This window comes from Malus domestica, chromosome 14 (genome assembly GCF_042453785.1).
Source record: "Malus domestica chromosome 14, GDT2T_hap1".
NCBI classification, from domain to species: domain Eukaryota; kingdom Viridiplantae; phylum Streptophyta; class Magnoliopsida; order Rosales; family Rosaceae; genus Malus; species Malus domestica.
In genome coordinates, this window is record NC_091674.1 from 25,992,887 (window position 1) to 26,053,834 (window position 60,948).

General features: G+C 37.3%; 7 protein-coding genes and 1 long non-coding RNA gene across 8 annotated transcripts; 5 read left to right on the top strand and 3 right to left on the bottom strand.

Moving 5' to 3' along the window:
* Nucleotides 1-931: 931 nt before the first annotated feature.
* On the bottom strand, nucleotides 932-1,336 carry LOC103424522 (putative disease resistance RPP13-like protein 2). The gene has a single exon (XM_008362603.2). The coding sequence runs from the start codon at nucleotides 1,334-1,336 to the stop codon at nucleotides 932-934; it is 405 nt and encodes a 134-aa protein (XP_008360825.2).
* Nucleotides 1,337-11,691: 10,355 nt separating this feature from the next.
* On the top strand, nucleotides 11,692-14,154 carry LOC114820969 (uncharacterized). The gene is made up of 2 exons (XR_011575207.1): nucleotides 11,692-12,043; nucleotides 13,160-14,154. It is a non-coding gene; the product is annotated as an uncharacterized lncRNA (long non-coding RNA).
* An 8,713-nt stretch (nucleotides 14,155-22,867) lies between these two features.
* Nucleotides 22,868-23,494, top strand: LOC114820968 (oleosin H2-like). The gene has a single exon (XM_029092392.2). The coding sequence runs from the start codon at nucleotides 22,868-22,870 to the stop codon at nucleotides 23,492-23,494; it is 627 nt and encodes a 208-aa protein (XP_028948225.1).
* Nucleotides 23,495-26,924: 3,430 nt separating this feature from the next.
* Nucleotides 26,925-29,913, top strand: LOC103455300 (lysM domain receptor-like kinase 3). The gene is made up of 7 exons (XM_070812307.1): nucleotides 26,925-27,483; nucleotides 27,691-27,897; nucleotides 28,021-28,244; nucleotides 28,484-28,839; nucleotides 28,963-29,101; nucleotides 29,191-29,289; nucleotides 29,383-29,913. Exons 1-7 carry the CDS (start codon nucleotides 27,252-27,254, stop codon nucleotides 29,548-29,550), a joined length of 1,425 nt encoding a protein of 474 aa, XP_070668408.1. The 5' UTR covers nucleotides 26,925-27,251; the 3' UTR covers nucleotides 29,551-29,913.
* Nucleotides 29,914-30,518: 605 nt separating this feature from the next.
* LOC103455191 (AP-1 complex subunit mu-2) lies at nucleotides 30,519-33,889 on the top strand. Its single transcript, XM_008394776.4, has 11 exons — nucleotides 30,519-30,959; nucleotides 31,134-31,280; nucleotides 31,413-31,475; nucleotides 31,570-31,746; nucleotides 31,831-31,934; nucleotides 32,301-32,408; nucleotides 32,525-32,621; nucleotides 32,815-32,912; nucleotides 32,991-33,132; nucleotides 33,245-33,367; nucleotides 33,459-33,889. The coding sequence occupies exons 1-11, from the start codon at nucleotides 30,831-30,833 to the stop codon at nucleotides 33,555-33,557; spliced, it is 1,287 nt and encodes a 428-aa protein (XP_008392998.2). The 5' UTR covers nucleotides 30,519-30,830; the 3' UTR covers nucleotides 33,558-33,889.
* Nucleotides 33,890-34,006: 117 nt separating this feature from the next.
* LOC103455192 (uncharacterized) lies at nucleotides 34,007-36,666 on the bottom strand. Its single transcript, XM_008394777.4, has 2 exons — nucleotides 35,639-36,666; nucleotides 34,007-34,210 (listed from the first exon to the last, which is right to left on the bottom strand). The coding sequence occupies exon 1, from the start codon at nucleotides 36,494-36,496 to the stop codon at nucleotides 35,642-35,644; it is 855 nt and encodes a 284-aa protein (XP_008392999.2). The 5' UTR covers nucleotides 36,497-36,666; the 3' UTR covers nucleotides 34,007-34,210; nucleotides 35,639-35,641.
* A 4,670-nt stretch (nucleotides 36,667-41,336) lies between these two features.
* Nucleotides 41,337-54,306, bottom strand: LOC103455193 (tryptophan aminotransferase-related protein 2-like). The gene is made up of 5 exons (XM_008394778.4): nucleotides 53,459-54,306; nucleotides 50,886-51,189; nucleotides 49,769-50,049; nucleotides 49,350-49,654; nucleotides 41,337-41,799 (listed from the first exon to the last, which is right to left on the bottom strand). Exons 1-5 carry the CDS (start codon nucleotides 53,716-53,718, stop codon nucleotides 41,612-41,614), a joined length of 1,338 nt encoding a protein of 445 aa, XP_008393000.2. The 5' UTR covers nucleotides 53,719-54,306; the 3' UTR covers nucleotides 41,337-41,611.
* Nucleotides 54,307-58,150: 3,844 nt separating this feature from the next.
* Nucleotides 58,151-58,633, top strand: LOC139191255 (uncharacterized). Its single transcript, XM_070811832.1, has one exon. It carries the CDS (start codon nucleotides 58,151-58,153, stop codon nucleotides 58,631-58,633), a length of 483 nt encoding a protein of 160 aa, XP_070667933.1.
* The last annotated feature ends 2,315 nt before the right edge of the window (nucleotides 58,634-60,948 follow it).

Consider the following 60,948-nt stretch of genomic DNA (forward strand, 5'->3'; position numbering starts at 1 on the left):
TCACATGGTTGCGATACCTTTTACATGATTTGCAACTACCTCATACTAAACCCGTGACACTTTTCTGTGACAACAAAGCAGCATTACACTTCGTTGCTAATCCGGTTTTTCATGAGAGAACACGACACATCGAGATGGATTGCCATTTTATTAGGGACAAGATTCAAGAAGGTTCAATTGTGACTAGTCATGTTCGTACTGCACAACAGCCAGCTGACGTGTTTACCAAGGCTTTGGGGGAAGTTGCTTTTACTGGAATTTTGCGCAAGTTATGAGTTCTTGACATTCACTCTCCAACTTGAGGGTGAGTGTTGGAAAGTCAATGAGATCTTACCTTATAAGGATTGATTTAGAAAAGAAATTGATTTGTAATTTATATGTAATTGATACATTAGTTAGTTTCCTTTGTTGTATAGCAAGATTGTAGGACCTCAGTTGTATAAATCAAGTTCATCAAATCAATGGAAGTAATCCTGGCAGAATATTTTTTTCCATACCAATCTTACAACCATGACAGTTAATTACCTACCCAAATCACCACCTCCGCCACCGTTGAAGCATACTGCTACTCCCCCTGAGTAATGTCACGTAGACAATTATATTAATCGCAAAGTAATAAAGTATATGTACTTACTCTGTAACTGAGTGCCAATTCCATTTGGCTTTGCAGTCGTACAAGGCTACTATTATATAGTCCATTCACCTCTGCAATTTTTACATGGAACTAAAAGGTCTGTATCAAGTTTCCTGAGCAAACTTTCTTTAGAAAGAAAGAAAAATACATTTATAAAATGTGTAAAATGAGTGTTTTGTTTTAAGTGTCAATAATAGCGGCTAAGCCTATTCCCTTCCCTTTAAGTGTAGATAATATCGTTTGTTCAAAAAAAAAAAAATTAATAGCGACCTAAATTTTATTCTAATAATGCCTCCGTCAAATTGCCTTTATCCTCAAAGATATGACCGTCGGGAGGACAGCTTCATACCTTGCCTTGTGTTGTTCCTCAGATTTTTGAAGAGAATATTCACTTATGCTTGTGAACACAGAGTTTCCTTCCTCCACTTGGTGAACACAGAGTTCTCTAACAGGAGAGGGAACCTGAAATCTGGTCCCTCCTGTTCCAGAGTGTTTCTCCTTGATTTGAAGCATTCCCTGGCTGATCAATTCATATAAATTTTCTTCTGCCACATCCTCCATAAACCGCCCTAATTTTTCTTGTACCAGTCCTCGGGCCACAAGTAATCGAATAAGTTTGCCTTTCGGAATCCCATAGTAGCCAGAGAGGATGGAGCAATACATTATGCAGTGTTGAAGAAATCCGGTAAGCCTCTGTAACATGTTTGCAGTGGAAGAGAGGAAGAAGAAGCAGACACAGGTCTCAACTTCTTCGCAGTTAAGTTTTTTTTTTTTCAGTTTCTCATTCAGTGGTATTTGAACTAGCTATATAGAGCTCTGCAAATTGTATTTGCATATACAGAGGACAAAGATAGCAATATATATAGGTGATAGATGCAAAGCGTGCTAATTTCTTACTAATTTCTTAGAAAGCTTCAAGGAGAGCAAACAAGTTGACGGATACTACAGAGCATATACATCGATCCAAACTGTTTTGATGAAACTTTCAGAGATGTCATGATGTAACGGATGCAAATTTGTGATGGTTGAGCTTTGTAAACTTAGATTTAATATAAAATTTTCTATACAATATAAGTTAAAACAAAATTAATTAATTTGGGACAAGGATGGAGTGGAACAACAAAGAGCCCGTTCGTTCAATGTTTAGAAGTATGAGAATAGTAATTGTTGATGCACAAAACTGGAAGGTCTTGAAACAACGTAAATCCGACCATGAATCTGCAAGAAAGTAAAGAACACAATGATGATATTGTTTCACTCTAAATGGTGAATATACAAGAAGGCTAGAGGCAGTGTGCTCTCTAGCCTATTTTCTGTGTTTGCCCTCTCTGAGATGTTTTCTCTCTTCCTATGGCCTAAACCTTGACCCCCCCTAATGAGGAGAGTGAGGAGTCCTTTTATAGAATAAGGGTTCCTCACTTATTACATATTTTCTCCTTCATTTATTACATAATTACATTTGAGTCCCCCGAGTATTTATACGAGGTCTAAATATGGAGGCCCTAAATATGGTACAAACAGTAGTCCCCCAAGTCTTCAGTCAAGAGAGCCTTTTGGCTGGAGACTTGAAATTCAGTCCATGTGTGGGCCGAAGTAACTAGATGTCGTCTAGAACTGATACTCGAGATAAGGCGATGCTCAATGTGAAATGATGCTCAACTAGAAGTAGCACATGTTGCGAGGCTGCTCGGCTTGTGGCTTATGTTGCCTTGGTTGGCTCGGCTTGTGGCGTTGAAGGTGAGAGAGTCCCTTTTATAGAATAAGGGCTCGCTCCTCAATACATAAATGATGGGCTAGAGTTAATGCTCGCGGCGAGGCGGTTGCTTAGCAGGCGGCGATGCTCTCTAATGATGGTGAGGGAGTCCTTTTTATAAAATAAGGGTTTATTCCTCAATACATAAGTGATGGGCTAAGAATCTCTCTCTAATGAAAGTGAGGGAGTCCCTTTTATAAAATAAAGGTTCGCTCCTCAATACATGAATAATGGGTGCTCTCTAATGAAAGTGAGGGAGTCCCTTTTCTAAAATAAGGGTTCGCTCCTCAGTACATAAATAATGGGCTAAGTCCCCCAAGTATTTTTCATAAGGCCCAGTTGCGGAAACCCAATATATGGTACATAGTGTAGTCCCCCAAGTCTTCAGTCAATAGAGTCTGTTAGCTGGATAATTCAAATTCAATCCATGTATGGGCCGAAGTGGCAGTTGTTCGGAGGCGGTTTTTGCATACCATGCACTGAAGCTTTGTAAGTGAAGCTTTGAAAGTCAGAGCTTTGTAAATAAAGCTTTAAAGTCAGAGCTTTTGTAAATGAAGCTTTGAAGTCAGAGCTTAGTAAATGAAGATGGAGCTCTTGTAAATGAAGCTTTCGAAGCTGGAGCTTTGTAAATGAAGCTTTCGAAGCTGGAGCTCTTGAAGCTAGAGCTCTGTAAATGAAGTTTTCGAAGCTGGAGCTCTATAAATGAAGCTTTCGAAGCTAGAGTTATGTAAATGAAGTTTTCGAAGCTGGAGCTCTGTAAATGAAGCTTTCGAAGCTGGAGCTCTATAAATGAAGTTTTCAAAGCTAGAGCTTGGTAAATTAAGCTTTCGAAGCTAGAGCTTGGTAAATGAAGCTTTCGAAGCTAGAGCTCTGTAAATGAAGCTTTCGAAGCTGATTGACATGAGTGATGCTCATGAATGTTTATGTTGATTGACATGAGTGATGCTCATGGATGTTAATATAAGTGATGCTCATGAATATTTATGTATGATTGACATGAGTGATGCTCATCTATGATGGTGATTGTCATAAATGATGCTCATGTATGATTGTTTTTTTTAGGACGGGTTATACTTTTAATCACCTGGTTGGTGATAATAACGGCAGGCTGCTGAATAATTTTGAAGTACTGGACGTACTGTTGATCACCTAGTTGGTGATAATAGCGGCAGGGGGAGAAGATACCACCCCTGGATTGAGGAAAAGTACTTCCACAGAAGATGCCATATCTACCTATGAGATAGATAAGGCAAGTGAAGACGATACCACACTTCGGTACTTAGAAGTTTCATGATTACTCAGCGGCTTGGATCTTACAAGTCCCTAACCGAGAAGCTTCCCTCACTCAGGAACTTAGAGGAGCACTGTTTTTACCATACTTGACCAATCCCGAAACTACTGAGCACTTGTCAACGTTATACCGTCAAGGACCCAGAAGAGTTTCCCTCCAACCAGGAGGCCAATCATAGCGCGACACGTGTCAACATCAGAAGCCAATCATAGCGCGACACGTGTCAACATCAGAAGTCAATCACAACACGACACGTGTCAATGTCAAAACAAAGCTAGAAACTCTCTTCTATAAAAAGAGATCATTCTCCCAAATATTTCCTAATGTCATTTGTACTAAATCATTCACTAGTACTCACTAAATGAGAGATTGTACCTATGTACTTGTGTAAACCCTTCATAATTAATGAGAACTCCTCTACTCCGTGGACGTAGCCAATATGGGTGAACCACGTACATCTTGTGTTTGCTTCCTGTCTCTATCCATTTACATACTTATCCACGCTAATGACCGGAGCAATCTAGCAAAGGTCACAAACTTGACACTTTTTGTTGTACCAAAGTCCACTGATTTTGTGCATCAATAGTAATCAAATTGAATACCCATGCATGTTTGGTCACACATGCTTAAAAATACGCTACATTTTTTGTTTTTTTTACAAGAAACGATAGCGATTTTTCATTACTGAATCATATGAGTTACCGGGGTTGCCATATAGGTCCAATCTCTAGTAACCAAATATTTTATCTAAAGGTAATTTGCACAAACAAATAATAATAATAATTCTCTAATTAACTACTACAGGCACACACACTATCACAAGAATCTGCTACATGAGTATGAACTTCCCACATAGGGAGGAATTTCATACCCTTGGCTCCCCTTTGAGAAATTAGTATCCCCCTCCAAAGGATACCACTTAATGCATTGCATGTTGACTAATTTACAATTTTTGGTAATTAACATACAATCTAGGATTAAACTCTATTTACTACCCTCATGTTTCGTGGTTTTCAACATTTAGTACATCAAGTTTTTTTCGTCCCAGAGTCATACCTAAAGTGTAAATTTTGGGACAGTCTCAGACATCTGTTAGTCAAACTATTAACTCTTTCGTTAACTGATGACGTGGCACCTACGTGGACAATGACTGGGCATCACGTGTCATTAAAAAAATTTTAAAAAAAATTAAAATAATTAATTAAATAAAAGTAAAAAAAAGAGAAATTCCCCAGATCCCCTTTGTCTTCCCCACCCCGACTCCCCTCCCCTATCCCTTTTTTACTCTGCAACCCCTACCCCCATTGAGAACAAACTGGTACTGAATCAGCAAACCAAAGTCAATCTCATGGGCACCTTCTCCATGTCGGCGTCTCCCAACCCATCCGCCAATATTTGAATCACCCTCTTGAATGCGAACGTCGAATCAGACGATGAAGACGATGAGGACTCATCCCAATTATTCCCTCCAAACCCATCGAAATTCCAACCTCGCCGCCGCCTCCACTGCCTCTCCATCCTCCGTTGAAAAACAGACCATCGCCGTCAAAAACCCGCAGTCTTCCTCGTCTCCGTCGTTAGAATCATCGCTGCTTGAAGGTCTCCGTCTGGTGCGGCGTTTTTTTGTGGATGAGGATTCGGGTTACGATTTTGGTAGAGTTGGGCCGGGCACGGGGCGGAGCGACAACGTCGAAGGGAAAAATAACGGCAAAGATCTGGGGGACTTAATTGGAAGACGAAGGCTGGTCGGGATAAGTGTCGGTGATGGTGATTTGATTGTTAGAGGTGAGGTCATGGTGACGAATTAGGAACGTCAGGGAGACAGTGCGAGGGATGATGAAGGGAGAGGTTACAGAGGTAGGGGTTGCAGAGTAAAGAAGGGATAGGGGGAGGGGAGTCGGGTAGGAAAGATGGATGTGCAGAGGTACAAAGGGAGAATGGAGGGGAGTCGAGGTGGGGAAGACAAAGGGAATCTGGGAATTTTTTATTTATTTTATTTTATTTTATTAATTATTTTAATAGTTTTTATTTTAATTTTTTTAATGACACGTGGTGCCCAGTCATTGTTTACGTGGGCACCACGTCATCAGTTAACGGAAGAATTAACATTTTGACTAACGGATGTATGAGACTGTCCCAAAATTTACACTTTAGGTATGACTCTGGGATGAAAAAAAACTTGATGTACTAAATGTTGAAAACCACAAAACATGAGGGTAGTAAACAGATTTTAACCGTACAATCTAATTCATACAAGGGTGTTCTTAGAAAACTAAACAAATGTTCCCATTACGGTGTAAACTAAAACTTGGGCATGCAACATTTTCAAACACAAAAATGGATATTTTTCATTCTCATTTCTGGATAATAGACTTAATTCGCAAAGGACCCTGATAGTTAAATGGCCTTCCTACCGACCTACCTCCTATCTTAAGAGAGAATTTTCAGTGTGACCATCATACGGAGTGGTACACCACATGACGCTATATAAATGGTGGGATATGTGTGTTAAAAAACTAATAACTTAAAAAATAAAATTTCTCACCACTTACATAAAAACACGTGGTGTATCATACGTGTTAATGTCACAACTAAAAACTTCTCCCATCTTTAGGTTAGTTGGGCCCTTCAATTTGGGAGGAAAAACTGACCAAAAAAACAGTTGGGAGGAAAAACTGCCTTCTATTTAGGTTAGTTGGGCCCTTCAAGGTGAATACCTATCCTCACAACGTTTGGGGCGTCATATTTGTTCTACACGACACTTCATGCTATCATTTTTGTTGGAGTTGACTCACATGCTGGGTTGAAAATAGCATGGCTAGAAAGGGACTCTTCTAGTATGATCTTTTACTTTGTTTTTGGCTTTTTTCTCCTCCTTGATTGCTCCGGACTCCCTAGAAAAATTTGTCTTTTTTATTTGAAGTACATGGTTTCCGTTGCTCTCATATATTTCGGGAAGAAAAGCAGTCCGGCCCAGACAAAATAGCCAATTTATGACTGCTCTCATCTTCACTTATTTGGCATGGGGCTCCACCCTTAACCTACGTTGTTGTTGCTGCTGTTGTTTTCAAAAATAGTTTTTGATGAACAGGCCTCCCATGTTCCACAATAATTTATAGAGACTCATGGTCATAGATCGATAAAATCCCTTTTGAATATAAATCTGCGATCATTTCAATAAGAGTGAACCAACCTTCTCTCACCATAGGCTTTGCTTTGGGCGGGAGGGATCTAGAATCTATTATCATCTTTACGATTCAAGTTTACCTAGCCCTTCAAGGACTTTACAAAATAAAAACCCTTCAACTCAAACTCTTCATATTCATGAGTAAAACTTAAATGTAATTGAGCGTATATTTCTTTTTTGTTATTATTTTTTGAGCAATTGTACAATATTTATTGATAATGAAATCGAATACATACAGATAAAAAAAAGGCAAACACAAAACCAGAGCCATCATCCTCATCTTCAAAACTTCAAAAAGGGTTTATGGGCAGTCAGTATTTTCCTATCATAAAAGAAGCATATGCATAATGGTAGGAAGGATAGAACGAATTAAGCACTAGCCAGTAAGCTCTCCCTAATCATTATGGTTCCATTTTTAATTGTTAATTCTAATAACCAAAAAATAAAAAGGATAATGGTAGGAAGACCAAAATTTTAAACCAAATTTACAAACTAAATGTTGTGTCATAAATATAAAATAAGCACGTTAATTAACATTCAATTAATAATCCAATCTCATTTGGTTTACAAAATTTAATTTAAAATTTTGATCTTCTAGCATTACCCTGATAAAAATATTCAAGTTAGGTATTACACCCTCTCCATCAGTCCATTGGCCCCATGAGCCACATGCATGTTTGAGTATCGAGAAACCCCGGCGGGCTTTCAAAACCGATTTTCACCCTTATAAAAATAACAAATTAACAAAAACAAAGTTTCAGATAATACAATTAGTTATTGAATATTGAGAAAAATAAACCTATGAAAGATCAAGAGACAAAAATTGGAAATTGTCAAATTGATGGGGACTAACAACAAAGATAGTCCGAAAAACATTTCACTCTCAAGGCCCCCCGCCAACTTGGAGAGGCTACAAGCCTCTCTACATGTTCTTTTTCTTTATGGCATACAGTCCTTTTATGGTACTTAATTTGCATACTAAACTAATTCTATATAGCAACCCTCACCGTTTGACCTATATTATTTACAGGGACACATGCAAGTTACTGCAGAAGAAGAATGAAGTGTGGGGGAGAGGAAAATGTGAGACTGAATAGTTAATCGGTAATTTGATAATCATATCATTTTTATTTTGATGAGAGTGATATAGAAGAAATGTATAAGAAAAAACGTACAAAATGAAAACAAAAAATAAAAAACTATTTTGAGTTGTTTTCACTTTCAAGATTTGTTTTCATTCATCATTTTTTCTTTCTTCCTCTCTGTCTCCCATCATCGGTGGCGGAGTCAACATGGGCCATTGGTTACTCATGATCCCAATAATTTCATAACTTCAATGTATATTTATCTATATATTTTTGTATGAACTCTATTCATAATTGTGACAAAAAGAAAGAATGAGTAAAAACACTAAAAACACTGAATTACAAACTGATGCTTCTTTTATGCAACCCCATGTATTGTTATTTGTAGATTTTCTTCTTCTTTCCTTTGTCTTTCTTCTCCTATTTCTCGTGTTCGATAAAAAACTTCACTTGATAAGCCTCAGCAAAATCAACATAGTGCGGCATAACTTGGTATGTACTCACCAGCAACTCGACGAAATGATCAAATGATTTTATTTTTTTATTTTTTATTTTTTGCTATAATTATATGACCACATTGTCATGAAATTCTAGCTCCACCACTGACTTCACTCAATAAGTATTGGCAAAATCGGCATAATGTGACATAACTCGGTATGTACTCACTAGAAGCTCGACAAAATGATCCAATGATGTTTTTTATGCTAAAATTAGATGACCCCATTTTCATAAAATTCTGGCTCCGCCTCTCTGCCACTGCCCATCATTCTTATTTATATCCCTCATTTCTACCTATGTTTTCATCATATCTCAATCTCAAAGAGTAAAAATTAAAAAACTAAAAATAAATTAATTACTAAACGAGCTCTAATAAGTAAATTACTAAGATCACTTAATCTTAGATATTGATTGTCTGATCCTGTTTGAAAAGTGCACATTCTAGCCACTATGGAGTACATGACTAAAGTCAGATTTCTTCTTAATTTCAACATATGAAGACCACTAGTAATTAACTACCATTTTAACCTAGTCAAAGGTATGAGTGAACCTTCAAGCGCCAAATATAGATTTAGCTAAGGTATATGCATGCATGTTACCTTAGGGGTTAAAGCAAATTGGGTTGTACTCTTCACAATCATGCGGTCACGTCCATTGTCACAAATCTGGATCGATCGATCTCCTGCAGAAAGCAACCAGTCTGCAAACCTTGGACCATCCTATTTCACTTAGAGCTGTAGATTTTCAAGACATATATTCATGTTCAGTACTCAATTACATGCATGAATCTCAATGGATGAGGCAACTGAACTCGTGCCATACCATATTAAAGGACCGTCATTAGTCCATTGACAATTGGGAAGTATATATTTTTCTTCCTTTTTGTTTTTGGCATCTCTGAAAAATACGCAGAAAAAATTGATGAAATGTTTAATCTCGAGCTACCTAAATTTGAAGGGAGTACTACTGTACTAGTGGCAGTTAAATTGAGAAGGAGACCCCACAATTCGTTGAAAATGACGAACAAGTGTAATTAAGGTACCGTAGACAATATAATCTGATTGTAATTTCTTTTTTTTAGCTTTGATACCTTTAATAATAGAATAATGACTGCAATTTCACTTGAAGAAGAAGTAATTAATTAAAAATATGGTTAGCAGCAATTAGATAATTATTTTTGGGACACTTTGGATGCGGTCCCTAACTATCAATATTCTTTGATTGAAACCTTGTTAGTTTTTAGTTTTTTATTGAGGTCCTTGACATTAATGTAATAATGTAAGTTACTATATTTTTTAAATTAAAAATTAAAAATTGAAATTTGTAATTGTTTATATTAATGAGATTTTAAATAAAACCCATAATTTATGGGATTAAAAATAATAAAATATAAATTATACTCTCTATTATATTGTGTGTGTGTGTGTATATACATATATGTATGGGTACATTAACCAAAATTAACAAAAAAAGTTACTGTACCAAAACATGGATACATTCTCAAATCAACGAAAAAGAATGTACCCATATAAGTTTAAACATGGATTAAAAAATTTGAAAGGATTTTATATTAAAAAAAGGGTACATGTTAAATATAACAAATTCATATATTTGAGAATGGGTACATTTAAGATTAAAAAAATTGAAAAATTATATGAATGGGTACATTTAAGATTAAAAATTGAGAATCTTTTTATATATATAAAAAAAAAACTAATATGTACAAACTTAATTTAATTTAATTTATTATTATTTTGGAAATGTTTGAATTGAAAATTAATTAGAAGTTTAATAGAGGTGTGAGTATTAAACCCTAAATTAATTACTAATTTTTATATTAAAAAATTATATAATAAACATGTAAATTCATTATCACATTAATGCTAGGGACTTGAATCAAAATTTGAGAACTAATAAGGTCTTAGTCAATGAACAATAAGAACTAGGGACCGGATACTAATTTTTCCATTATTTTTTTTCCGGAGAAAGAAGTGAATAAGGGCGAAGTAAGGATATATGGCTGAAAAAATGTATATGACATAACACACAAACTTAAAACTAAACAATTTCAAAGTTGTTTCAAACTTTCACTTTCAAGTTTTAATTTCTCATTTCTTCCAAATGCTTTCCTTTTCTTTCTAACACAAAAAATGAAAACTAAACTAAAAATAGAATTGGCATCAAACGAGCTCTATATATTTCTAATTCGGGCTGAAGCTATATGAGTAATATTATTCAGTTAACTGCCATTTAATGAGTGTTTGAGTTATAAACTTAGTTAAGAATGTGCACAATTATTATACTTGTGAGTATCATAGATGCAGCTGTGTTATGACATTGGATAGGACTGAGGGAGATGTGATATTCAACAAATATTTACAATTGCAGTGGGAGTGGCCTTATTGCTTACAAAAACCATTTTGTTGGATTCACTATTGTACTGTTTGTTGGTGATGTTCGATATATATCGGATGCTCAAACAAAGAAAAGTTACATTAATTGGATTATTTTTTGCTCTTATCTAACCCTAAATATATCTCCAAGACATTTATATACACCAATGAATATGGTTCTTTTAAAGATCAATCTTGATGCTGAAGAGTTTTTACTATATGCTTTGACCTCTTTTCAAAATTACACCCATATATACACTTCTCCTTTTAATTAGTATATGAAATCAATTTAATTAATTGTGCAGTGGGTATTAGCCAATTAGGGATATATGTGTGCGTATCATGTATACACTACATAATAGCAATATAATATCACCAAACCAAAAAGCAAGTGTATATGAGTATATATATATATATATATATATACATAGATTATCTTGGGTGATCATCAATATTATTATACATGGCTTAAGGTACTAATCATGCAAGATTATTATGGTATAGTTCCAATGTTTGTTTGCAACAACCCTCCTATTAGAGTCATGTTCCTCATTTGTAATAAATCTTTTGTCTGCTTCTTTCATGAATGAAATATATCTTATTCTAATAAGAAAAGAAACTGATCATTGCTTAGTTATGATAATCATTTTTATATTTCTCCAAATGTAATAACTGAAACATTTCCTTTCTTGTCTCTGTATGTGTCTGTATATTTTGTATGTGTGTGTAGTGACTGTTGTCTGAATGAATGAGATTAAAAGATGGGGTGGAATGAGATAGAGAGGAATTGGAGACATCCTCATATCCTTTGATATTATTATTAGATGCAAGGTCATAGTCATTCTTTTTTAGTGTACCTCCCATTTATTACTTTGTTTTTTGCCTTCATTCCTTCTCACATCCACTAAATACTCTACTCTTTGCCTCTTACTCCTAGCCTCTCCCCCCATTACCTTTTGTCACTGCATTTTCAGCTGCTCTCTCTCTCTCTCTCTCTCTCTCTCTCTCTCTCTCTCTCTCTCTCTCTCCAATTAGGGCTTCCTCTTTCAGGTATATCTCTCCTCCAGTAACAAATCTTTGATGCTTTCCCCTTCAATTGGCTAAGGCTAGCTAGCTAGTAAATATATATCTTGGAAGGAGCAAAGAACACATACAGCTAGCTCTTAATTACTTGCAAGAGCTCCACAAGGGAAAGAAAAAAGGTATAAACTTCCCTTTTTATTATTCCTTTCATCAGAAGAAACACATGTAGATCCAGAAAGGTAAACAAGTGTAGCTTGTCCTTTACATGTTAATTATATATATTCTACATAATTCCATACTGTGGTTTCTATTTCTTTTGGAGGGCCTGCAGAACCTGAAGGCTAATTAAAAGGATATATAACTAGATCGATCCTAATTTTGGGTTTAGCTTAAATTAGATCTTAATTTCCAATGTCTTGGACCTTAACTCTAAGATATGTAAACATATACCTATGATGGGTGAGTTTGCACTAGTCAGATCCCAGTTTAACTGATTAATTTGGAAATTAATGATTTATGATATCATATGCTGATGACCTTATATAATTTGCTCACGCATTTCAGTTCTGCTTCTAATTAAGTGGCTGAGTGGATGGTGGGAGGAGAGAGAGAGGGGGTAAAACTAATAATTAGAAAAGACAACAAAATTAAGGAAACATGCAGATGGCCCTGCAGGTGGAGCGATCAAGGCAGCTATCACATGTAAGAAACTAAGAATTAACTAAACTACCTTAATTCTATTATTAAAAAAATGGAAAAGACTAGATGATGAGAGCCAAGAGAAATTAATTGAGAATTTCCAGATTCAAGAGATAGCTGAGTTGCACGAATTAATAGAATATATATATATATATAGAGAGAGAGAGAGAGAGATAGAGAGAGAGTAAACTGAGAAAAGGGAGACGGTGGTGGTGTGGTGGGTTGGATGAGATGGATTTTTTTATTTCTTTCATATTAGTGTTTCATTAAACTCTAGTAAGCACATAGATTATATACACACCTATTTTTGTTGTTGTTCTGATCGTCCTTGATGCATTTAACGGATCAATTATACACAAAAAGGGAAGTTAAAACACAGAAAAATAAAGGAAAATTATATAGTAAACGTTTCAACTGAATTAGATTTCTAATCTAGTTATTATAAACAAAATGTTCACACAAAAATAAGAAAGAATGAAATAAATAGTTTTTGGGCATTAAAATGGAGAAATGTTCAGTAAAATAAAATGCATACATGTTTTTTTTTCATTATCCTACGAAATAAGGGTGTACGGTGTTAATTGTTTAGAGATTAGCTTTGGTGTGCAGTGAAATATTTTAAAATGGCATCCTCCAGCTCCTCCTATAACTCTCCATGCGCTGCCTGCAAGTTCTTGAGAAGGAAATGCATGCCGGGCTGCATTTTTGCACCGTATTTCCCACCAGAGGAGCCCCAAAAATTTGCAAACGTCCACAAGATCTTCGGGGCTAGCAATGTCACCAAACTTCTTAACGAGCTCCTGCCTCACCAGCGTGAGGACGCCGTGAACTCCCTGGCCTATGAGGCCGAGGCACGTGTCAGGGACCCGGTCTATGGCTGTGTTGGTGCCATTTCTTTCCTCCAAAGACAGGTCCAGAGGCTCCAGAAGGAGCTCGATGCAGCTAATGCTGATCTTATTCACTATGCCTGCAATGAACTCACAACAACTGTGTTGCCTCCTCCTACTACTGCATCAATGGCCGGGACATATTCGGTAATTCAGCCGAATATGGATCCTCAGAGAAGGTTGGTGGTTGATCAACCTCATCATCACCATCAGTACTACCAACAAACTAGTACTACCACAACTAGTAATGCTCCTGGAGTCAGTTTCCCAGTACCTTATCTTCCATGGAATGGAGGAGGAGGAGGAGGAGGAGGTAGTGGTGATGGAGGAGGAGAGGACAGAATGTGATTTGAGATTTGGGGTTTTGAGGTTTGAGACCCTAGCTATAGCTCATCAAAATAATTGACAGAGGTAAATAAAATCCAATTTAGCTAGGGTTTGGTGGTGTCAGTCATGTGTGGTATACTATAGATATATGTTTATAAATTGTTGTAGTAGAACTCAGCAGGGTCTCTATGCCTAGCCTCACGTGTAGTAGTACTGCTACTGTGATCTTCTATATTTATAGCCAAATAGATGGCTTTAGTAGTTTCATTGTTTCCCAAGCATAACTTGGTGGGTTCGTTGCTAGCTGTATACCTGAATTATATATTCTTCTACCTAAATAAGGCTTTGCTTAAATCAATAATATTGGATCATCTAAATATGGCAATTGTGTCATTATAGTAGTGCAACTATACATATATGTGCAGATGCGCATGCCACGCAGGGTTGACATTCTCTGTCACAAATGAAGTGTTTATATGTACTTAATTATAACCAACAATATAAGTTTGTATAAACATTAATTAGTATTGATAATTCTTTTAATAAAACCATTGATGATCATACGGATTAAGGAGGATTATCTTGTGTGTGTGCCTAAGTACATAGATGGGGTTATAAGTATATAGATGGGGTTAGTCCTCTTTTCACCCTATATAGTCTGACCATTGTTTCAGCTGCTCCTTTAATTGCATGTTGTGATGAGGACCACTTTACATGTTTAAATAATTTGAGTAGCTCTCACTCATGCCGCTGGTTTTTCAATATTAAATATAATTAACCTAACTAAGCTAATCATGGTCCTATTTATCTTTTGATCACAAGTTTCATTTCATGGAGTGTGTGTGTGTGTAGCGTGCATGTGGCGAAGCTAGTTGAAAACTTCTTAAAAGCATTAGCCTTTTGGATATTTGAAAGAGGAACAGTGTGAAATTCAACCTTTTGTGCGTGCATATTCCAACTTGTTTGAATTGTAGTGTTTATCATGTAATTGACAGTGTGAATCTGTTCGTCCTCCAAATATTAATTCAATATATTATATATTTTGTATATAGTATAAGTATAGTTGCAGAGATATCTGAAACAGTAGCACGTACAGTCTCTCCCTCATTGGATCCGATACATAAATCACTGTAGTTGTTGTCTTCCAAGTACCAACTGGTACTGACTCTTTCCCTCACTAATCTGCCCCCAAAGATTACCAGACATAACAGTAAAACCTTTGATATAAAAAAGTCTCAACACAGTACTAACATTATCATACCTCTCTCTCTCTCTCTCTCTCTCTCTCTCTCTCTCTCTCTCTCTCTCTCTCTCTCTCCCTCTCTTAATATAATGATTAGGTTAATTACACTAAGCAAATGTCTAATTTTCCAGTAGGAAGCAAAAATCAAAAAATATTTATAAACCCTTCAAAGCTGCTGTTGAAACCCTGCAAAGCAATCAGGTTTTCTTTTCAAAGCAGCAATTGGGGTTACGGTTTAAAACGAATTAACTGACGAAGTCAACGAGCAGCGTATTCTATCCTTTACTCAGTAAATTAAGGGTATGGCAACAATTGATCAACTAGTGCAAAATAAGGCATCATCATATTACGATTAAACTTTCTGAGATTCGACCAAATATTGTATGATATCTGATGGAGAGAGAGAGAAAAAGAGAGAAACATTGATTTGAATTTCCTTATATTCTTGGACTACTACTGTGAAATTCTTTTCATTCCATTCTCTCTCTCTTTCTCTCACATGCATACATTGATATGTTTTTCGTATTCTGTAGCGGCACCAAACTTTCATCATAAAAAACACGCACACCATCTTTTCTGTTTCTCTTCACTTTTCTCAGTCCTCTCTCTTTCCCCCCTCTCTAGAACAAACAAACCCACAAGATTTTACACTCATTAAAATCAAGAAAAGTTAAACGCGTCATCTCTCTCTCTCATACAAAACACACATGTACACGAACAAACACAAACAGAGAGTCTGACTCTGAATGAATGAACCATCTGGAGGTGGGTCAGCAGTGGTTCCAGTGAGAGTCACGTCCATTGTCCTCCAACTATAGTCGTCGCCTCACCTTTTTCTTCCTTGGAAATTTTGGGCCAACCAAATCCAATCTTCTCATCTCAATTCCACATACCCCATATTCAATAATTATTTATACTTCAACAGATGAGTAATTGGCTGGTAACCTGGTAGCCTGGTACCAATATCAAGTTACAATACGTAGCACATTAGAGAAAAACTTGGGTAAAGGTTTTATCAATATCACATGATGAGTGAGTGACTTTGTCCACTGAAATTTCATTATGTTGTAGAAGTAGAAGAAGAAATCAAGTATATTGTATGTCACGTGGTGTTACTAGCTAATTCATATGCGTGCCTGTTATCTTTTAATTAAGCAATGACTTGGACAACTAATCTTTCTATGTGATAGACAAGGAAGTTCTTACACTCAGGTGTTTCTTGACTAGTATACTAGTTTATTGACCAAATTTAGTCAAAAGATCAACAAAAGATCAACTAATATATATCTAACTGTTACCAGCTTCTGAGTTAATTGGTAAAGTAGTCATCAAAACACTTTCTTACCATTTTAAATCATCTCCCAAATAACAGATTTGTAACGTAGGTATGATACTTGATCGATATAGCTACTGTCAACTGTGGGTTGAGAGGACCCCTCCGCTGTGGGGAACAAGTATGGCTTTCTGAAATCGTTGTTTGCCTTTTTTTTATTGGGTTGGAGTTTTTGGGGTGCAATAATTATTAATTCAGAATCCATCAACCCATCAATCTTCTTCTCTGCAAAGACGTGGAAAAGAAGCAAGGTGCTGGTGAAATATGGCAGGAGAGGTTTTTTACTATTAGCTATAAAGGACAAGGAAGACAACAGGACGTGGAGCTCCTATTTTCTGCCCCCACCAAAAATTCTGCATGTTCCTACCTTAATTCATTCGATTCATGAGTTTTACCGAAGAAAATACTGGTACAGTGTTATAAATATGCTCAGCGTATGCATCTTTTAACTTAGGTTGTAACTTCTTTTTCACCTTAAGGACGGCATACACATTACCAAATCTTGAATGTTTTGCGATATATATAAGTTATTGATTAAAGGGATCAAGAATGATTATTAGATTAAGGAGATCGTGAACGATTTCTCTTAGAAGATTATGGAATATCAGAAGTTTGAAAGAAACTCTCAACTTTTAATGAATAATGATGATAAGATCATTAAAATACGACAATGTTGTTTAAATAGTCATAATAATATGAGAAATTCCAAGACCTTCAAAGAATTCCAAAGTTAAAAGGAAAAATTTAAAAGCTAATTTTGACCTATTAAACGTAACTAAAACCTAAAAATCCATCTCATATTGTAGTAATACAACGAGTTGGAATTGTCTTGTCTTAACCTCAAAAAGATATCATCGGCTAGAAACGGATACCAATACTCAAAATATAATATTCCCGGCCCGTACAATCACTGTTAGCGTCAAAATTTGCCATGTCAATATCGATTTCTAGAGTCATAAAACAAAATGAGCTTGCCTTTGATCAACAATTATTAATAGGGTTCGGATTGGTGAACACTTTTTTTTTTACAACACTTTGTACTGCTTATTTCGCAATTTCTTTTTAAAGATCCGCCTATATTTCAGTTTAACATTTATAGATTATTTTTATAAAAAATTAGACAAATTAAAAACCAATTAGACATTCATTTGTATTGCCAAAAAATGGATAAATACAATTTTGTAATGAAACATTATAATGACTATCATTCAATCTAAAGGTAATATGATTTCAAATTTAAACGATTTTTGGTACACATAATTTTTAAGAGAATACTTAAAAGATAGACGATTGGGTCAATGAAATACATTACAAAAAACAAAATGTATATCAAAAATTGTGTGTTACCCATCCTAACCCTTATTATTGAATATATGACTGCCATACACGAAAACAGTGAATTATATTTCATTTCCGTTGTCAACTCATCATCTTCATTGGCACTTCTCTATTCACAAAATGTTCAATGCTTACTTCTTTTTTCCATTTTAATCAGAAAAATGCCATTAGTAAAATGCAATAAATAAAGGTAGAAAAATGCCATTAAGTGAGTCAAGCTTCACTTTTGATCATGAAAGGGTGGCCCATGCAAATAATCATAGCCAATCCTATTTTCCATGCTCAATTATCCAGGTAGCCACTGTACCTAGCCATATGAACATGATGGAGAAGCTCAAAATCAAATATTATTGTAAAGATATATAGCGGCGTTTTCCAGAGGCCGACATGCATATTTGCATGAGAACTTTAACATAAAACTCAAAATAATGTTTACTTTAACGAAAAATCATATTTTTACACTAAAAAATCAATTCTAGTACTATTCATTTTACCCTTTATTTTATTCTTATAGTTAAAAATCAAAATTTTCAAACTCTTTTAATTAATTTTCCTTATTTGCATCCTATTAAAAAAAAACACAAGAAACAAGAAAAAAAATATATATATATTTGCATGCTTACCCTTTCTTTCACTTTTTCAGTTAAAGCAGTTGATCCAACACATATAATTAATTTCTGTGGTCTTACCTAATTTTTCAAACTTATATCAGCAGCAATCAACTGGTTTGAATCTCACTTTTTCTAAATTTTCCACTAATTAAGCAATTATATGGAATGCTTTTGTCGACAGAACCATATTCAATATTGCTTCTGGAAATAACGCAGCTAGCATATCTATCAGGGATAGAAATCTTTTTAAATTCCAAAAATTAAACAAAAAAGAAAAAACCAAAGGAAAAGTAAAGAAATAAGAACTAAGAGACGTGAGACCCAAATGCAGTTAACATAATATCACAATTTCCTAGTTGATATATGGGATGCTTGGTTTTTACCCATGCATCTCGAGTTTGAAACTTCTTACTCTTCTAAATTATTAAAAAAGTTTCAAACTATCTTCCATCTCCATAATAAAAAAAATGGTAATCATACACATATTTAGAGTCGCTAGTGCATCATGGCCTGAATCTAATGGATAATATATAACTACGATTTTTAAGAATTTAAAAAAAAATTAATCTACTAACTTTTCTAGCTAAAATAAATAAAATTGATCATGGAGACACATATATATAGTACTACTCAATCATAGAAGTGTATTTAGGAATTAGGATACATATATCACAACTTCACGACACATGCACGAGTTCTAGAAAAGGTGTGTGTATGTGGCTAACTATTAGATATATGTTAACAATCTACGATAAACTCATATATACTAATAATAAATGCGAATAAATATATTACAGAGAATAAACAAGATGAAATATTATTTAAGCAGAGAAATAGAAGATCGAGGCTTGCGTACCACAATGTTCTTGAAACAGAAATTTTGTCCCTACTCAGTGCTTGTAGTTATACAGATGTCTGCTTCACCAGGATTCAACAATCTAAGTTAGAATTCTAGCACCAGAAAACTAGACTTCTGGCGAATTTGTTTGTCGTACTCTTAGTATGCTTGGTATATAAGGATTGATGATTTTTTGTGTATTGAATGATATGCACATGCATGTATTTATAGTGAGCATATGTCTATTTGCAACAGACATGTTTTTGGGAGGCGACTGTTCAACGCAAAGGGTGTGTTACTTCATCTGTTTCTCAAATATGTTCATACGCTCTCAGACTTGATCTGAAAGGATGAGTCTTTTCATAAAAAAAATTAATTAAATTCGAAATTAATTACACCCCAAAGCCCAATCCGAAGGGTGAGTCCAATTCTATTCTCCAAAGTTCATCCCTCCAATCACTTTTCATAAGGGACAAAGCCTTATAAAGTGAGGAAACTTTGTGGTGGTGAGCAATGTGGGACAATGAAATTCTACTCAAAATTTCCAACAATACCCCACATTTAAGTTAAAATTTCATTCAAACACCACCAATTTACATATAACAAAATTCTACTCAAAATTTCCAACAATAACAACCACTGAATTGCAAGCACATCGATCGATCTTTACATTATTCCCTGCAATGCTGGTGTTTATTTTATATGAATATTATAGGATGAAAAGTGTTTCTTGTTTCAGATAACCAATGATGGCAGCCATGATCATGTGGTGGCCTTCAAAGCGATTATAAACAAATAAACACAAGATTGTGGGTTCAAGAAAAATTACACTTTCTTTGGGTACATATTCTGCCCTTGAGCAATCATTTTATCAAGTCAAACTGTAATCTTATGCCTAGATATTACACAAGAATCCCAGCTGATATATCTTCATATCTTAATCAAGAATATAAGTATATATTTCGTTATTCCAAAGTATATAACACATATCAAGTAGTGCTGACCCCTTTATAATTTTATTGTTAATTAAGGGGTATTAGGAATACTAGCTCTAGACTCTAGTCGTACGTTAAGTGTTCCTTTCGAATAGCTATGGATCAAATTTTGACTGGGGAAAGAAACACCATTTGTAATAAAAATTGCATCAATCTAATAATATTTGAATTGTGTAGAGATTTACAAGTTTAATAGGAGATCCAACGTAGTCCATATTCATAATAATAATTAGTAGTTGTGAGAATGTGAGGATAAAGTCTTACATTGGTGAGTGACCAAATCATGTAAGAGCTTATAGAAGTTGGTTGGACCCTATATTGCCAAGTGATTTTATAGTGAAACCTCAATTTTTTTCATGGTATTAGAGCAAGTTGTCATATATGTGAAGCCCAATGACTACACGTGCTCCACATCACCGATTTATGTTTTTCACGTGTTAGGCTTGAAAGTTCGCCACATGTGAGGGGGCGTGTTGAGAATGAATCTCACATTGATGGGAGGAAGAATCATGCATGGATTTACAAGTAAGTTGGTCTACTTCCATCTTACCAATTAATTTTATAATAGAACCTCAACTTTTTCAGTAGCAGTTATTATTCCCATTATAAAAAGAAAACACGGTAATAATTTGAGTGGTACATGAATATATTTTCGATATTAAGGAGAATAATGTGATGCACTTTGTTGTCATCAAAAGGAGAACAATGTATTTTGACATAAAAAAAATAAAAAATAAAAAAAATAAAAACCATGCAAAGGTCAAGGCATGTACTGTGGGCCAAGCAGTATCTGTTTATAGATTCTGCTTAAACTTGGATAATAAGTATATTGCCAAACGTAGCCCACCTACTGACTTGTGTTGAAGTAGGATCCGACCCAAATTGTATTTTCTCCATTGTGTAGCCTTCATAACACAGGAGCGTAACTAAGACATAGCGATGATCTATCAATTCACATTTCAATAGTTGAAGGAGAGATTAAAATCCCAAATTTGTGTGCTTCTAAATTGTTTTTAGGTTTGAACCCAATGCTACCAAACTTCACATATCTATCTGAACCCATTTTTATGTGTTTTCACATTTTTTTTATAAAACAGATCCATCTCATATCGAAATCTAATATGAGATTCGGAAATGAAAAAGAATATGAAGTGTAGGTATTGGATTCTAAGAGATGAGAGAAGGACGACGCTAGCAATGAACAATTTTGTTTTTTTTTTTTCCATTCCAATTCGTGTTTTAGGTTTTAAAACGGAATGCTTTCGATCTGGTTAGACATCAAGATCTAATGACTCATACATCATAATATATTAACATATGAATATTATACTAGGCTTACCATAGTATTTTTTGTCGTTTGAAAATGAGGCTTGTTGATTTTAAATAAAACCAATTTGATGATAATTATCGGATTTTTTTTTCCTTTTTATAAGAGATTAAAAATCATCGGTTATCAGACCATGTTTCGATATTCTTTGCAATTTCACACCAAGCTCAAAAACATGCAAGTTCCAAATGCACACTCTGTACAATTCCAATCCCCAATTTCACACCAGCAAATTGGAGCCTTCATACGTTCCATATTCTTTGGGGGTTAGGATCCTTAAGACACCCGCTTTTTATATATTTGACACGTATTTTATAGGTCTTCTTTGTAATGTATTTTAACGATTCGAATTATTATGTTTTAGTATATCATTCATAGATCATCCTTGCAAAAATTAGACAAATTCAAAACCATTAGACATTCATTTATAGTGAAAAAATATATACAAATATGGTTCTACGAAGAAACACTAAATTTAATCTGACAATCATATGATTTTAGATTCAAGTGATTTTTGGTAGACATGATCTTTGAAGTAAGACATAAAATATAAACAGTTGGATCGTTGAAGTACACTGCGGAGTAGGTCCATACAAACGTGTGTCAAAATGTATGTCAAAAGCGTGTGTCCCCGAATCCTGATCATTTTCTAAAAGACTTGAATTATTTATTTTTTTAAATAATAAGCATTAAAATGTAAATATACCTAAAGTAGCAAACCTAAAGACATCAACAACCTATCAAGGCATCAATGCATCATAATGTGAATAAAATTTGGTTAGACAAACTATGTAATTCATACCACCTCTTCCAGACCCTGCGTAAAGCGGGAGCCTTGTGCACTGGGTACGACCTTTTTTGGTCTTACTCAATCTCTGATTTTTATGAAATGTAAAATCTATCTAATTAGGAAACTTAACCGAAGTTTTTCTCTGTAATATAACACCATTTGCATGTCATTAAAAGTTAATTAAGTATGAGCACTAACTGAATTTAACTTGATTACTATGCTTACCATTGTTGAAAATAGAAACCAATCGGTTCATCAAACCCTATTAGATTTGGGTGTTCTTGCCAAAAACGCACATTACCATTTGCACCAGACCACATTATCCATCCTTCACAAATTAAAATTCTAAAACGCAGAAACCAACGAAAGATTGATGAGGTATCACCAAACACTCCAGCTCCTCTCTCACCATGCAAACCCTCACTCTCCATGCATTCAACAAGTGTCCCCCACTCCCTCCACGTGCCCCTCCCCCCCCCCCCCCCCCCAACCGATGTCTTTCTCTTCCTTTAAAATCCAAACCCTCCTCCTCATCTTCCTCTCAGTCTCTCATTTCACATCCTCCACTGATCAACCAAACCCAGCAAACCCTAGCTCTCTCAATATCTCATAACAATGGCTGATCAGAACTACCGCCAGCAGCAACCACAGCACCAAGGTTACCAAAGTCACATCCAGTTCGACAACCCACAACACCAAGGTTACCAAACTCACTACCAGTATGACCAACAACAACGCTACCCCTTCGAAGTCGGGAAAAGCTTCCGTCCTCAAAATGGCTCCTCAGCTTCAAATTTTTTGGCAATTGCCACCCTGGTTCCAGTAGGGGGAACTCTGCTCTTGCTTGCAGGGCTCACACTGGCCGGGACCATCATTGGGCTGGCAGTGACCACCCCGCTTTTTGTTATCTTTAGCCCGGTTTTGGTCCCGGCTGTTGTGGTCATATTTCTGTCTGTGACGGGGATATTGACTTCGGGGGCTTTCGGGGTCACGGCCCTATCGTCTTTCTCTTGGTTAGCCCATTATTTGAGCCGGTCTCGTCTGCCCCAGACGATGGGCCAAAAGGTGCAGGAGACCACAGGATATTTGGGCCAGAAGGTGCAGGAGACGGCGGGCTACTTGGGCCAGAAGGTGGAAGAGACGGGAGACTTTGTGGGCCATAAGATGCAGGAGACTGGAGGTCAGGTGGGCCAGATGACTAAGGATGTGGGCGAGACTATCCAGCAAGGCCGAGGAAGTTGAAATGACCCAGGAAGGTTGTAGGGATCAAATAAACAAAGAACTGGCAGGGGAAAAGAAGGCGGCCGGAGCCGCGACGGTGTTTATGTTACAGTCAGGACATGAAGATGGAGAGTTGATCATGCATATATATTTATGTATATGGGCCTCAATGGCTAGTGTCTCTCTCTGTTTTGTATGTGTTTATCTTTTGGTGTTTGTGTTTGTATGTGTTTATCTTTTTGGTGCTTGTGTTACCTCAGTACCGGTATGTACTAACCGTTTGGAGTCGATGGTTGTAGTTCTATGGATTTATGATGTAATAAATGGCTGTGCTTTTTTTTTTTTTTCAGCGCTTGGTTCTTTTATTTTGGTTGGATTATGAATTTCCAATTCTTCCTTGTCACTTGCTAAATTTTAGTGTTGGATTTTGAAGCAACGAATTTTCGGCTTGAATCCCAAGTCATGTTTGGTGATGTTAACATTACTCACGCTAATCAAAATAATTCAGTCATCACATAATTTAGTTTAAACATTTGCTCTCTTGCATTACTTAATATTTTAACATTTATCCTAATATTCTCGATATAAAATAAAATAAAAATAAATAAAAAAACAGTTATCCTAATATAAACAAGGAAGAGCCATTTAGTAATGTATAGTGGTATTTTTCTTTACTTAAATAGTCTTAGATTCGATTTTTGTCAAAAACGTATTTGAATCACGTTGGTGCTAATTCTTTTTGCACTATAGTATTGCTAGCCATTGTGAGGCTTATCGGTCTTCTTTTAATGTAGATAATATCGTTTGTTCTTCTTTTAATGTAGATAATATCATTTGTTAGAGAAAAAAATTATATATATATATATATATATATATATATAACAAAGAAGAAAATGAACGAGGACAAATAATAAGAGAGCAGAAGCATGATCGCCTACAAACTTCCATGTAAACCCAGCCTGCTTTATTATTTTTTTTCAGACCGATTAAACAAAGCACAGAACTTAATCCTCCTTTTTTAATCCCTCATTAATCCCAAGTCTATGCCTTAAGACATTCTTTATCTTCATGACATATCTTAATAATATTTCGTGAGTAAGATTTAGCTCTGAGTACTTATCAAACAAACATTAAGATGCTGCCAATCCTCAGACTGCAGCCTATCATCATTTGAACACTTGTTCAAGTTTACAGTTCTTTAGATTATTAATGGTTTTTATTACCTAATATCTTTGGAACTTTTCTGTTGGAAGTGCTTGTTATAAAATACTTTTAAGGTGTGAGGTCATTTTGAAAAGGAGACACACCACGTTTGATTTTTTTTTTTTTGTTTTTTTTTGTTTTTCATTACTATCTAAACAATTAAAAATTTAGCAATTCAAAGTCATTTTTGTTTTCGGTAAAAATCCGCGCAAAAAATATAATTGGTCTGTGGAGTGGTCGGATTGCCTTTCGAAGTTGGCCTCCCACCTGCTACACTGCTACGTGGTAGTAATGCAAAGAAACTCAAAATTGTTTTTTTGTTTTTCTTTTATGAGAGCGATGTTTTACACTAATTTATTTAATAAAAAATTAAATTTTAATCCTTAAATAAGATGAAGTTTAGAAAAATGTCTTATACAAAATTAAAAATTGATTTTAATCCCTAAATTCTATTTAATGTCATCATATGTAATCAATTTCTCTCTTTTTATTTATAATTTTATGGTGTTCATATATTAAATTTTATGAAAATATTATAAATTTTAATTAAATTTTATGAAAATATTATAAATTTTAATTCTCATTATGGTAAGTATCTTATATAAGAAAATATTTTAGTAGAGATTTTTCGGTACACTTATGTTTTTGCATATTTTCTTATGTGCCACTAATTTATTACAATATATTTAGGTATGGACATTTCGGTACACTAATTTGGTAAAATATATTATGATATATACGTGTGAACACGGAAAATTCGTGAAACGAAAGAGACAAGAACAACGTGCACAAACAAATATTTGTATTTGATAGTTTTGGGTTACAATCTCTCTCTATATTGATCCTCTGATTCGATCTCCGTAAGGTGTTGATTGGTGGATGTGCGATTGATCCAAAGGGTCGTTGGGCTTGATCTAAGGATGAACGTTCTTCAAGGGCCGTGGACTTGATCTTGAAGGTGGACTTGAGCGGATCTTCAAATGGGCTTTTGGGCTTGATCTTTGAAGAACAGTGATGAACGGATCTCCAAGGGCTTTTGGGCTTGATCTTGAATAACAGTGATGAACGGATCTTCAAGGGCTTTTGGGCTTGATCTTGAAGAACAGTTGGATGTGTGGATTTGTCGACGTTGTTGATCCAAAAGGCCGTTGGGGCTTGATCTTGGATGAACGGATGATGAACGATGGTGCTTTCTTCAAGGGCCGTCGGGGCTTGATCTTGAATTGGTGGATGGTTGATCCAAGGGCCGTCGGGGCTTGATCTTGGAAGAACGATGAACGAAGAACGAAGAACACTTTCTTCAAGGGCCGTCGAGGCTTGATCTTGAATTGGTGGATGATTGTTGATCCAAAGGGCCGTTGGGGTTTGATCTTGGAAGAACGATGAACGAAGAACGAAGAAGGCTTTCTTGATTCTTCGGGAACCTGGATGCTTGAGAGCTTCGGAGTTTCAGAGCTTCAGAGCTTCAAGGTGTAATATCAATTCCTTCTTTTTCTTTCAAATGAATGAAATGGGCTTGTATTTATAGAATTTTCCAAGACCTAATTTTGAATATAATATCCCAGATGAAATAAGTCGTTTCTGCCAGGTGTTGACACGTGTCCTATTTGATGACTTTTCCAACTCATTTCAATTTTCGTTGAGTCACACGCAACGTGTAAAATTTATGTAATACATGAGCGTTGACACTTTGATTTATCGGTCAACATTTATTTACGAAATTTCGATGTCTACAATACGTTTAGGTACACTAATTAGAGGAAGTTAAATAAAATTAATGAATTAAAATGTGTATAATAATAAAATTAAAATTTAATGTAATGACATTAAATAAGATATCTATTTGTATTTTATAATATGAATTTGAATTAAGCACACATTAAAGGACTAAAATCAATATTCAATCTAACACCAGGTTTTTATTAAATTTTAATCTTCTTCAAGAATGAAAGTTGAAAAACCCCTTTATTTAAACGACGAGAAGGAAAATTTAAACTTTAGGTGACTGAATCGACTTCACATCTCATTTAAAATTGACCTCAAACTTAGTATAAAATGACAAAGCATGTAAAGCCAAAACCAGAAGCTATTCTTACTCACCTCATTTCCAATGCCAAAGATCATTATTTCAGCATGGAAATGGCTCCTTCAAACCAAAAGTTCCATTTTTTCTCAATTCTCGTTACCACTTTGTTCTACACAAATGTTCTCTCAGACAACACTACAGGATTAAGTTCACTCCATTTGTACCCTCTTACTTGCTCTACTTCTCACCACACCCAGACCTGCAATTCCTCTCTATACCACATCTCAAAAGGCAACAGAGGAAATAGCCACCATTTACTCAGTAAACCCATCCAACATCCACCCAATTGTTCATGACAACCAACACCCACAAGACTATCTTGTTTCTGTTCCTTGCACTTGCAAGGATATAAAGGGCACCCAAATTTACCTCTATGATACAAATTACCTAGTTAAAGAAGGAGACACTGTTGGAAATGTGGTAAGTGAGTTTTACAGTGGGCAAGCAGTGAAAATTGGGGGAGAGGAGCAGCTATTTACTGTGGGAAACATGACTACTTTTCACCTTGTTTGTGGGTGTGTAGAGAAAAAATCACAGGAGGTTGTGACATACACAGTTCAAGATCATGACACTTTATCAGATATTGAAAAACTTCTATCTGCATATGAGAGTGAGATTCAGAATTTGAACAAAAACTTCACTCAATCCCCTAATTTTATAGATGTTGGGTGGGTTTTGTTTGTGCCAATGGAGCTCAATGGACTTCAAGTCCAGCAGCAAGGTAGTGCCTCTTTTTTTGCTTCAAAATCGTAACGAAATTGCTATTGACACACCAAAATAGTCATACTGACTCTTTGTTCTTCGATATTTCTGTTAGGGGGAAGTGCATGATGACTATTTTGAAGTGTCAATTACAACTTCTTATCATAAATGCTCATTTTCTTTAAATGAAGTACGATAAATTGACCAATTTTCTCGGTCGAACCAGGGAAGACACTCAGTTTGGCTGCAATTATAGGCATAGTGTCAGCTGTTGGGTTTCTTTTGGGGGCCACATTCTTCATATTTCTTCTCATAAGATACAGAAAAGGTAAGAACACAGAAGAAGAAGAAGAAGAGCAAGAAGAAGATGTGAACCCAAATGCCAAAAAGGGCTTTTCAATGAAGCAACAGTTTTTCAAAAGGCAAATGGAAGGTAAGACAATTAAGTTAACTCAACTTCATCAGAAAACAATTTTATTGGGTTCACTCATATCAATTTCTAGATTAACTAACATATTAGCATAAGAATGTGACACAATATTTGTGCTTGCTACAGAAACTTTTGAGAATGAAAGGCCAGTTATATATACGATGGAGGAAATCGAGCAGGCTACAGGCAACTTTGACAACACCAGGAAGATTGGAGAGGGCGGATATGGCAGTGTTTATTACGGTGTATTAGGAGAACTGGAGGTAGCAATTAAGAAGATGAGATCTAGCAGAACAAAGGAGTTCTTTGCTGAGCTCAAGGTTTTATGCAAGATCCATCATAACAATGTGGTAAGAAAAAGAAAAAAGTAAGTAAAAGATTTTGGTCCCATTTGGGACTACTTCCGTAGGATGCACTTTTGGAAAGAAAAAAAAAATGATTGTGAGTAGAAGTGCTTCCTAGGGGCTTCTCCAAAAGTGGTTCTAACTCCGAAGCACTTTTAAGTTTTTCTACCAAACATAGTCAGAAACGCTATTAACCATTTCAAAAAAATTTGTAAATGGAAAAGTAACCGAATCTTTATTCTTAGGTAGAACTGCTGGGATATGCTAGTGGAAGTGAGCATCTGTGTTTGGTATATGAGTTTCTTCAGAATCGATCCCTCAATGATCATCTCCATGATCCATTGCTGAAAGGAAACCAACCGCTTTCATGGACAGCAAGAGCACAGATAGCACTGGATACTGCAAGAGGAATTGAGTACATTCATGATCACACGAAGAAGCGCTATGTTCACCGTGACATAAAAACGAGCAACATTTTACTTGATCAGGGACTCAGAGCAAAGGTAGCAGATTTTGGCCTGGCAAGGTTAGTAGAACGGTCGAATGAAGAAGATATTTTAGCAACACGCTTGGTTGGGACACCCGGTTACATTCCTCCAGAGTAAGTAATGCAGACATTAGGGTTGTAATTTTAATTATGTACTTGTCAAGGAAAATAAAACTTCAATTAGTGGTAATTAAATTTATGAACTACCCTAAATCCACTACTTTTTTTCTCTGCAAGATCTGTGCGTGAGCTGCAAATGACATCAAAAACTGATGTTTATGCATTCGGAGTGGTCGTAGCAGAGCTAATAACCGGTCAGCGTGCAATTTTTTGTGACAACCGAGAACCGAAAAGGATGAAGTCACTCATCTCCGTTGTAAGTCAGCTAATTAAATTCTTAATCAAATAACCAATCTTTGTTCCAAGTGACTCGGAATTAGCAACATTTTTCTGCTTTTTATGCAGATATACGCAGTTTTCAAAGAAAAAGATCCAGAAGCTGCTTTGGAAGCTCAAATAGATGGTAACATGAAAGGAAGTTACCCTATGGAAGAAGTCTACAAGGTTTGTGCAACAGAAAAAAGAAAACTAAAAACTTATAACATAATAGTTAACAAACAGACTCCAAGTTTATGATACGTTTATTGTATATGTCAGATGGCGGAAATAGCGTTGAGGTGTGCAAGTGAAGATCCAGTAAATAGACCAGAGATGAAAGACATTGTGCAAACACTCTCCCAAATATTGACGTCCTCAATTGAATGGGAAGCATTGCTTGGAGGGAAGAGCCAGGTCTTCAGTGGCTTACTCATGAGTGGAAGATAATACTTGAAGGTCAAGTAAAAATTGACTATTTGAGCAAAGGAGGTGTACAAGTGTCTAAAGGTCGTTCATGTTCAAACATGCCAAAATCTTCAATTGATATGTTGAAAGTATCGTTCTTTTTTTCAGCGGTCCAAGGAAAACTGAAATACTAACATCACGTCCAGTTTAACAAAAATGTAATACTTGTCTCTTACTTATATGTCAATCACAATTTGACATTTATGCATAAAATTTTATTTTTTATGAATAATTTTTGCATAAGTGCCAAAACAGTGATTTGTTGGAAGAGAAAACAACTCGTTCTAGAGAATGAGCCGAGCAGTGTTCTTATTAGCATCCAGAAATGAAAACTTCAAATTAGAAATAACACCAAGTCCATTAAACAAAAAAAAATGGTGTCTGGATCTCATATAAAAAATGAAAAGAACACAGAATTTCGCCATAAATTTATAACTCAAATGGTTAAAAATAAAGATGGTTTGACCATTGTTGCTGGAGCTAGAAATCTGGGAGAGAACAGCATCTCTGTAGCTGAGGCTTTAGCTTTGAGGTTGGTTGGCTAAAGTAAAGGGCTTCAGGAACGTTTGTGGGGAAGGTGACTCTAAACTAGTCATTGATTAAAGGCTTCTGCTCAACCCTTTTCCGATTGAAAAACATTTTTGAAGACATCAAGTGGTTGGGGATCGCTTTTGAGTCCATTTCATGGAACTACGTTTACAAGGAGACAAATTTTTTTACGAATTCAGTCACTGGTATTGCTTTTAATTTTAGTAATTTCCATGTTTGGGATATGACTTTACCTTCCATAGCAAGAAAAGCTTTCTTGTTTGGTTGTTTTGAAAGTAAATGTGATATCGGTGACACTATCTAGTAATTTATTTTTCCATGTAAAAAAGTAAACACAAAACTTTTGCATAAACCCACCATAAGAGCCCACATAATTTGCTAAGTTGGGCAAAGGAGAAACCAGTTTCATTGGGCTTTTCTTCATATGGCTATTCGGAAGACTGAAATATGAAAAGTATGACTAGCGGCAGGATCCATTGAATTTCGTCACCAACAGCTCAAATTTGCCCGACTTTTATATTGATTAATTAATTAATTATATTGCTCTTGATTAATTCAAGCTTCAAAAATTCATATCCAAAATTTCATTGCTCTTGATATGTATGGTGTTATGCCATAGAAGTCAGAACCAGAGAACAAGATAGGTTGGTTTGAATGATCTTTTGGGGGTGGTGAGTACTGGGTCGGATCCAAATCTCTCGATCTTAAATCCGATGGCCGGCGCCGCCTCGGCGCTTTTTCTGTTGGACATCAAAGGACGAGTTTTGATTTGGCGCGACTACCGTGGCGATGTCTCTGCTGTTCAGGCTGAACGCTTCTTCACCAAGTTCATCGAAAAAGAGGTAATCTTTTATATGTATATACACACACATATATATATATATGCACACACGCATATATTCAGCTGCAATTGCAATTGGGTTGGCATCAATTTCTCAATCGGAATAAAAAGTTTCAAACTTTGGCAAAAAGTAGCTGAATCGTTTGCGTTTACTGGAAAATTTGTATTTTTTCAGGGCGATCCGCAGTCGCAAGATCCAGTGGTGTACGACAATGGAGTCAGCTACATGTTTGTACAGCACAACAATATCTACTTGATGATTGCATCGAGGCAGAACTGCAATGCTGCTAGCTTGCTGCTGTTTCTGCACCGCGTAATCGATGTAAGCACTCTTCAAACTCTCTCTTGCTAGATTTTTTTAGCTGTATTTGGTGTAATGTCGCCGCCATTCGTCGTAGATTATTTCCCCTGTGGAGGTTTTCATGTGTTTCGATATGTTTGTTCATGTTTTCAGGTGTTTAAGCACTATTTTGAAGAGCTTGAAGAAGAATCGCTAAGAGACAACTTTGTCGTTGTGGTAATTGAATTGTAAGGTGTTTATAGGTAGAATGATGCATAGAATTTTGATGGTGGTATGCGAAATTTCTAATAATACCCTTGTCTGTTGACAGTATGAGTTACTCGACGAGATTATGGACTTTGGTTTCCCGCAATTCACTGAAGCGAAGATTCTTAATGAGTTTATCAAGACCGATGCTTACAGGATGGAGGTGACACAACGTCCTCCCATGGCCGTTACAAATGCAGTGTCTTGGCGCAGTGAAGGGATACAGTTCAAGAAGAACGAAGTAGGTTGATCCTCTGTTCATATTTACCGTTGATTTATTAAATTGCAACTGCAGTGTCATGAATCTCCATTCATTTTCTATCAGGTCTTTTTGGATGTGGTGGAAAGCGTGAACATACTTGTCAACAGCAACGGACAAATTATACGATCAGATGTCGTAGGAGCCCTAAAGATGAGAACATATTTGAGGTGCGGTACTTCTTTTCTTCTTGAATTTAGTATAAATTATATGGACAAATTATAGCAGCAACTGCATTTGCTACAAAGCCCACCAAATGAAATGTGCTTGGACCAACCCTTCTTAAATGATTAGGATTTGGAGATTGCGGCTCCAGCATAATGATTAGCATGTTCCTTCTTGAATTTGTCACTTGATTGACCTAGATCGCACCTAGTTATAAGGCTAGTGATGCTAACTTGAGCCTGGAAAATGAGTAATTGTTTAAAAGTAACCTAAAACTTTGTAAAGATTATTGGATTTTGCCCTGGGATAGTGTAATGTTTGCTAACTTCATGTTGGAAACTGACTGGTTAAACTTTCTCCATTTTTTTTAGTGGTATGCCCGAGTGTAAGCTTGGATTGAATGATAGAGTGCTGCTAGAGGCGCAAGGTCGAACAACGAAAGGAAAATCAATTGATCTGGATGATATTAAGTTCCATCAGTATGTTGCCTAACTTGCTTTGTATTGCTGTTTCATGTATCTGTCGCTTCATTTATAAACCACGTTACAATGCTTACAACCTTTTTTATTTACTTTACCTTTTCCCACCATATTAGGTGTGTGCGTTTGGCTCGATTTGAGAATGACCGGACTATATCCTTCATACCCCCTGATGGAGCATTTGATCTGATGACGTACAGACTCAGTACTCAGGTACATTTCATATTTTATTCACCGTTAATGATATACTTATTTCCTCATGCTTATAAATTCTTGTTAATTTTTTTGGTAACTAAAGGGAGCATAAGTTAATCAATTGGCGGAGATCCAACCCCTATTTACATGTACGTTTACATTTGCTCAAAATATGAAGCAGAAACGACCATTTGTCCTTCAATGATTTCAGGTGAAGCCTCTTATCTGGGTGGAAGCACAAGTTGAAAATCATTCTAGGAGTCGTATTGAATTCACGGTAAAAGCAAGGAGCCAGTATAAGGAGCGCAGGTAAAAAGCATTGCTGCTCTAACATTCTCGGGTGCCATTATCCAAATTCTCACTGTAAGCTACGGTTACTTTGTGCAGCACGGCTACAAATGTCGAAATTGAGTTGCCTGTGCCCGCAGATGCTACAAATCCTAATGTCCGGACATCAATGGGATCTGCTGCATATGCTCCTGAAAGAGATGCTTTGGTCTGGAAAGTTAAGTCTTTTCCCGGTAATAAGGTAACAGTTCGTCTAAACCTCCATATGCTTTCACCTCCCCTTAAGTATATTATTGATTGCAAAAACACTCGCAAAGATAATTTTGACCTTGTTTGTGTATTAAATTGCTTAGGAATACATGTTGAGAGCTGAGTTTATGCTCCCTAGTATAACTGCTGAAGAAGCGGTTCCCGAAAGAAGAGCTCCTATTCGAGTGAAGTTTGAGATACCGTACTTTACTGTCTCGGGAATTCAGGTACGATATGAGTTTCATTACTGTCTCGAACGGGTTCCATGGTGTGATTGGTTCAAACTAAATGTGCCTATCCCCCGTTTGAATCTTGTAGGTCCGATACCTAAAGATCATCGAGAAAAGTGGCTACCAAGCTCTTCCATGGGTGAGGTACATAACAATGGCTGGCGAGTACGAACTGAGACTAATGTAAACGCAACTTACGTATCGTGCTGCATTCAATCGCGTAAATAGAATACACTGCGTGGAGAGTTTTCCTTCGATACTTCTGCTGTTACCAGTACAGTCCCGTATCCGGTGATCTTTCTTCCAAAAATACACAGCATCGATGTTATTAGTTTCTTCAATCAATTTGTGTTTTGTCCATCATTTTTGTTACAATCGATAGCAGGAGATTTTGTTTCGGACCCGAAACTTGCTTTCATACAGAAGGTTATACGCCGTGGCGAAGAGTTGTGTTTTTGACTCAGTAATTTTATTTTTGTCATGCTTGAATTATAAATGAAAGGCTCTTATTTACTTTCATGTGAAGCTGTTTTTTGGTTATGCTTACTTGGAATACAAGCTACATGATATAACATTCCACGTGTTTTCAGCGAAATAGTAACCCCACAAAGCCGTGTTATGGATACACCGAAAAAATTCTGAGAGAGAGAGAGAGAGAGAGAGTTGCATATTAATTGGCAAACCTACAAATATTTTTTAGGGTCAGTAGTTTAGCTACATATCATAGCACTCCAAAGCTACAGGATGAGGAAGGTCTGCACAGGCTCAAACCCATTACAAAAACTGAAACAATATGCAAGGCAGCAGCATTCCAAAACCTCAAAATCACATCTAATAAACCTGCAACACGAAACAAAACGAACAACGGGATCAAGTCACCTTCCAAGCAAGAAGAGAATGAAAGATCAATCTGACAAAAGAAATGTAATTTTCATAAATGAAAGTGGCAACAGCAGCAATTCTTTAAATAGATAGTAGAAATAATGAGATGATCTTACAAAATCATGATTGTAATAGTAATATAAGTTATACAATCGCGCTTCTTTACTTCAACTGATTTCTCCAATTAAAAGAGATTGTTTGAAAAAAAAAATTGTAAAGCAAAAAGATGCAAAACGTCTAATCTAACAAAATCTATCGTTTGACCAAAAAAACAAAAAAAAAAGCAGAACGTCCTAACTTCAACTCCTATGTAAAAATAGAGATTCACAAGAATTTTATATAAACCTAAAAACTAAATGCTGAAGTTTGTTATGACTATTACAACTGCAATTTTAGTGCCCGAATCTTGAGTTAAAAAGGATAAGAAGTTGTGAGGGTGGTGTGTTTCGACTCTTGAACGATGACATATTGGGGGTTACTAAGGATCAGGATATTTGTATCATGATTTATTTTTGTTTGTTCGGGTGTTTAACCCCCACCCCCATTTTACCAAGACCGGACATTCTTACAGCAATTAGAGGGACAATTGTACAGCAACGTTCGCTAAACATGACATCCAACAGCTTTCTATTTTCCAATCACTTAAAAGTTAAGATGAACAAGCCCAAGACTTAAAAACAGGATGTATTAACTGGTTCTACGAAAAAGGAGAGTAAAATTAGCAACTAAACTTTTTATAGTGACAACTAGAGGGAGAGTAAAATAACATACCAAGACTACTACACATTGATTTTGGACAATGACACAATTTTTCGCAACAGCAATAGGACCAATATCATGCGATAATGCTCCATTTCTAGACTATAATATGACAAATCCTTTATATATGTTAGGCATATAAGTGCAATTTTCCCATTAGTGGACATCAAAGGTTGTCGACTGGTGAGTATTCAGACTAGAACAGTGATATAGGACGAAAGATCGAGTTCCAGATGAATTATGTGAAGCAGAATATAACATCATACTATTTCATAACAATACATTATGGCATTCACAACGCAAAGAATAGGCTTGCAGGTCTTGAGATTTGGTGTTATAGAGGAGAAAGAAATCTCCTTCAACAAACAACATAGATTTCGGCAGCAGAACTAAAACAAGAATACTCTTGGTAGTTCTCAAAGGTATCTCTCGTCGCAATGTCATAAGGTTCCATTCAATAAAAGAAATTGCTATAGAAACCATTAACTTTAAAGACTAGCAATGACACACATCGCATATGCCAAACATCCAACACCGTAACAGGAGATTATGTATATCATCATTCAGAAACAGATGCCAAATCCAACGGTTCAGAATTGAATCAAAACAAATGAGGTGAGGAAGTACCAGTCACTGTTGCTGCTGATTTTGCTGCTGGTTCTGAGGGTTGGGTGGAGGTGGCATTCCAGGACGAGGCGGTCCAAACATATGCATTCCACCGCCAGGTGGAGGCGGCATTCCGGGACGGGGTGGGGGAGCTTGCATTCCGGGGCGAGGTGGAGGCGGTGGACCCCTCATCATCTGCCCAGGGGGCGGAGGTCCCATCGGCCTCTGCCCAAACTGCATCTGTGGCGGGCCAGGGAATTGCTGAGGTGGACCCCCACCAGGAGGCCTAGCAAACTGAGGGGGCGGAACACCAGGAGGTGGACCACGACCCATCGGAGGTTGCCCGGGATATCCAGGCATCTGCCCGGGTGGACGAATCACTGGAGCGGCCGGGTACGACATAGGCGGCGCGGAGAGGTTCGGAACTGGCGGGCGCGAGATCTGGGGCTGCATCATACCTGGGGCTGGTCCACCGACGCCGCGAACCGGGCCAGAGAGACCGGGCTGGGCCTGGGCGAGAGGAGCAGTGGGGATACCTCGTCCGGCGGCGCGGCCCAATCCTGGACCAGCCAAAGCGGCGGCGCTGGCTGCCTTAGCTCGAGACTCTTCCTGAGGAGGCGGGCCCTCGACGGTCATTGACACGACCTCTTCGCCGCGGAGGAGTACGAGGCCTAGTGTCCGGCGGTCGTCGCGCTCCTCGTTGGTCTTCTTGCCTTTCAGTGGCGGCAACTTCCGGAACTCCTCGCAGTCGCCGAGGACGAGGTTCATGTGGCGATCGAAGGCCATGAACTTGCCGACGAGCTGCCTCCCGTCTTGGATCGTCACTCGCATCCGATAGTTTATGAATTGCAGCATCTTGGAGCTCTTTGACATCGACATTGTGGCGGCGGGTGGTGGCCTCTGCCGTCCTCCGCGCTCAGGGCTTCTCGGGGTTTTGGAGACGGAGTGGAAGAAAAGAGGATTTGAAAACCCTAGGGTTTTGGATTTGGGTTTTTTTTTTTTTTAATTGAATTTAGATTTAATCCAAGATCGGAATGGATTTAAAATTCAAGTCAATTGTGCAGTTTGTTGACCCACGAGAAGGATTTGGGCGTTCAACCGGCCCAGGATTTGGGCGTACAACCGGCCCAGGATTTGGGCCTACAAACCCCAACTCTTTTAGTTGACAGAAAATATTTGTGGATTTGGATTTATCTTTATTGAATTTACATTGCTTATTTTTAGCTACTATATTTAGAATTTCATTTTAATCTCACTTTATGTTTTATAATTCAAAAATTACCATTGTACTCTCTGAAACTTAAAATTCGTCCCACTTTGTGGACTCTCTTCTACCTGAAATTTATAGGTTGCCTCCTAAAACATATATAGGACCCAACACCCAATAAGACTCCATCACATGTAAAATAAATTTGATTATAAATTTTCATTATACGTCAATATTCATCAATAAAAGAATAATAAATTTAAAAAGAAATCAAATGAAAGTCAACAAGTTAAGGATGAGCATGTATCACTTGCCTTAGTATAAAATATAATTTTCATGTTCTAAAGGTGTTTTTCAACAACTTTTACTTGGAGGATTCCATCACGTGAAAAGTGATGTAACATCCCACATTGTCCAAGAGAGTGGATACTGTAAGCCTTATATGTATATTCTCATCTCTACCTAGCACAAGGCTTTTTAGGAACTCACTGGCTTCAGGTTCCATCAGAACTTCGAAGTTAAGCGAGTTTGCGCGAAAGTAATCTCATGATGGGTGACCTACTAGGAAGTTCTCGTGTGAGTTTCTAGAAACAAAACCGTAAGGGCGTGGTCGGGGCCCAAAGAGGACAATATTGTGCTACGGTGGAGTCGAGCCCGAGATGTGGTGGGGGCCTGGGGCGGGATGTGACAATTTGGTATCAGAACCAATCCCTGGCCGGAAGTGTGCCGACGAGGACGTCGGGGCCCTAAGGGGAGTGGATTGTAACATCCCACATCGCCCAGGGGAGTGGATACTATAAGTCTTATATGTATATTCCCATCTCTACATAGCACGAGACATTTTGGGAGCTCACTGGCTTCGAGTTCCATCAGAACTCCGAAGTTAAGTGAGTTTGGGCGAGAGTAATCCCATGATGGGTGACCCACTGGGAAGTTCTCGTGTGAGTTTCCAGAAACAAAACCGTGAGGGCATGGTCGGGGCTTAAAGCGGACAATATTGTGCTATAGTGGAGTCGAGCTCGAGATGTGGTAGGGGCCCAGGGCGGGATGTGACAGTGACATAAAAATAAATTTTATTATCAATTGCCATAATTCATTTCAATTAATTATCATATTGGAATTTTGTAACTGTTATATACATGTGTAATCTCTTCTGTCACTTTATGTGAAGCTACTTACGTTTATTTTGTAGCTAAATTAACTTTATCATCAACATCAAGTGAATTGACAAGAAAATTAATACATATATCATAAACTGTTTCGGTTAACTTTTACTTTATATAACTATTGCATGCCTTCTATGTATGTACACGTGAAACAAGTTAATGATATTTAAATTTTCTAACTGTTAGATGCATGTGTCACCTCCTCTGTTAGTTCACGTGAAATTGTTAACGCTTCTTTTGTCGTCAAACAAACTTTATTATCAATATCACGTGAACTAGCAAGAAAAGTAATAAGTGTGTCATAAACTATTTCGTTTAACTTTTACTTTATGTAACTACTGCCTGCCTTCTATGTATCTTCACGTGAAGAGAGTGAATAATATTTAAAATTTGTAACTGTTATATGCATGTGTCACTTCCTTTATCATTTCACGTGAAATTGTTGATGCTTCTTTTGTCACCAAACTAATTTTATTATCAACATCACATGAACTGACAAGAAAATTAATACGTGTGTAAAAAATTGTGTCGATTAGCTTTTACTTTCTGACACTATTGCCAGACTTCTCAGTATGTTCACGTGAAACAAGTGAATGCTATTTAAATTTTGTAACTGTTATACCCATGCATGACCTCCTCTGTCATTTCACGTGAAACTGGTGAATGTGTTTGTTTGTGAGTAAATCAATTTTATAACCAACATCACATGAACTGACAAGAAAATTAATACATATCATAAACTGTCTCGATTAGCTTTTACGCTTTGTAACCATCGTTTGCCTTCTCAGTATGTTCACGTGAAACATGTAAAAAGAATTAATTAGCTTATAGCTAAACGAGTTTTGACCCCATATAGGTTTCATCGTCCAGTTTTCTATAAGTACCTCTCAACTTTCTTTATGAATGTGATAAGTATACTGTTCACAACTAGTCTTTTCATTTTATCTTGGTCGTCAACTTGGAGAGTAGGTGTCTAGGTTTTTGAGGGAGAAGGAGAGGGAGAGAGGTGAGAATAGTTGAGAATGAGAGATATTTGAGAAAAGTAATGGAAACGTACTTTCACTATAGAAATGAGTGGCATGGGAGAAATTTTACCAAGTTTGCCATGGCAGTTTTCATTCCCCGGCAGAATTCGTGAACCATGATTCAGTTGGTGGAAGTACTGAAGTGGCAAACCGTTGAGGTACATTATTCTTTGCTCTTCGATCGCCTGATTATGTTAACGGCGGTGGCTCTGTCAATGCATGCAGATTTTCGATCATGCAACTTCCAACAGGAAAGTGCATGATTCTTATGACTAGAAGCTGCTAACAAGTGGATCGTGGAAGAAACTCCAGACGGGCAGCAGGCCTATGAAGCAGCCCAAGCTGGTGATGTGTGCTCATGAATTTACTTATCTAAATTGAATTCTTCTAAATTGGGGTAAGAGGATAAGCAGACTTGTGGTAAATGCTAAAAGAGTTTTGCTTTAGACAATCGTGAAGCCTGGGAAGGTGATTTTCAATCTGTAGTAGCTGCCAGGGCTTGAATTGTATGAAGCATCTTGCTGTTATTGTTGATGATGAATATGAATAACTGGAGAAAGGCCAAGCAATATGATATCCAATAACCAAGATACAAGCGGCATGCATCACTCATCCATTAAGTGCATGCTTCAGGCGACAGATTAGGGATAGACAATGATTATAGCGGGTGGATAATGTCAGACATAGAGGAGGGAGACGTAGGACGTCAAAAAAATGATTATTGATTTTTTATTTATTTTTTTGGTATCTCAATTGGGTTTGATATTTGTTTAAGCAACATGAAATTAAAATTGCTGAAATATTCGTCTCCACATGTGTAGTAATTGATTTCATTTAGAGAATTTATCCCCAAAGCATTTTACACAACTTTGATATATAAAAAAAAGAAAAACCGTTTATATAAGATCCATCAGATCCCAGTTCTCACTTTCTACAAGTGTTTTAAAATATAGAGAACAAAAGGAAGTTGTAATTCAACCACATTGATATGGTGAGCATAAATGGAGTCGACATGAAAGAGTTTCTGAGTGGATTCAAACCTTCCTTAATTTAGATTCATTCCAAATTTAAGAATTATATCTAGATTCAAGTCAAGTTAAATCCAATCCAGCTATAAATTCAATAATTTATTTATTATTAAGGTAAAGATTACTTGTTTTAGACGGGTTAGGTACTATAACCCCTTTTTTTCTTGTATTTTTCTTTTTGTTTTCAAGAGAGATCAAGTTTTCATCTTCTTATAATTAGGAAGAGTAAGGTTTATGCTTCTAAGAGGATCATGTTTATGTCCCTCCTTTTTTTACTTGTAATTTTTATTTTATTTTTTCATATTCTCTTTATTAGGAGTAAGGTTTATACTTCGTGATTAGGTGTAGCTTTCTTTTTAAGGAAAACTAATGAAAATGGATTGAAAACTTTGAGTTTTAACTGTAAGGACAAAATAAAAGGTAAAGTGAATAGTACTAGGATTGACTTTTTAGTGTAAAAATATAATTTTTCGTTAAAATGAACAGTACCGTGAACTTTTCGTTAATTTTTTTTTTATTCAATAAAAATTTCATCTTGTGTAGCCGAGATTTTCCTTAAAAAAAATATTCAAAATGATAGTTCACGTGAAATGAGATGACAAGTAATACACGTGTCATAACTGTTTCAATCAGCTTTTAATTATTGTAATTATTTTCATAACGTCTCTACAATTTCATGTTTGCGTTTTCCAAGTTCACGTGAAACAGTGAATTTTTTGTCTGCAGTGGGGACAAATTTGATTCCATCATCAATTTGGTCACCCAACTTTAATATCTTAATGAATTTAGAGGCGTGATATCCACACATCCCATTTTACTTCTCACATACCCTTTTAATTTTTGGCCGTCAGATAAGATGAATTGAAGAAAATCAACGGATAAAAATTAATAAGGATGTGTGAGAAATAATCTGGGATGTGTGGATAGCACATCCCTGAATTTATTGCCAAGCTTTAAGCCAAGTTATTAGTTTTTTGACCTTTTTTTCTCCCAAATTTTCTTCTATATGGTTTTCCTCTTTTTTATTGGATGTGATCTTTTTTTTTTTTTATTTTTTTTATTTTTTGAACAAACAATGAGGGCGGGCATCTAAGGAGCTACAACCTCCTCCTAAAAGAGAGAGGAAAACTAAAAGAAAGTGGAAAACTTAAGAGAGTTGAAATTAGGATTGTAGAAATGAGTGGCATGGGAGAAGTGGGAATGCAGCTTTGATGGTGGCATCTAAGGAGCTACAACCTCCTCCATGGCTGGAAGATATATTCATGGACTTCTTACTCGATTGTTTCTGCAAACTTTGTCCGAAAACTTCATTCTCGAAGGACCGGTGAATTTGGACTCTTCGTTAATTTCATTGAAAAATCATATCGTTTAAATAGATGAATACAGATTGTATTACTTTCCGTTGCTACTCAACATATGAACGAATATGCGACACTCCCCTCACCTTCCTCTGCAACAGGTCCACATCAATATGCGACACTCCCCTCACCTTCCTCTGCAACAGGTCCACATCCACCTTTGCGCCGAAAGATAGAACATCATAAGGAAGAACATAGCGTTCGGCTCTGTCATGACTGGATCGTGGACAGTCGCTTAACAAATAAGTTGAAGTTGTTGTCCCGATCCAACATGCTTATGCGGACGTACTTTGGACCAACTCCAAAATGCCTTCCTCCTCTTGTTAATATCTTGTAGCCTCTTAGGAAGCTCTCACAATCTTCCACGTGATCGTCCTCACATTTTAGCCATGCAAAAGCTGCAAAAGAGGTAAACAGTAAAGTTCACTTTAAACGCTTCAGAAATGTTTACAATGTTATGTATGGTCACACTGGAAGACTAAATTTATCATAAATATAAGTTAAGAGATTAAGCTCATGAACCACAAATTTATACAAATATTAAAATCACAATTTAATAAACACAATGACAAACTAACCCTTAAAAACTGCACTGTTTAGAAGTCTGCTTTGGCTTCTTCTTCTACTGTTTTCACGGGTTAGTTTGTCATTATGTTTATCAAATTGCGATTTTAATACTTGTATGAATTTGTGGTTCATGAACTTAATCTCTTAACTTATATTTATGATAAGTTTAGTCTTACATGTGGTATCAGAGCCTAAGGTCTTTGCTCTTGAATTCAAATTGATAGTATTAAAATTAAAGCAATAATAGGCGTGATGGGTTAGCCATAATTGACCTTGGAGTGCAAAGAAATTTCTAGGGCTTTAAAGAAATAAAAGTGACGATGTTTTTACTCGTAGGAATTTTATATTAAAAGTAAAACTCATATAGAAGTTTGTAAAAATATAAGTCAAGAGTAAATTGTCACATGGTCCTTTTGTTATTCAGTATTAAGATTGGTTATATACCGGGATATACATATAGGGTTGCTATAAGGGCCGAATAATTCAGTCGGTCAATATTGTCTCTTTGAAATCTTGATCGGCCAATTTTAATTGAGATATAGAATTATAAAATTTTATTTGGCATCATTGAATGACTTTCGATAGATAACACCAGTGAAAATCAAATTGAATGCAAATTGTGTATTTGCAGTTATGTTTTTCATCATTTTAAGAAACTGGTAATCTTGTGATTATTATGATATGTATGAAATTATCTTTTTTTTGCATAAAGATTCACTAGACTGATATTTGGTGAACACATATGCTCTTCTACTTTTGAGTTAGAGCCTGTGTAATTAGATTGGATGGAAAATAATGTTTTGCTTCTATTTTGTTGTCTCAAGCAAATGTAAGATTTCTCATTGACTTGCTTGAAACTTGGAAGCTTGCATCATGATTTTCAATTTTGAATTATGATAATAGAATTTGATTTATTAACGTTCATAATTTGACTTATTGATGCTGCCAAATACCTATGGTTTTTATGTGGGTGTGAATGGTTTGAATTATTCTGGAAAAGCAAAATTGGATTATACAAGTATCCATGATGATGACTTTAAAATTATGAGTATAATTCATATCCCAATTTTGGTTAGACTACATATAATAGGTTTTAGGGGTGCTGCCGTATATGTGAATGATGGAGTTTAGAATCTTTGGGTTCATTAATGCCAATCTGTGCAATGTATAACTGAAAACATGTGAAGGCTCTTATATTTATACCTTGTATGAAATGATATAAATTGTTTGGTGAAGCCTTGTCGACAAGAATGCAAATATGTGAAAAGCATGAATTAGATATACAATCATATTTTGTTTTGTGTGATCATATAAAACATATGAATGCACATTAGTATCGGCATGATGAATGCATTCTATTTCGCTGTGATAGTGGAACTCATCTCACGTGATATATTGTAAGTGTAAGAGATTTGATTTTATGTATTAAATCTATAAGTAATCTAAATTTTGTTGGATGATTATCTTAAGTTCCTTAAACAAAACAAAATATGATTGTATATCAATGGAAGCTATCAGGTATCGAATGAGGAACCAGAAAGAATTGCACACCCTATTAGTCTAACTAAACAATAGATTGATGTCATTTTTTTATTATTTGAGCATTGGAATTGAAATTTGGGGTTTTCTTGTACTGGGTTCCTACTTCTCTCTCACTTGATAATGATTGGCAAGATTTGGTCTGGAATTTTTGTTTCTCATTTGCTTCTGCTGCTCTGTATCCTTTAATTCATATCTGATGCGATTTTAAAAATTCATAAGATACTTGTTTGTACCATACTTAGGGCCTCCGTATTTAGACCTCGTATAAATACTCGGAGGACTCAAATGTAATTATATAGTAAATGAAGAGGCAAATATGTAATAAGTGAGGAGTCATTATTCTATAAAAGGACTCTCACTCTCCTCATTGGGGGAGGCCAATTCTTAAGCCTCCTCATCCCTTCAAACCTCTCAGATTGAGAAGAGCTCTCTCACCCTCTCAGAAGTTCTGTCTCCCTCTTCAACATCTCAGAGAAATACAATATCAATGTGGACGTAACCCAAACATTGGGGTGAACCACCTTGTGTTATTTACTTTCTTGCAAATTCATGGTCGGATTTACGTTGTTCCAAGACCCCTTCAGTTTTGTGTATCAAGACCCCTTCGGTTTTGTGTATCAACATTTGGCCGTCTGTGGGAAACGACACAAAAAGTTATGTCGGTTCTTTCTCAATTTTTCATCTCACCACCATGAAAACCTCACCACACTCCACAATGAATCTGCAAAATCACACAAGAGGGACAAACAAGGGAGCATGAGGCTAATCTGTTCAGTTGCCACAGAAAGCTTGCCAGATCAAGTTGACGAATCCAAAGTGGCTGCACCAAAGGAAATATTTTTGAAGGATTACAAAATGCTTGACTACTACTTTGACTCGGTGGACTTGGACTTTTCGTCGGATGAGGAGAAAACAATTGTTGGTTCAAAAAATGTGTCTTCCCTAGGGTTGAAGGGTCTTCTTCCCTACTGGTTCTGGATGGAACAGATCTTAAATTACTCTCAGTTCGGATCAACGACAAGGATTTAAACAGACATCAGAGTTACGCCGCATAAACTTGCATTCTGACACCCATGGCTTGCTCCACCGCTTCTCCGTCATCCACCTCCTTCATCAGCAACAAGAAGGATCTGAATCTCTCTGGTTTCTCCTCTGCAACGTTGATTTCCAGTTAGAAATGCAAAAGAAAATCCAAGAAAATTTGCTTCGTAGAAACCAGATCACCACGCGCCAATTCAATTCCGCGTCAGCACCGGAGTCTTCTAGACCGAACGATGGACTCGCCCAAGGCCACCATCCAGGATCCAAACCCAAAGTCTGCAGCCGAAGCCCTAAATGGTGATGCGAACTGGGCGAGCTTCGTGATGGGCTCGCAGGCTCAGGCTCAGCCGACTCTGACGGAGGCAATCTCCACTCTCATGGGTTCTGGGTCGAAGAAATTGGTTCATTTGAGGCCAGAATTGGTGTTCGAGTCGCACGCTGCTGCGTCAGATCATTCTTCCCATAAGGGATTCAATACCTACGTGGCTCACTCCCCTACGCTCTCACAATCTCTCTAATTCAAAGATTCGGTAGAGACTGTGCGGAATGTGTTTGGGAGGTAGAGGAAGTCGGTGGGGGAAGCTACGAAGAAGGTGAAGGATCTCGTCGGAAACATGTGGCAGTACTTAAAAACAAGCCCCAGTTTTGCTGATGCTGCCATGGGAAGAATTGCACAAGGAACAAAGGTTCTAGCAGAATGTGGTTACGAGAAGATCTTTCGATCAACCTTTGAGACAACTCACGAGGAGCAACTTCAAAATTCATTTGCATGTTACTTGTCCACATCAGTTGGTTCAGTTATGGGAGTTTTATATGTTTCTACTACAAAGCTTGCCTATTGCAGTGATAATCCCATTTCATACAAAGCTGAGAGCCAAATTGAATGGAGCTATTACAAGGTTACAAGTCCAGTTCCGTTGCCAGTTGATAATGGTTCTCCTAAGGGTCTTTCAAACTCTGTTGCAGTGATGCATAAAGGGTTGTTTGGTGTTGGTTTTGGGGTGCTACTCCTCGTTTTCGGCGCTTCTGAAGGGAGAAGCAAACCGGCGTAGAGGAGCAAGACGAAGTCCTCACCTCATCCTCAAGCATGAACAGTCACCACAACAACATCCCTCTTCTTAGCAGCTGGGCCTACTACCGACGAGGCCACCCACTCTAACTCCATCAGAGCCACTTTAGCTGAATTCGTTGCCACTTTCATTATTGTCTTTGCTGGGAGGACTCTGCTTTTGCTCTTGGGAAGATCTACAAGGATTTTCTATTATTAACTATGTTATTAGTGTCTGCCATTTTCTAAAAGACAGCAAAAGCAAAGCAGAAAGTGAAAAGAAAAAAAAGCAAAAGGAAGAAAAAGAAAAAGGAGAAGGATAAAGAGAAATCATGACCAAGCTGCACATGTTTGTGGATGAACTTCCCGAAAAAAAAACGGGTGCAGTAAAGGCAAGCAGAAGATGTCATCAACTTTTGAAAAAGAAAATTTTCATCATGCATGTTCCCACTTTTCTGAAGAAGCCACTGGAATACGCACATGGAAAAAGATCTGTAACAACCCAGTACGCAGTAGGTGCAGTACGCACCAACGATCTGCAACTGTCGAAACCTTTGTTTTGAATGATATGATTTATTTTTCTTATCTTTCGGAGACATCTGTATAACCCCATCAGAAGGTAGTTAAAAAAATGGCAAACCCAAAATAATGGGCTGGAATGTTATGTGGAGGGCGAAGGCCCATATGCCCAAAAGAGCCGGGCCCTATGGCCTCAAATTTATTCAGCGCCCTGCCGCTATATCATCAACCAGGTGATTAAAAGTACGCACAGTACTCCAAAATTATTCGGCAACCTGCCGCTATTATCACCAACCAAGTGATCAAAAGTACGTCCAGTACTTCAAAATTATTTGGCAATCTGCCGCTATTATCACCGACTAGGTGATCAAAAGTACGTCCAGTACTCTAAAATTATTCATAAGCATCACTCATGTCAATCATACATAAACATTCATGAGCATCACTCATGTCAACATTCATGAGCATCACTCATGTCAACATTCATGAGCATCACTCATGTCAACATTCATGAGAATCACTCATGTCAATCAACATAAACATTCATGAGCATCACTCAAGTCAATCAGCTTCAAAAGCTTCATTTACAAAGCTTTAGCTTTAAAAGCTTCACTTGCAAAGCTTCACCTATAAAGCTTTAGTGCAGGGTATACAAATAGCGCATCCGAACAACCGCCACTTCGGCCCATACATGGATTCAATTTGAAGTCTCGAGCCAACAGACTCCATGGATCGAAGACTTGGGGGACTACATTATGTACCATATATTGGGCCTCAACTGGCCTCAACTGGCCTCGTGAAAAATACTTGGGGGACTTAGCCCATTATTTATGTATTGAGGAGCGAGCCCTTATTTTATAAAAGAGACTCCCTCACCTTCATTAGAGAGCATCGCCGCCAGCTGAGCAACCGCCTCGCCGCCAGCTGAGCTCCTAACCTATCACTTATGTATTGAGGAGCGATCCCTTATTTTATAAAAATGACTCCTTCACCATCATTAGAGAGCATCAACTCTAGCTCATCGTTCATGTATTGAGGAGCGAGCCCTTATTCTATAAAAATGACTCCCTCACCTTCAACGCCACAATCCAAGCCAACCAAGGCAACGTAAGCCACAAGCCGAGCAACCTCCCAACATGTGCTACTTCTAGTTGAGCATCATTTCACTTTGAGCACCGCCTCATATCAAGTATCAGTTTTAGACGATATCTAGTTACTTCGGCCCACACATGGACTGAATTTCAAGTCTCCGACCAAAAGACTCTCTTGATTGAGGACTTGGGGGACTACTGTTTGTACCATACTTAGGGCCGCCATATTTAGACCTCGTATAAATACTCGGGGGACTCAAATGTAATTATGTAACAAATGAAAGGGCAAATATGTAATAAGTGAGGAGCCATTATTCTATAAAAGGACTCATCACTCTCCTCATTGGGGGAGGCCAATTCTTAAGCCTCTTCATCCCTTCAAACCTCTCAGATTGAGAAGAGCTCTCTCACCCTTATAAGCTCTCTCTCTTTCCATCTTCAACATCTCAGAGAAATACAATATCAGTGTGGACATAGCCCAAACATTGGGGTGAACCACGATACATCTTGTGTTATTTATTTTCTTGCAGATTCACGGTCGGATTTACGTTATTCCAAGACCCCTCCGGTTTTGTGCATCAACAATACTACTTTTGAAATTTTGACAAATTATGGGTTTGCTATCGAGTGGAATTGTTTAAGATTTTGAAGTATCAATTATGATACATGTCAATCTTGTTAAAGAATCATTATAAGTAAATCTTATAGTTAAAAAGTTGAGATCTTGATTATCTCGTTTTAATCAAGATGACTTGTGCTTTTATATCCAGACATTATCAAATTTTGGTTGATCTTGCTCGATGGGTATTGAACTAGTTCAAATCAAATTGAATGCAAAAATATTGTGCTCTGATTTTGATCATTGTTGAAACTGGTGATTTGGGTTTATGTGAGATAAGTTTTTTCGAATGAATTGTGACTATGTTTTGATACATAGACTGTTTGCATAATGGTTTAGGTGTATATGACTAAACTAAGATTATGCAATTGGTGAGGAGTCAGGAACCAATTGGTTCATATCTCTGGTTTCTTTATTGGTTGTGCAGTACATTCTGCTTATGCTTAAGTGGGAGAATTATATGTTCGAATGTAAGCATAAGGCTAATAGTATTTAGGCCAGCCATTATAATTCATTTGGATGCTTGTGAACCAATTTATGGTTTTATTGAAGCAATTGGTTAAATTATTTGTGTTACTTAATTTGTTTAAGTATTGAGAATGATCCTATTATGTCGGTTAGCATTCAAAAGGAAACAAATTTGGTTTCCATATGAATTCTAATTAGTCATTCATTGTATTGGAATGATTTTTAGTTAATACAGTTGCTATTAACTTGTACTTAACTTGGTTGTGTTAAGTACGGCCTAGATGAGTGGGAGCAAATTGGTTTGGTTTTGCTATATTGGTTCATATAATTATAAAGTGCAAATTAAGTATGTTGTGACTTTCGAGTTAATTCTGTGATGTAACAGAAAATATTCTTGCGTTCAATACTTTAAAATGCATAGATAAGTTGTATGTGAGGTTAAGCTTTTGTTATTCAAAAGATTTGGTGATCACTTCTATGAATATGAAAGACTGTGTGATTAATATGTTTCATACTCAAGTAGGAGAATGTTAGAATATGAGTATGAAACTGAATATTATGGTCGGTTGTAATGTTTCAATTGACATAGAAAAGTCTTGCTAGAAAGCTTAAAACTATCCTAATTCTTGTAGGATTTAATTCAGATTATCATAGTCCTTGTGAGACTGAAAGTTTATTATGCTGATGCACTCATAATATGTTTGGATTCATAGTTAGTATCCTATGGTGGTTCTAATAGGTGAATTATTAGGATTAATCTATTATAAAAAGTGGTAATTGCTCTCATAAAACATACGTTCAATATTGAACTAAGACCTATTGTTAGTTTGAGTACTTTTGATTTTGCAAGAGAGGAGAAGGTGCACTGTTTAGAAGTCTGCTTTGGCTTCTTCTTCTACTGATTTTACGGGTTAGTTTGTCATTGTGTTTATCAAATTATGATTTTAATACTTGTATAAATTTGTGGTTCATGAGCTTAATCTTTTAACTTATATTTATGATAAGTTTAGTCTTACACACTCCTAATTAATCGTTTCATGATTTTTCACTTACCAGGTTGAGGCTGGGAGTCCTGGTTGAGGAAGTGGCAGAACCCTGGTGTAAAGTCGGGCAGACTAAACGCTCTGCCCCTGTTCACTGCCGCTCTAAGTAGCTGCCACCTCTCTGCCATGAGGTGGTAGCTAATCTTGAAGAAGGATTCGTGGGAATCAAAGCTGCCAAGGTTTTCAGAGGTGTTGGTCATCACCTCTAAAATCTTGGCAGCTCGGAGCTGCGAATCCCTGGACACGCCAATGGTGTTGAGCTCTATGAATTTGATCATCTTTTTTGCAACTTCCAGATCTTTAACAAGAGCCCACCTGGAAGAGAAATTCAAGTAGAGATCATTTTTCGTAATGCGAAAACTAGTGTTCGCAGAGCAACACAACCAGGACACAAGAACTAAGACTCTCTGATTACAGCATTGAGCTTACCCAATGCGTGTCCCCGCATGGCCAGTAGCTTTGGAGACTGTGAACAGGGTCAGATCATGGTCCGAGGGAGAAGAAATCGGGGTATATTGTGGCCAGTAGTAAGCCAAGTCATGAACCAATATACCCCCTGTTCGATTGACCATGGAATGCCTGACGAATCCATCAGGGTTGTTTGGGGAGGTCACTAGCTCTATATAAGGCACCTCTTTGTTGAAGCTTCGGGCATCACCGGCCCATTTGTACAAGCCAGACTTCAAGCAGTCTGTCATAGAGGGGTAAGACTGCAAAGAAACCATCAACAGCCACCTTACATCTTAGAAACATTTACAAACGAGCAGCAAAGAATGCAATTTCAAATTATCGCCAACACGCGATGAACTATATCTTTCTAGTTTCCAAGGAAAAAATGAAGTGTGATCTTTTGCTAAAACCAGACACGCTGAAATGTTACGGATTTGAGTTGATATATATCTTAAGATTCCAAAAAATATATATCTGAAATGTTACACTGAAATTAGAAAAATATTTAAGATCACAAAAATCAAAAGCTTCAGAAGCAAGGCAGGCAAATTAAATACCATATTATTAAGGGGTGTGATATCCACACACCCTATTTTACTTCTTACGCACATTTTTAATTTTTAGCCGTCGGATCGGATGAATTGAAGAAGATCAACGAATAGAATGGGGTGTGTGGATAGCACACCCCATTATTAATGTCACTCAGGTGAACTAACTCACGACTTCCAGGGGTGAATGCTCGTAACTAAGTTACAGGCTTCTTACAGATGCTCTTTATTATGCATGAGAAGCCGAGAGATTAAGCAAGATGACGCCATCGCTTTCACACTAAATATCTGACTTACGGTAATTAATTTTCTAATTAAAGTGGACGCCATTGAAAAAAAAGCATGTCCACAAACAAAAGTGATTATATAAACAAACAAAAAATTAGGAGAATAAACAATGTGGTTTCATCACTGATGCATTTGACTTTGCCTTGATTTGCCAGCAAGTGAACAAATTCTTAGTGACCTTAAAAAATTCGAAAATCTAAAAGTTTAAGGCACTAAACAAAGCAAAACGCGGTTAAACACAAAGTAACAAACAAGCTCACCGAGTAGTATGGGGCTGCAGAAACCACACTTATTGGCTCGGATCCATCTTTTGGAGCTAGGGCATAGAGCGCAGCTAAAAACAGCTGGGATGAACCCGTCCCGACCACGATTTGGCGGCCGTCAGTGGCGGCGTTGCCAACCACATTGTGTAGTCTCACAACTTGTTTGGCAAACTCTGGCTCCAAAAACCAGCAAGGGTTTTTGACATCTGAAAAATAGCTCATTGACTGCCACCCAGGGATCACAACCGTGGTTCTTCCATCCATCTGCTGCCAGTAATTTTCGTACATTGTTGGGTCACCACTGCATTCACCAAAAGTTAAAAACAAAGCAACATGTAAACTCTTGGTTACAAAATAAAATTACTACAAACTACAAAGCTGGCATTTTGATGTGGGATCTTTGGAAAGTCTTCAAATTTTTTCTAAAATTCACCTTTTTCCATGTCAAAAGGGTGAAAAAAACATAATGAAAGTCACAAAAAGCAAAATCTTGAGCGTAATTGTTGTAATATCCCCTCTATAGAATGATTATCTATCACTGTCACGAGATACATAAAAACAGAAAATACTTCAGCGATTATACGGTAAAATCTCTCCTCGTAAAACCGACAAAAGAGTAGAAACAATGATTGTAAACATAATGTCCTAAAAATTAAAGTCTGTCACACAGCAATGAGATTCTCTAAAATTGCAAGGAGCCAAGGAGGTAGATCAGCAGCAGCAGATCAATGATTAGTGTATCCATCTAACGTCAGACCTTAATCAGATGGGTTAGATTTTTTGTGGGTCCCAGAGGGTGGTAAGATCCAGACAATCCCGATATGGGGACTAAAATGAAAGGCCATGAAAAGTTAATTTACAACTTGGGCGGCCAAAAGTTTTACAGATCTCAGACAGCCCACGGCGCACTTTAGTCTTTTCTGCACTTCCCAGAAGGCCAAAAAGCAGCCCCATGTAGTACCCCATACTAACAAGCACTTAGGGTAAGAGTTGCCATAAAAAACATGCACGTCGGGGACTCCAACTTCGGCAGCTTTGTTATAAACTCTAAAAAAAATTTGGTGAGAAAAACTTGGGTGAAACAAGTCGGTATTTTAAATTACTCAAACATGTTATTTGAAAAGTTATAATACATGATATTACGTGATTAACTTTAGATATCGATACAATGATATTCCGACAATCCGATAATCAACACGAATTTGTCTCAATTACCACCATCTATGGTGCATGTTGGAATCTTTAAAATACAAAAGAACTACCACGCCTATAGCTTGGGAACAGGAAAATGACAAGACAGAAACAGTCATCGAGTACAAAAGGGTTGGCCAACTCTAACATGCGCCATGGGAAATCTCAACCCAAAACAAGGGAAATTTTTAGTAGTGACGGGAATATGGATGATACACCACATGTTTTTATGCAAGTAGTGAAATATTTTAATTTTTAAGTTATTAACATTTTAACCCACATAACCCACTATTTATATAAGAACATGTGATGTACCACTTCGTATGACGGAAACACTGAAAAATCTCTCCAAAACAAGAACCTCTCCTGCCTTTTTTCATCCTATCCCTAAATTGTCAGCACAGTAAACTGTAAACAAAAAATAATCAGAAAAAAAAATGAGGAAAGCAATAATATTTGAGTCAAAAACTGAAAATTGCTAATGTTTGAGGTCTTTTTTGCAAAAATATCAGTGACGTCAAGTGAGGTTTCTGACATAATATTCCATTATTTTGACCCCCTTTATTAGATTTCATATGCCATCACACACTTGCTATACCTGACACTTCTCCATGCCTCCCATTTTTCACGAAATTCAAAATGACAATTTTGCCCCTGGTCTTGAGCTATTCACTTTGACAAGAATTTGAAAGAGATGCTCTATTCACACATTCTTTTTTTATTCCTCACGTACATTGTTTCATATTAAAAATTAAAAAAACGTGTAAGGAGTAAAAAGAGGATATAGATATCACACCTCAATTTGGAATGTGCTTAATGATAGTGTTAATCTTAATCGTTACTTACCCTCACTCACAACTGTAGAGATGTCATATACTCGGAACAAGTATGACCTGAGTTGAGTTAGTTGATTATGTCGCAATTTTACTATTAAAGTAGTAAAAAGATACTTAGAATAGGAATAAGATCCTCTTCGGATCCTTCTTGTGGGATTCGAAGGATCAATCAATTTTGTATGTTTATTATACATTGTGCGATTAAAAATTATTTTAAATTTATATTTAAAATTAAATATAAATAATTTCTAACAAAAATTAACTGCACGATGTACGATAAATAGATAAAATCTTTGATCTCCACAAAGATCCTGAGAAAATCCTTGTCCCTTAGAATATGGACCCCTGTTTGTTTGTGGTCTCGAATTTTTACAATTTAAAATGCTCGAATAAATAGAATTGTGCATGAGAAGAAAACGCGTATGTAAAAATCACTTCACAACTTTAAAACATACTTAAGAAATCTTAGTGGAGGGATTAGATGATATAATTGAAAACAAATTTAAAAAGTTAAGAAAGAAAACTGAGTCTTGAAGCACTTACTGGTCGAGATTGATAACTTTCTCCATGACGTCTTGATCAGAAGATGAAGACACTGACAGACGCGTCCTCTGCGTCGCCGGAGCTTCCTTCCCAAAACCCATGTCCGCCATTGACGGCCCTCTCTGCTCCTCCACAGAGAACCCATGTGGGCCCCCATCCTTCCCGCCCTCGTAAACCACCCTCAGAACCAAGCTCAGATTAAGAGCCAGAGACAGCACGAGCAAGTTCCTCATTGTAAAAATCCCCAGAAAGCTGGCCATTTTTGCAAAAACAAAGAAACTGGAGGACCGCAAAAAAAAAAAAAACAAAGTGAGTGAGTGAGTGAGTGTGTGTGAAGAACTCAAACACTCGAGGACGGATTTATAGCAGAACCCAGATGAAGAAAACCGAGTTTGATCGCCAGATGGACGGTGAAGATTGAAGCTTTAACGCAGAGGCCCCGGGTTATCAGGGTTGCGGTTTAAATCGAACAGAACAGATGACTTGACAAATGACGGTTTTGAAGATTTGGAAGGACTTTGAAAACGTTAATTAAAGTCGCGGGTTCAAAGGTTGTAACTTTTGCTGAAAATTTGATGGAAGTGGTCGGAAGTTTTTTTTCTCAGAAAACGAGAAATCCCAGAACGATTTTCCACGAAAATTGCAGGTTTCCGATGATGGATCTCGAAAATAATGAAAACCCACTAAGACTGGATTCATATGGTTCCATGTTTGCGTGTGCGTGTATATATATATATATATATATATATATATAGATAGATAGACATACGGTTTAATAAGGAATTAGAAAAGCTGCTCTTACTTCATGCTCTGTCTCCATCTTTCTGTTTGCTTTTAATCTGCACTTCTTTTGATTTTCTAATTTTTTTAATTTTTAATTTGATTTTGTTTTTGTTTTAGTTTTATTGATTTGATTTGGAGGATTTTGCTTTTAAATCTGCATTGTTAATTAGTTTAATAAGTAAAGTGTTGTTTGAGTTGTAACAATTCGGAGTTATGATTTGGACTGGGAACTGAAGAGAAGGAAGATACGGTGACCACTCAGAGACGGAGAAAATTTGGTAATCCAAACTTTGTCCGTTTGAGATTTTTGCTAGGAGAAATTAAGTTCACATTTTTTTTTGTTACTTTATTGATTAAAATTTTATTTATTTTTAATTTTTGATTAAGGTCATCATTAATTATTTGAATAATAAAATATTTTTATTTTTAAATATATTCCTTTAGTGTTAAAAATATTACAATTAGTATATTTATATTTATGTTTAAAATTTTTATCATATATTTTTATTTTTAGTTTGTACCTATTTTTAATTTGCAAATATTTTTTAATTTGTACCAATTTTCTTTTCATTTTTAATTTGTACCCCATATATTAGTTTCTTTTTGTGCCCATATTTTTAAAAGTTTTATTTGTGTTTGTACCCATGTGTATACTGTCACGTGACATTGTATATTTAATCAATGATAGAAAAATTACATATGGTATATTTATGTTTTATGCTTAAACTTTGTATCATATATTTATATTTTTAGTTTGTACCCACTTTTAATTTGCAACATTTTTAAAAAATTTGTAGTATTTTCTTTTTAGTTTTATTTTGTTCCCATATATTAATTTCTTTTAGGGCCTATATTTTTTAAAAATTCATTTGTACTTATAATTTTTTAATCTTTTATCTTTATTAATGTACCACTTTGTTATATGTGAAATGTACCCATTTTTTTGTAAAATGTACCAATTTTTTTAACACTATGGATACATTCTTTTGCCATTTATTATTTCTTATTTTTACATAGTTTTTATCCATTTATTCAATCAAAATGTTTGAATTCTTTTATTGTAACCGTTTCTAATAATATTATATTGAGGGATTTTAAATTTATAGGATTATAAATCTAATAAAATATCAAACAATTAATGTCAAAACTATAAAAATATAAATATTAATAGTAATATAATGAGGTGTACAAAGTCAAGGGACTTTGATCAAACTTTGAATATCATTAAGGTTTTAATCAAAGAATGTTAAGGATTAGGGATCCCATCCAAAGTATCCCTTTTTGCTAATTACGTTTAAAAGTGAAATGATGCTTTTTCTTTTGCTTGTTTTCTTTCTTTTGTTTTATCTTTTCATTTAAGTGGGTTTTTATCTTTTGAGGATCGGAAAAACTTATAAAGACATTTTAACTTTCCTCGCCATCATGTGATTCACTAGTGTCAATAATCAAATTTATAACGTGTCGTGTGAAATACGGGTCTAAAATTTATCCACAACCAATAAGTCACCTCGTGGTGATTATTTAAGTGAGTTTTTATGTTTACATAGATTATGATTTTTCATGTTTAAAATATTATAGAGTGAGTATTTTATCTGTGAATCATGTGTTCTTAACTTCTTAGATTACATTAGCATAATTGTGGAGCCAAAAATAATCACAAGGCGACACGTGGATTTTTGGACAAAAGAGGACAAAAATACCCTTGATGTACAACGGGATTCCTATGCGCGAGCAGCGAGCAATCATCATTCAACCGAATCAAAAGTGCCCAAAATAGGTAACAAATTCAAAGTTATTTCATCCATCCTCATCCTATATTTTCTACAAGGTAATTATTTCATAACCTTCAAAACATCTCATATAAATTACATAACCCTCAAAATATTTATTCCAAAAATGTGTTGATTAACCAATTAATGGATTAATTGCCTAATTAATCCATTAAATCACAATTAAACCATAAATTACACCCTATCCCTATAAATAGGCTCCCATTTTCACCAAAAGATCATTCCAACACACTTGCAAAATTCTCAATACTCTCCAAACACTTTTCTCTCTAAATTCTAACTTTGGCATCGGAGGTTCTTCGGCCAAAGCCCCCCCCATTCATCGTGGGCGCGTGAGGCTTTTGGCCTTAACCAAATGTGTTAGTTGTTTTGTAGGTGCAATTTTGTCCAAGATCAAGGAGGAAGAAAATTGCATCCACAAATTGGTGCTTTCATTGAGAGAAGAAATCCACACTCGTAGAAGGCTCTCGCATAAAAAAGGTTTTTCTCTATTTTCTAGTCTACTTGTATTTTTTCGTACGTTCTTATTATTAGAATTTTTTTTATTTGCAAAGATTCTTTGATAAAACGTAAAAGAAGAATACAATGGCTAGAAATTTAGAAAATTCCACGAGTGAAAATTCTAATATCCAAGGAATGGGACCATGGCGATCCACGAGGCTAAATGCGATAATAAGTGGAGCGACACCACCACCACGAGTTTCCACCACGGGAACCACCGCGGTGGCTACCTCGGTAGCGAGGTCCATGGTGCCTTCACCACGGCCCAAGCCATGCCATCTAAGGCTCACGGCACCAAGGCCACGGCCGAAGCCATGTCATTCCAAGCCCAACGCGAACTCAACGCGTTGCCAAGCCGAGCCCAAGCCTCGCACCCATATGCATCACACTCCGAACAGCCTGCTCCCGTCGAGCAGCCCCCTCTCGTGACACAGCCTGCTCCAGCCGAGCAGCCCATTCCCGTGGCCCAGCTTGCTCCAACCGAGTAGCCCACTTTCGTGGCCCAACCTGCTTCCGCGGCCCAGTATGCTCCCGTGGCTTTCCAAGTAGCCCAAATTGATCCAAGATTAGTTCAACCATCCTGGTTTCAAATTTCCGAACCAACGATCGAACCAGGAGCATTTTCACCACATTTTTCTTCGGATTTGACATTTCCCAACTCAAATCTCGCGCCCGGAGTCTACCACACTTCCATTGCTCAATAAGACGCATTCATTCCAAGCTATTCCAACCCAAATGGAGAACAACACTTGTCTCGACAAGTCATAAAATTGTTGACGAGCGCCTTCGCACAGCAGACGACTTTGGTGAACCAGCTCTTGCAGCACACCGAGATGTAACGTGCCCTAGACGAGGTCCCGAAGTAGGATAAGGGCAGATAAAGAACCTCTCCAGCAGCGTCCCGGTAAGCAGCCACTCGACCAGCCACGAACCGAGCGTTCAGGCAGTGTACACTCCCGATTAGGCCCCCGAGATAGCATATACTCCCGTCTTAGAACGCGGAAGAGCGTGCACTCTCGACTAGGCCCACAAACGAGCATACATTCATGGTTGGGGTCACACTCCGATAGTCAACATGAGCAACTTTCCAGGCGAATTGTTCATTCTCGGTTAAGCCCGCAAGGAGCATCATCCACCTCACATCGGAGTAAGCAGGACGACGAACGGAGAGAATGAGTCACTCAATACGGCTCAAGTTCAACCGACAGCCTGCGAAGAACTCACTCGCCTGCTAGGAACACGCTACATGCACCGCATCCGCGGCATAGACGAGCCAAATACATAGAAGAGCAGCCTAGACCAACAAGTCACGGTTGGGGGCAGCCAAGAGCCCCACTACCTCAATAAAGGCAAATTCAGGAAGAAGTAGAGAGACTTTTGACCAAGCGATTGCGCAATTTCCAACGCAACGAGGTCATCAACGAGGCACTACGATGGAACATGACCAACGATGAAGACCTGGAGAGACACTTAAATCACGGACGAGATCGAGTAGGCAGAGCTTCCACGCGAGTTCAGCATACCACATTTCACATCTTTCAAATGGGATAAAGACCCGGAGAGACACTTAAAGCACTACCGAAGCATAATGATCCTCTATCGAAACAACGATGATCTCATGTGCAAGATATTCGCCACCACTCTACAAGGTGAGGCGCAAGATTGGTTCTACACCCTGCCGCCACAATCCATCTGGAATTTTGACGAACTTTCTTTGGTTTTCACCAAAGAATATTCATCCTATTGCTCGATCAAAAAGAAGTCCGACCATTTGTTCGACATCAAGAAGAACCCAAAGGAGTCGCTTCGCGACTATGTTAGGAGGTTCAAAGCAAAGAAGTCAAAGATAGTCAGATGCAACGACTTGATAGCTAGAGCAGCCTTCCAAAAAGGACTTCCAGCAGACCACCCACTGTTCGGAAAACTGATAATGAAAGAAGATCTAACTCTGGTAGACTCTTTCGTTTTGGCAGAAAAGCATGCACTTTGGGATGAAATTCGTCGATGCCCATTCAAGGCAAATCCGAGCAATCTTGAATATGAAGTCCCCCACTACTCTGAAGAAGATTCAAAGTTTGACTGGACGAGCAGTCGCATTTGAAGCAGCAATAAGCTATACCATCATACGAGAAGAGCTAGGGGCCTGACTACCTGTATTCCACAGTTTAAAAGCTCTAATCGATGCTATCAGTTGTATTCCACAGTTTAAAAGCTCTAATTGATGTTATCAGAAATTCAAAAACTAACTTTGGCGATAACTGTTGCAACTCGGAAGCTTAAGTTTTACTTTCAAACGCATGTAGTCATCCTCATGACGTACTATTCAGCCCAATCCAGACGCGCGACGATAAAGGCGTAAACCCTAGCGGATGCAAAGTTTTCTGATGAACGCAACAACTCGGCCTGAAAGACACACCAAGGGTAGACGAACACTGGAAGGACACACTCGGAAGCAAGTTTTGTCCTCGTCACCCTAAAAGATTCTACATATGAGCAACATGTACCGGCAATTGAGCACTACCTCCTGCTGCGCGTCACACAGCCCTAGCCGACCCTTGCTCCATTATTCAACTCTAGAGTGGCCCAATACCGACAGTTGAGCATCTCCTGCTATATGTAACATGGCCCCAGCTCCACGGCTCTCTACCGCACCTTCACGCCTAGCCTTGACAACATAACAGACTGGCCCAACGAAGCCCCGAAGGCAGCCGAGCACACTTTAGCCGCACATGCTCCCTCAATGGAGATTTCTGGCATTTGCATGTCGACGGCGCATCCAACTACAAAGGCTCGTGAGCAGCCGTGGTTTTTGTCACCCCAAACGGCTCAATGCTCGAGCAGGCAATCACTCTAAGTTTCAAAGCATCTAACAACGAAGCAGAGTACGAAGCCACACTAGGAGGCCTTCGAATGACAAAAGACTTGGCGGTGAAAAAACTTTCAATTCATTTCGATTCCCAGCTAATCACCAGCCAGATTACTGGGGACAAAGGCATGATGATCGTGGCAACCGACTACTTCACCAAATAGGTAGAAGCAGAGCCCCATAACGACCACGATTCAGACGGACATAGAGCGCTTCATGTGGAGGAACATCATTTACCGATTTGGCATCCTTTAATCCATCGTCACCGACAATGGCCCGCAATTCGTGGGTAAATATTTGGCGAAGTTCTTCCAAAAATATGGCATCAAGCAGCACATGTCTACACCAAGATATCCTCAAGGCAATAGGCGGGCCAAAGCATCCACTAAGATGATCATCGACTGCCACAAGAAATCCCTTACCAGCAAGAAAAGAAAATGGCCACACGAACTCCCTGGATGTCTATCGGTATATCGCACCCCCAAAAGATGAGCAACCGAAAGGAGATGGCCACAAGCTTAGATCCGGCAGAGGAGAAGTACGAGCAGATTATCACCCACATCACAGCCTACCAGCAGTAGTTTATCTCCAACTACAACAAAAGGGCCAAGATCCGGTAGTTCCAGCCCGAAGATCTGGTCATAAGAAAAGCCTTCATCACTGCTCGCAGAGAAGGCTCCAAAAAGATGGATCTCATCTGGGAAAGTCCGTATAAGATCAGCAGAGTATACGGCAAGAGTAATTACACCATCGTCACCATGAAACGATAAAAGGATCGAAAAGCAGTGGAGCGCCTACAATCTGAAAAAGTACCATGTGTGGACCTTCCGCTACATCAAAGCCCAAAGACTCAAGAAGCTAGACGAGCACCACTTCACAAGCCAAAGACTATCCAGTTGTTATGCAGTTCCTACCTTACAGCTAAGTTCTCGTTCGTTTCACTTGTTTTTCAATGAGGAATTCAGAAGTAATCACAACTTGGCTCGGCTGCATGCTTACAACAACTGATCACTCATGCACTTCAAAAGAAGACTGCGCCCTTCTTAGGGACTCATCGCAGGAATTGCGCCCCCCGAGGGACCAACCATGCTCTCTAGTGTGAGAGGGTAAACCAATTCCTCGGCACCCATATGGGTCAGCTCTCCAAGATGGGAGGATAAACTTTAGACTTCGAATATCCAGACGTGGATGAGCCTGGCTACCTTAACATAACTAGATGCACGATGGCTTACGCTGAGATTCCTAGAAGTAGCCACAATGGTCTTTTTCAAGGCTTAGCTAACTAAAGGATTTTGGGTCTCTTGGCCTAATCCGTGGGGAACCGGGCCCTAGAGACGGAGGGGGCACATTACGTAGTACGCCTTACAGACGGCTGCCCTGGAACCCTAAAGTTGCTATCGAGTGCACTAAGGTAGCCTACGGTTTTTGAAAGACTACATACGGCTTGCCCTTCGAGCAGTAAAACCACACTAAACTTATGCAACCGCACATTCTTGTGAAAGGTTAAACAAGCTAGCGTGCATATACGAAGCGTTATCCACTGCCGACAT

What these genes read in the sequence shown, in the direction of transcription:
- LOC103455192 (XM_008394777.4), bottom strand. Translation starts at nt 36,496, where the DNA reads ATGTCGATGTCAAAGAGCTCCAAGATGCTGCAATTCATAAACTATCGG.
- LOC139191255 (XM_070811832.1), top strand. Translation starts at nt 58,151, where the DNA reads ATGTGCAAGATATTCGCCACCACTCTACAAGGTGAGGCGCAAGATTGG.
- LOC103455193 (XM_008394778.4), bottom strand. Translation starts at nt 53,718, where the DNA reads ATGGCCAGCTTTCTGGGGATTTTTACAATGAGGAACTTGCTCGTGCTG. An exon ending in AAAGTTATCAATCTCGACCA is followed by an intron (nt 51,190 to 53,458) that starts GTAAGTGCTTCA and finishes TGGTGAATGCAG; the next exon opens with TGGTGACCCAACAATGTACG. An exon ending in CTGCAGCCCCATACTACTCG is followed by an intron (nt 50,050 to 50,885) that starts GTGAGCTTGTTT and finishes GTTTCTTTGCAG; the next exon opens with TCTTACCCCTCTATGACAGA.
- LOC103455191 (XM_008394776.4), top strand. Translation starts at nt 30,831, where the DNA reads ATGGCCGGCGCCGCCTCGGCGCTTTTTCTGTTGGACATCAAAGGACGA. An exon ending in GAGACAACTTTGTCGTTGTG is followed by an intron (nt 31,476 to 31,569) that starts GTAATTGAATTG and finishes GTCTGTTGACAG; the next exon opens with TATGAGTTACTCGACGAGAT. An exon ending in GATGATATTAAGTTCCATCA is followed by an intron (nt 32,409 to 32,524) that starts GTATGTTGCCTA and finishes CCACCATATTAG; the next exon opens with GTGTGTGCGTTTGGCTCGAT.
- LOC103424522 (XM_008362603.2), bottom strand. Translation starts at nt 1,336, where the DNA reads ATGTTACAGAGGCTTACCGGATTTCTTCAACACTGCATAATGTATTGC.
- LOC103455300 (XM_070812307.1), top strand. Translation starts at nt 27,252, where the DNA reads ATGACTACTTTTCACCTTGTTTGTGGGTGTGTAGAGAAAAAATCACAG. An exon ending in TGAAGTCACTCATCTCCGTT is followed by an intron (nt 29,102 to 29,190) that starts GTAAGTCAGCTA and finishes CTTTTTATGCAG; the next exon opens with ATATACGCAGTTTTCAAAGA. An exon ending in CTATGGAAGAAGTCTACAAG is followed by an intron (nt 29,290 to 29,382) that starts GTTTGTGCAACA and finishes TGTATATGTCAG; the next exon opens with ATGGCGGAAATAGCGTTGAG.
- LOC114820968 (XM_029092392.2), top strand. Translation starts at nt 22,868, where the DNA reads ATGGCTGATCAGAACTACCGCCAGCAGCAACCACAGCACCAAGGTTAC.